This window comes from Quercus lobata, chromosome 5, assembly GCF_001633185.2.
Source record: "Quercus lobata isolate SW786 chromosome 5, ValleyOak3.0 Primary Assembly, whole genome shotgun sequence".
NCBI lineage: Eukaryota > Viridiplantae > Streptophyta > Magnoliopsida > Fagales > Fagaceae > Quercus > Quercus lobata.
Window position 1 is genome coordinate 63,904,939 of NC_044908.1, and position 72,089 is coordinate 63,977,027.

Below are 72,089 nucleotides of genomic sequence, written 5' to 3' on the forward strand. Positions count from 1 at the left end.
AAATAAGCTCAATCCAAACGGAGCTATAGGATAATCTCATTAAAATAAAAAATAAAAATTACATGAGATGATGGGATAAAAATAATAATTCAAAAAAAAAAAAAAAGAGGGATAAGGATAAGGGTTTTTTCCCATAAAAAAAGTAAGTTTTATTTTTTTTATTTTTTTAAACCAACTTAGCGTGAAGGTGCTTCTCAGAAAAACTTAACGTGAAGGAGAGGGGAAAAAAAGTAGATCTTACAAAAGAGATTTATTCTTTTTTAAAAGGAAAATTATAATTTACGCATCTGTGATTTGGCCGAAATTTAAGTTGCCTTCTTATGGTTTGAAATTTGACACTTTACCCATCTGAGGATAGCTCAATTAGATTTCTATTACCCACCTATGTTAAAAACAGCGCTAAATATGTTTTTTATTCCACTTTTATGTCTCTCTTCTCCAAAAATGTAAAAAACATAAAAATACAAGATCAAAAACTATCCATCGAAACACTTGCATTATGAAATTTCAAACCACAGATAGACAATTTAAATTTTGGTCAAATCTTAGGTGGGTAAAGTGTCAAATTTTAAACCACAGGTAAGCAACTTAAATTTCAACCAAATCACAGATAGGTAAGTTGTAATTTGCCCTAAAAAAAAAAACCTAGCCTTTAAACACACGTGTGAGCGCGTGCTCAGAGGCTCTTCAATTTTTTTGGTAAAGGTTAATAATTTGCATCTATTATAAATTGAGATTACTACATTTTTCAGTTACAAAAATACCTAGGGGTGTGATGAGTGTTATGCGTGGAGAAATGTTAATAATTTTAATATTTGATACAAACCTATAATACTCATCACATCCCTAGGTATTTTGGTGATTGAAAAATGTAGTAATATCAATTTATAATGTATGTAAATTATTAATGTGGGGACCGGCCCAGAATAATAGGTTGGCTGGGCCCTGGGCTTGTCCGAGGACCAGTTCGTCCGAGGAGACATCGTGGCCCAGAATCCTTATTTAGGCCCACTGGGGCAAAGAGAACATGTCCGAGGAGTAATTCCTCCTCAGACATTGCAAAATTCGGATCAAAGGTGCATCCCAGCTACTGTAATCCACCCTCCAAATATGTAAAAAGAAAGGAAACCCAAAATATCTCAGCAAAGGCTGCCACCACCATATTAAATGTATCACAACTACTCTCTTAGCCGCATTAATGAAGAGAAGACCCTTGAACAGTGCTACCTTGACCACTGCAACTTACAAAGAACTGACAAGGGTGTCTGATGGGACATGTGCTCAAGTAGGGGTTTGAATGATCAACAAGTGTAAAGCTCAGATGATAGTAGAGGGCCTATATAATATGTAAAAGTCCCCCAAGAGGGGGGGACAGAAAAAGAAAAAAGGAAGAAAGGGAAGAGGAACAAGAGAGAAATCTTACTACATGAATTTATGCCCATGAATCAAATTTCGAGCCGGATCGTTTAAGAAAAATCTTTCTTCACGTCTATCTTTTTCATTCTTGTTTCTGTATTCTCTTAGCCCATGCAATAAACAGTTTAAGCTAACTGAAGCCAAGTTCTTTAGCCCATACTCTACAAAAATTCATTGTGTGGGATTTCTTGGGCCAAGACTTGACCGACAAGGATTGGGCCATTGAAATTGTGCTCCTACAATTAACTTTTACCAAAAAAATTGAAGAGCTTCTGAGCATGCGCGTGAGCATGTGCTTAGAGGCTAGTATTACATTACTTATTTGATGTCCAGATTAATTATTTGGTTTTTAATATCCTATAAAACCATATTTAAATAAAATAACAATGCTACTAAATTTAAATATAATAAAAGAAATAATCTAACCTTTATAACCATTCTTTTAGTCTCAAGTTATTCAGTCAAATTATAATATAACCTTACATACTACTATTTACTTTATTTTTCATTTTCTATACTAAATTTTGTAAATGTTTTGTAGACTTTGAATTGAATAAAACACATGCATAATATGTACTGCAATTATTCTATCTATGTATATTACAAACTATGCCATGCTTATGAATCAAAACCAAAATACTTTATCTGCAATCTTGGGTAATTTTGATTTAGAGTATTTGTCCCTTTTGTGTTTATATTAAGTATTAACTAGAGTTAGCCCCCCACCCCCCACCAAAAAAAAAAACAAAAAAAAAACAAAGAAGAAGAAGTTTTTAACTAGAGAATTTACTATGACTTTTTCAGAGGAAAGGGAGCTTTAAAAAATTAATAAATAAAATGTCATATAAGAAATGACAAGATGCGTGTAATAAGCCGTAGTGTTTCTTAGGAAGGGTCCTTTGCTTCCCGTTCCAAATACTATGACTGATAAGCTTATTTGTAGAAATGGTATTTGGTATAACGGAATTATATATATATAACACCTAGTATCTTATATGAGAATAAATCCCACACATTTGTGAGGACCACTTCATGAAAGAAAAATTGATATATATACCCGTTATACAAAGTTAATATCATAATATACATATCACATGCCCCTGTATGACCCCTATTATATAGAATGACCCTATATAATATCAACTATCATTATTTTTCACTTTCAAACCGATTTCTGCAAAAATCAAAAGCTGTCATTGTAACGTGCAATTTTAATATAATTCTCAACCACTGGACTACGGAACTATCATACAGATTTTGAATTGTTAAGGGCAAAAGTAGAATGATTGGTACAACTGTTTTTAAAATATTAATAAGACTTAAAAGGACCTTGTACCTCAAAAAAAAAAAAAAAAAAAAAAAAAAAAAAAAAAAAAAAAGGACCTTGGACGTTCACTTTTTTAACATTTTGGTTTTTATTGGATGATATCATGGGAATCTTATTAAACGGGGCAACCGGGCAAGATTTTTTTAAATGAGTTATCCAGAAATGACAGCTGACAGCATATGGAGTTCAACTAGTTCAGATGAGTTTTTTGTCTACAAGCAAAGGATATTGGGTTGAATATTGTGTATGTCCAAAAATCAATTAGTATTTTGGCTTAATCAATTAGTATTTTGGACTTTTTTGTTTAGATTTTTTTTTAGTTTAAAAATGTTATTACATTTCTATACTTAAGTAGAGATAAAATTAAAAAACAATATGATAAAAATGTAACTCTAGTTTCTATTAAAATATTCTCTAAAAAATAAGACCACTCTCTTATTAATTTTTAAATTATTTTATCTATTTATGAATTAAATTTTTAAAATAAAAATTATATATATAAAATAAAAACACAAAATTTATTTTTTTATTAAAAGAAAATCTCATTATATTATATGCAAGCGTGTGTGAGGTTAGTAACAGAAAACCATTATTATGAACCAACGTTACAAGTCAAATTCTATGGTATTTAAAAAAATGAATAAAAAAGTAGAATGATTCCGCAAATTTGCAAAGTCAAAAAAGGAAATTATTCTATTTTTTTAGCAATACATTTAAATATTTTTTTTTTCTTTGTTCTGCCTCTATTTCTTTCTCTCTTCCTCTCCGTGTGAACAACCAATTAACTCATACCCACCGCTAGCCACATCCACCACCAGCAAATCCAAAATTACCCACCGCATCCCTGTGAACAACCAACACATCCAAACCCACCGTCATATCTCTCTCTCTCTCTTCCTCTCCTAGTGAGTAGTGAACAACCAACAAACCCAAACCCAAATCTCCAATCCCTAACAAAATCAAACAAATAAATAGGAAAGAGAGAGATTTTTAGCCATAGATAAAACAAAAGAAATCAAAAAAAATAATAATAAAGAGATAGAGAAGGAAAACATGAGCTTCGACCCTCTCATAGCTCTTGGTGGTGGTAGTGGCGCCGCCGCCGCCGCCGCCGCTACCGCATGTCGCTAAGTGGCCCTTTCATGAGCTTCAACCATGGGTCTTGGTTAAGTCTGGTTGAGAGAGAGAGAGAATGAAAAAGAGAAGTCTAGTTGAGAGGGAGTAGGAGAAGATGGCAGAGGGAGAAGTAGGAATGAAAGAGAAGAAGGCATAAAGTTAGCAAAGAAGAATAAAAAAATCGTTTTCAACTTTACCATGCAGCTATAGTGAATTGGTATTGATACCATTTGACTTTCGCTTAATTGCTAAAAAATTTTACTTTTTTACCGTTAATATATTAGCATGTTGTTGGGTGCGTTGGTTGCTAAAATTTAGTAGAGTTTGAGTAACGTGGTTTGTAATTTTTTAAAATATGTAGGGGTGAAAATGTATGTATTGTTGTTTAAAAATTAAAAATATGTTGTTTAATTACTCTACCAAATAAGGCTTTGGTTTTTTAACACCATCAATAATAATGCTCTTAAATTTTGCTTATAAACAAAAAGATTTGGTAGAATAGTTTGAATAATGTTATTTATATTTTTTTAAAATATGTGTGGGTGAAAAAGTATATTGAAATGTGCGTAATGTTGTTTAACTGCTCTACCAAATAGTGCTGATCACTTAAAATCTTGCTTTCAAAACACAATTTCAAATACCTGAATTTTAAGTGAAACAATGTTCAAAAACTCAATTTCAATCACTTAAAAAAATAAAGCTAAATTCACAAATACTTTTAATAAATTGTCAATTTGAATAATTATTATTAAAATAATATCATTCTACAAATTTGCCTGGGTTTGTGTAGTTAATTCACAATTCCCTAGACATTTGGGCTATTTCAAATGTCATCCAATTTTTATTTGCAGATAATTCGATATTTAAAGGAGAGATGGCTGCCCATCATCTAGCAAAGTGGTCCTTGTCATGTAATTTGGTTGGATCTTTTGATTTTGGTTGCTGCCCCCTAATTTTGCTTCTGTTGTTTGGGGTGATTCCGGCAGCTAGTGTGTTTTTGTTGTCTCCTTTTCTTTGTTAATATAGATTTTTCCTTCATAAAAAAAATACATACATATATATATATATATGAGCTACAAAACTTTATGTCTACAACCACCCATTATAAAATGGGGCGCACATGTAGCTGTAGGTAAGATGATATACTTCGTAGTTCACGTGGGTCACACATCTCAATGCTAAGATAGATACCGTCCGTCCAATAATTCAACCACAATAATTGCTCTATAAGAAACTGACCACTCAACGTCATCACCTTTGACATATACTGTATTATTATATACATATATCATATATGTGTTTACTTTATGCAAAAATAAAAAAACTTTTACTCATTTTCTTTTCTTCACACAAACACAATGTGGAGCAACCTTCCTTCTGATCTCTTAGCCAACATCTTCTCCCTCCTCTCCCCAGACTCCTTGGCACGTGCCAGCTCTTCTTGCCGGCACTGGCACACGTGTGCCAAGGCTTACCCTTTGAGCACAACCTCTAATAATTCGGCATGGTTCTTGGCCATGCCAATTCAGCGCAATCATACACTCTTGTTATCTTCACAACCCAATTCTCAACAATTGGCATGCTCTCTCTCTTGACTTTCTTCCAGACCCAGTTCGGCTTGTTGGTCCAATTGGTAGCCTTGTTCTTATTAGACCAACGAGTTCTACATTTCTCCAATTGGCTATTTGTAACCCATTTACTAGACAATTTAGGCACCTTCCTATGTTGAACATTACAAGGACTAACCCAGCGGTGGGTGTTATTATGGTACTAGATTCGACCCAATCTGCTCCATTTCCTTGCTTTAAGGTTTTTGTGGCAGGTGGGATGTCCGAGGCCGTTGCGCCACGTCGCGGTGCCTTGTATGAACCCACATTGGAGATGTACGACTCACGACAAGACACGTGGCAAATTGTGGGGCCCATGCCAGTTGAATTTGCTGTGAGGCTAACGGTTTGGACACCCAATGAGAGTGTGTACTCTAAGGGGGTCTTGTATTGGATTACCTCAGCTCGGGCTTACAGTGTAATGGGGTTTGAGATTGGTACTAACACATGGATGGAATTGAATGTGCCAATGGCAGACAAGCTTGAATTTGCCACACTAGTGAGAAGGAATGGGGTGCTAACACTTGTTGGTGGCGTATGTGGTGGAGAGGCTTGTGTATGGGAGCTTGTTGAAGGGTACAATTGGAGACTAGTTGAGAAGATGCCAATTGAATTTGGGATAAGATTTTTAGGTAGCAAGACAAGTTGGGGTAGTACAAAATGTGTAGGTAGTGATGAGGCTATTTACTTGTATAGAGACCTTAGGTCAGGAATGGTAGTTTGGAGGAAAGTTGTTGATAAGGGTAAATGGGAATGGTTCTGGGTTGAAGGGTGTTGTTCCGTTGGGGGAAAACAAGTGCAAACTTTCCCAATTAAAGGAGTACTTCTTCAGCCTAGTCTTGCTCTCTCATGCATATCCTAAATTAATGAGGCCCATTTGTGCATGTGAGTTCTCTTTTTTAACTCAATGTCATTTTGTTGAGATTGATTTTCTTTACAAGTGTAATGAATAATGATGTTTCTTTCGTTATATAATAATCCTTTTTCCTTTGTAAATAAACTACTTTCACAATAGTCAAAAGATAAGTAATTTTTTATGCTGATTGCCATATTTTGCATTTGGTAATGTTCTCCTCTAAAATGTTTTTCGTATCAATTCTGATTTTATTATTTCTATATAGAATAAGATTTGTACATTGCACCACAAACTCCAGCAAGAAAAATAACTGTATATACCATGTTGTGGGTACAAAAGGGGGTGGTATGTTATGGATACATGACATGTTCAAAAGCAAAACTGGCAAAGGTGCAATTCTCTTCTTTCTTCGTTGAGGTTGTGTTTTTGTATGTAAATGTAATGGAGACAGGTGTAAAATGTACATTGCCGAAGTGCAATATATGCTTTGGAATTGGGAAACTGATGAAGAATCTTGATGTTTTAAGGCACACCAACCAACCCATACCAAAATTTGGGTTAGTTTTCTCAAGTGGACCACTGTGGCTATTTTATTGGGCTTCCAGCCATCTATGTAACGTCCGTTGGGAAGCTTGGGATGACTTTTGGTTTGGGCTGGCTTATCAGAAACATATTCTTTTTTTTTTCTTTTTTCTTTTTTTACTCTAACAAAATGAAGGGAGAAAGAGAGAGACAAAGAAGAGAAAATGAAAGGGAAGGAAAATTTTTGAAAAACAAATTCATGACATCTTTGAACTAACATTACTAGGCTCTCACCAAGAGTTTTGCAGTTCAATTGACACCTTATGATGTTTTCAATAGAAACGTTCAGAGTTCGAATATCTTATCCTCATTGTAGGTTATAACTGTCGAATTATTTTATATATATATATATATATATACACACACTAACCTCATTACACACACTCTACACGTACAATAAGTCTCTTTTCTTATTTTGAGTTTAATATAATTTTTCAATTTGAATTTATCTATTATTAGTGAGGTTAGGTTACACAAGAAATGATTTTTATAAAACTAAAATTTAGGATTTGAAATGGATTAAACTGCTGTGTTTAGTGTTTGTTTGTTTTTAGGAAAAAAAAATGTATCAAACTATGTGAGATATGTTTAGGTAGAAAGTGTGCTAATTTTTAGGAAAAAAGTTTCTCTAAATTTTTTTTTTTAATTTTGTTGAATTACAATTTTAACCCTATTTTTATTTTTTTAGAATAGGGGTTATCTAGTTAGATTAAGGGTATTTTTGACATTTTTTGAAACCATAACTAACTTTTTGAATCCTCTTAATATATATATACTAGCCTCTGAACACACGCATGAGGCTTCTATTTTTTTGGATAAGGGTTAATTTAGAGCATTTATTATAATTTGGGATTACTACATTCTTTAATTACAAAAAAAACCTAGGAGTGTGATGAAAAAATTATTTCATCACACATAATACTCATCACACCCCTAGGTTTTTTTTTTTTGTGATTAGAGAATGTAGTAATCTCAAATTATAATAAATGCTCTATGTAAGGACACGATTCGTATCGAACCACAACAGTGTTGGGTTCGCACGTAAAAAGGCCCAAACAATATCATTTGTAGAGCATGGGTTTGAAAGGCTAGGCCTTAGTCACCAGGCGGTGAGTCTTTCATGGTGTTCATACCTGGTTAAGTCATTTTCGCCCTAGGAGTCTTTCTCCAGGAGGCGGGCTGGGAGGCTCTGGTTTTTGACCATTTTTCCCAGCCCCTGGCATGAATTACTTTTTTTTTCTTTTATACTAGCCTGTGTTTTTTTATCCTTCGTCCACGTGTAGGATTGACATTCCAAGACTGATACTTGTCCCATCAGCCCATACCCAGAGTGGTTGGGGGTGGTTGCAAAAGCTGGAGAGTATGGCTCTGTCAGGTGCAGAGTATTGAATGGCAGTAAGGGCAGCTTTCCCCGGTCGTTACACTTTCCAGCATACCCTTTTCTATTGGCACAAATATTTTAGATTTTTTCCCCAAGTCGTTTCTATACCATTTTTGCCCTTTCTTCCGAGGAGACTTTGGACTGGCTGAGGACTAAATTATCCTCGGCTGTATCCCAATGCTATTTTGTACTTTCATTACTGTGCCTGGGTCATAACCTTCCTCGGCTTGGGCCTTTGGGCCCCAACGAATAAATGGTGCTGGCCCAAAAATTGTTGGGCCCCACACTCTAAATTAACCCTTACCCAAAAAAATAGAAGAGCCTCTGAGCACGCGGGTGAGCGCGTGCTCAGAGGCTAGTTTTACTTAATAGCTCAATTGTTTGAAATTTCCCTCCTCCAACCCTCCAACTATTTAAGGGTATTTATTTTTTTTTTTTTTTTTTGTATAGAAAAGGCTTCATGTTATTGATTTATTTTTCTTAATAATTTTTTAATGGGATTTATATATGAAGTTATTATAATCTTAAAAGATAGTCACTTAGTAAAAAAATCCAAAAAATAACTAAAAAATGGGTAAGATAGGTATTTGAATTTAGCTTAACACCAAAAATTTACACTGTTGTTTTGGTTTTGGATTTTGAAAATTGATCCAAAGCATTTCAAATAGTCATCCCTCAATCTTCTCAATCATTGCAAAAAAAAAAAAAATCAAATATGAGAAAATTGATAAGGCAACCAATCAAATGAAAGAAAAATGATATTGTGCTAAAGAAATAGACTAATAGATCATTAATTTCCCAATGAAATACGCCAAGTGATTCACACTTCTATCTTGCTTGCACCACTATGCAATGTGAAAAAACGGCATGAGGATTTTAAATGTGATTGCCAACTAATTGCTTCTAGATATTGTGCAACATTGGAATCTCTAGGTGGGCCTCTTTTCTTTTTTCTTTTTTATTTATTTATTTATGTAAGTAAATACCATTTGAAGAGTCCACCTATTCTCTAAGTCTAATATCAAGCAATGTAATTTTTTATTTGGGTGCATGTATCATTTTTTTGAACCCAAGCCCAAAAGTTTGATAAATAAAAAATACCTGGTAAAAATCTATAAAACGTGGGTTTTTAGTTTTTCCTCTTTTCTTTAAATATAAAATTATAAAATCATGGAAAAAATTACTTCTAAATAATATCTAAATAGTAGGAAAAATTTTAGGAATAAAAATACTTAAAACATGTTTTTTTTTTTTTTTTTAAAAATTAAATGTAAAACAGTGTTGGCATATTATTAAAATACGTAAAACATCGGGATTTTTTTTTTTTTTGCTTGAAGTTGTAAAAAAATATGAAACCAACATTGAAGGACTCACCACCCTCAAAAAAAAACAAAAACAACGTTGAAGGACTCAATTGCATATTATTAATATACCTAAAACATTGGGATTTTTTTTTTTTTTTTTTTTTTTTTGCCTGAAGTTGTAAAAAAAATATGAAGCCAACGTTGAAGGACTCACCACCCTCAAAAAAAAAAAAAAAAAAAAAAAATGTTGAAGGACTCAATTTATTAACTAAGAACACGTAACGCTTAGTGCAAATTCAAAAGGCATGGTTTGTTTGGAGTCTTTTTGTCTTTTGGTAAGTTATTTTTCATCAGATTAAATTTTACCAATTTTAAATTTTAAAATGACGTAACATTTTAAACAATTAAATATAAGATATATTTAAGGGTGTAGGTTTTTACCCTGAAAGTTAGTCTATTATTTAGAAGCAATTTTCATCACAATTTTAAAATTTTATCTTTTAAGATAACTTCTCCAGTATCATTCTTGTTTTAGCAAATTTGCATATATGGCAATTGCTTACAGAATCATCAAATGTGCAATGAAAGGCACAAAAAAAGACAATATTAAATTTCATAAGGTAGGATATTTACAAAAAATGATTTTTAACAACTACTTGATAGATTGACTACCGCTTCACTCACCCGAATTCATCCAATGTGTCTGCCATGCAATCTAACCAAATTGTTGATATGTCACCCTAAAAAAAATACAAAAAAATAGAGAGTAGGGCTTAAATGTAAGAAAAACAACAACAAAAAATAATAAGAGGAAGATAGGCACTACTTAGAACACATACACTAAAATAATGAGTCAAACCCAATAACTACAAAAAATAAAAATAAAATAAAATAAAAGAAGAAGACAAATCAATATATATCATTCCTATTCTTTAAAAAATAGTCACTAATTAAAGAAAATACTTAAACACCCATCAAACTGACCAAATAAAAGAAAAGAAAAGATAAAAAAAAGATAAGATATGATAAGATAAGATAATGATATGAAAAGGATAATGATAACCACATATTTAAGAGATCTATGCAGCATCAATCTCATATCCGAAATTCAAATTCACAATATTTACCAAAAAAAAACACGCACACACACAATGAATCAATTGATGCTAATTCAATGACTAACAAACCGGAAAACCAACATAAAAAATTACAAAGACATTTTTGATCACCATTATAAAAAATGGATTTCAAGTAATATTTTTCATCACCATTACAATAATCACGTTAATGTCAGTATGATAATTCTTCTTTAGCAAAACCAACATAAAAAATTACAAATACCCATTAGTATTTTAATATTTTTGATCACCATTATAAAAAATGGATTTCAAGTAATATTTTTCATCACCATTACAATGGTCACGTTAATGTCAGTATGATAATTCTTCTCTAGCAAAACCAACATAAAAAATTACAAATACCCATCAGTATTTTAATATTTTTGATCACCATTATAAAAAATGGATTCAAGTAAAATTTTTCATCACCATTACAATGATGACGTTAATGTCAGTATGATAATTCTTCTTTAGCAAAACCAATATAAAAAACGTTAATGTCAATAGATAATGTAAAACAATAGAGCAGAAAATAATGTAGAGAAGAATGAAGCCAAATAGTACTGACCTCAAAGCCTACACATCAATGAAGAGTCATAAAAAATGAAACATCTTTTAATAGCATCTTGCGAAGGCCTGTAAAACAATAGACCAGAAAATATTCAATAAGTCTCGAAATAACAATAAGCAAAACATAACTAAATAGAGAGAGAAATCGAAGTGAGAAATGTAGAAATAAAAAGGTGAGAGAGAGAGAGAGAGAGGGGGCTAAGATTTGATTAGAAAAAGAGCTTACCTCAAATCTATCTGCTGTTGTGGTCGTTGTTTGTAGTGAAATCTGAAGCCTAGATGTGGGTGAGAGGAGTTTCTTAACGATGATGATAATGGTGAAAAGAAGATTAACATAGAATGAGAGAATTGGAGAATTGAAGAATAAGCAATTTGAGTTTGAAAACCAATATGAGTGTAGTGGGAGTGTGATCCTATTTTGTAGATAGTATTTTACGTGGAAGTTAAAGAAGCATTTTTACCATGTTTTTTGCCCCTACTTAAACATAGGCTATAGGAGTATTTTGGAACAAAAAAAAAAAAATCCGATCAAAACAGGGGCAGCCCCTTAAATAGTAGTATATATATATATATATATATATATATGCTTAAATAACAACAAAATAATTATAACAAAAAAAAAAAAAACAAGACTAGACCAAATAAGTAAATAACATGTAAACAAATTAGTTAACAAAAAGCCTATTCAAAAACAAAAAAAATAAAAATCCTTAATCATTTAAATTTGTAATTTGTTCAACCCATTACTTAAAAAAAAATAAGGGATAATTACAGATTACCCACCTGTGATTTAGCCCGAATTTAACTTACCCACCCGTGGTTTTATTTTTAACACTTTACCTACCCGTGATTCATTCTGTCTATGCTCCGTAACCCACCTCTAATTTTTCTGTTACTCTTAACACATTTCATCAACAAATCAAACAAGAAATCAGATCAAACACTCCTCTCCCAAACACTCTCTACGCTTGCTTAATCACTAATTGGATTGGATTGCGCCGTCCAATCATCATCATCATCATCAATAATTCAACATAGGGAGCACCAATCTACCAGAAAGCTTGGTGGAGGACATCCTGTCAAGGCTTCCCGTGAAATCTCTAAAGCGATTCACGTGTGTAAACAAGTCATGGTCTACACTTTTCCAAAACCCAGGTTTCATTGCCTAACACCACCATTATTTTTCTCAAAAAAACCCAACTCTTCTTGTCAGTCATCGAGATTGTATCACCAAAAACAGTGTCTTGTCTTCGCACCCTGTTTCTAATGATAATGGTAGTCTTGATCTCAATCTGGAAATCCCTTTTTTCAATGATGACATGCAGGAACTGAACATATTGGGTGCCTGCATCAACGGGGTAATTTGCCTCTACGATCGTCCCTTTTGGATTTCTAATCAACATCCCAATGATGATCTCTACCGCATAGCCTTATGGAATCCAGCAATCAGAGAATTCAAGGTCCTTCCCACACGTCATTTTCATTATCCATCTCACGTGGACTACACATATGAAGGTTTTGGATTTGGTTATGATCACAAATCTAACTGACTACAAGGTGGTTAGAATTGTCACATTTAGGTGATCAAGAAATCCAAGTGGGTGAGCAGGCGTAGAGAGTGTTTGGGAGAGGAGTGTTTGATTTGATTTCTTATTTGATTTTTTGATGAAACGTGTTAGAGTAACGGAAAAATTAGAGGTGGGGGTTATGGAGCATAGATGGAATGAACTACGGGTGGGTAAAGTGTCAAAAATAAAATCACAGGTGGATAAGTTAAATTCGGACTAAATCACAGGTGGTTAATTTGTAATTATCCCTAAAAATAATATCTAATTTCATTTTTCCTTAAAAAACAGTACCAAGAGAAACACTGTGGTTGTGAGTTCTCCTTAGCGGTGCTAATAGTTATTCTTTTTTTGGCTTTACAATCACAACAATTTTGCTCTCCTTAGAAACTTAGCTCACAATTTAGCCGTTTTTCTCTTCTTTATTATCATTTTAGACTCTCTCTCTCACTTTATTACTCTTATACTAGCATTCTTAGTTCCCGCTTTATCTCATATCAGTTTTTTTTTTTTCTTTATTAGTAAAATTTTTTTTAATATTTCATGTATTTGCTTGTTTTTTTTTTTTTTTTTTGGTGACATTGATATGTTCAAGTTATTTCTCTTTTAGATTTTGTAGAATTTAATTTTCTTAGTAACCACCTACAAATAGTTCCTACTGTCGCCACTAGTAGCATCAGAGAGAGAGAGAGAGAGGGAAATGAATAAAAAATGAATAGTTTTTAGCTGTGATGTGAAAAGTATAACCCTTGATATTGGATGCATTGTAAAGCAAGGAATTGTTAAAATAGATAAAGTAACTTTTAGTGTTCAAGAAAAATAAATAAAGAGAGATATTTACTTTCCATTACCTCCTTCATTGTCAGTTGTCACCAACAACAAAAATTGAAGGATATCTAAGTGTCTATTTGGTTGAGCATGAATTTAACAAGCTCTACTTAGAAAAAAGTAAGTTAGTTTTGCCAAAAGTCTTGCAATTTAACTTTATTCGCTCAATTATACACATAAAAGAAGTGAGACTAGCCAGTGAATAGTTAGATATTTCAAAAGGTTTGAATACAAAAAAAAAAAAAAAAAAAAAAAAAAAAAAAAGAGAGGTTATAAATAAGTTGGTTTATAAATCAAGTGACCTTTTGAAACAATCGAAGCAAAAATGACCCTACAGAGAAAGCAAATATAAAAAGCTCTCAGAACTCAAAAACACAAAAACAGATTCACAATTTGTTACCAATGAGAAAATCACTCTTTGGCAAATCTTTCTATGCAGGCTCTCATAATTCCTCTCTTTCTCGTTCTCCTCCTTCCTCTTCATGTCTCTGCCTCAGATTCTATCTATGAAAGATCTGTCCAATGCCTATCAAACCAAACCAACCAACTAGACTAAGTGTCCAATATAGTATACTCTCAGACCAACCCTTCCTACACAACCGTACTTCGAGCCTACATTAGAAACTCCCGGTTCAACACTTCAACCACTTCAAAACCCAAAATCATTGTGACCCCAACACAAGAATCCCATGTTCAAGCCACAGTGATTTGTACCAAAAACATTGGGATTCAACTCAAAATCCAAAGTGGCGGCCATGACAATTAGGGTATATCTTACATCTCAGATGTCCCATTTATAATCCTAGACATGTTCAATCTTCAATCCATCTGGAAGGAGCAAAGAGTGGGCTAAAGAGAGAAAAACCTACAATCAAGCAAGGCCTAGCCCTTGAAAGGAGCAAGCCAATGAAGAATGGAAAATCAGAAAATAGTTCACGCCAAAAGAGGTCAAGGATGAGCCGCAGAATGCATAGATAAAACTCTATACCACGGCAAACACATGAGCAGCGGACAAGCTTTTGACGTACACGGAAGTGGAGCATGCGCAAGGGCCAGGCACAACCAACCTGTACTCAGCCAATGCAGGAGTGGTGGGTCATGGGTTAGAGGTAAGGGAGGGTATGGTCTGGCGATGGGGAGAAGGGAAAGCCTATTCTGGGGTTCCTGCTCAAATTCTTTTAGGGGAGATGTCCTGCTAGGATGACATACCACCTAAAAGAAGGAAGGATGAGTTAGAACCACTAGGTGCATGCCATGTGGGATAACAAGAGAGAATACCCATGTGGTGGATAAGAATGTCACGATGAACAAGCAAATAAAACAGTTTTCTTTGTCCTGTATTGGGAAGCGACACAGCCAGCACTGGTAAGTGATGGTGGCTTGGCAGCTGACAAACTAGTGAGTGGTCGGGAAGAACACCCAAATCCAGAGAAAAGTAGTTAAAGGGTAAAATAGTAAAAACCAGTCATAGCAAGTAGTATATAAAGGGCCCTCGCTATGCACAGTAAGATCATCGCAACAGTAGCAACCATTAGGAGCGAATTAAAGCACCACCATAGCACTACACAAGTAAGCATTAAAAAAGAAAGAAAAGAGTGGGAAAGAATAAAAGTAACAAAACTGGAAAGAAAAAAGAATCAGTAAAAGAAATAGAGAGGATAGAATGGTAGGCATGCACCAATAGGCTAATTCCTTCTCTCCCTTCAAAAGCCTACCATTTGTTAAAGATAAAGGATTTGTTTGTGCATAAACCATTTAGGCACGTTCCCTCAAAGTGAATAATTTCTACAGCAAGATTCTCTTGCGAGGTTTTCCACATTAAGGAAGTGGTTCCCTCCTTGGTCTTAGTCTTGCAACACAACTGAACACAGTAGACTAATATTTTACTTTGATCTCATTATTATTTCTTTTCTTGTCTTTGCAATTTTACTTATGATATGAATCTTGTTGTTATGTTGTCCTTTTCCTTAAGGATCCCTTTTTTGTCTTGATCACATCTCTTTTATTGTTGTTTTATTATATTTATCTGCTGCAATTCTCCTGCAATCGTTTCATTTTGTCTAATAACAAGTGTGTTGACTTTATTATCGCCCCATTGTATCTGCCTGCCATAACTCTATTGTAACAGCTACGCCTACCATGGGCATGTGATCAAAGTATCAGCAAAAAAAGGTTTGTGCGCAAGCCGGACCATGGTGAGTTCCAATTGGACCGTTCCTGACTCTCCTACCCAGAACACTTAAGCCTCTGTGTAGCAGGAGATAGCCCAACCCAACATCTCAACATGGCCCACCACAACCCCTAAAACAAAACAATATATATATGCTTAAATAACAACAAAAAAGTTATAACCAAAAAAAAAAATCCAACAAAAACAAGACTAGACCAAATAAGTAAATAACAACATGTAAACAAATTATTTAACAAAAAGCCTATTCAAAAACAAAAAAAAAAATAAAAATCCTTAACCATTTAAATTTGTAATTTGTTCAACCCATTAGGTAAAAATAAGGGATAATTACAAATTACCCACCTGTGGTTTAGATCGAATTTAACTTATCCACTCGTGGTTTTATTTTATACACTTTACCTACCCGTGGTTCATTCCGTCTATGCTCCGTAACTCACCTCTAATTTTTCTGTTACTCTTAACACATTTCATCAAAAAATCAAACAAGAAATCAGATAAAACACTCCTCTCCCAAACACTCTCTACACTTGCTCAATCACTAATTGGATTGGATTGCGCCGTCCAATCATCATCATTGTCGATAATTCAACATGGCAATCGCCAATTTACCAGAAAGCTTGGTGGAGGACATCCTGTCAAGGCTTCCCGTGAAATCTCTAAAGCGATTCACGTGTGTAAACAAGTCATGGTCTACACTTTTCCAAAACCCAGGTTTCATTGCCAAACACCACCATTATTTTTCTCAGAAAAACCCAACTCTTCTTGTCAGTCATCGAGATCGTATCACCAAAAACAATGTCTTGTCTTCGCACCCTGTTTCTAATGATAATGGCAGTCTTGATCTCAATCTGGAAATCCCTTTTTTCAATGATGACATGCAGGAACTGAACATATTGGGTGCCTGCTCAACGGGGTAATTTGCCTCTACGATCGTCCCTTTTTGATTTCTAATCAACATCCCAATGATGATCTCTACCGCATAGCCTTATGGGATCCAGCAATCAGAGAATTCAAGGTCCTTCCAACACGTCATTTTCATTGTCCATCTCACGTGGACTACACATATGAAGGTTTTGGATTTGGTTATTATCACAAATCTAATTGTCTCATTTAGGTGATCAAGAAATCCAAGTGGGTGAGCAAGCGTAGAGAGTGTTTGGGAAAGGAGTGTTTGATCTGATTTCTTGTTTGATTTTTTAATGAAACGTGTTAGAGTAACAGAAAAATTAGAGGTGGGTTACGGAGCATAGACTGAATGAACCACGGGTGGGTAAAGTGCCAAAAATAAAACCACGGGTGGGTAAGTTAAATTCGGACTAAACCACAAGTGAGTAATCTGTAATTATCCCTAAAAATAATATCTAATTTCATTTTTCCTTAAAAAATAGTACCAAGAGAAATACTGTGGTTGTGAGTTCTCATTAGCGGTGCTAATAGTTATTCTTTTTTTGGCTTTACAGTCGAGAAACTTAGCTCACAATTTAGCCGTTTTTCTCTTGTTTATTATCATTTTAGACTCTCTCTCACTTTATTGCTCTTATACTAGCATTCCTAGTTCCCACTTTATCTCATATTAGTTTTTTTTGTTTTATTATTAGTAAAAAGAAATTTTAATATTACATGTATTTGCGTGTTTTTTTTTTTTTTTTTTTTGGTGACATTGATATGTTCATGTTATTTCTCTTTTAGATTTTGTAGAATTTAATTTTCTTAGTAACCACCCTAAAAATAGTTCCTACCGTAGCCACTAGTTGCATCAGAGAGAGAGAGAGAAATGAATAAAAAATAAATAGTTTTTAGCTGTGATGTGAAAAATAGAACCCTTGATATTGGATGTATTGTAAAGCGAGGAGTTGTTAAAATAGATAAGATACCTTTTAGTGTTCAAGAAAAATAAATAAATAAAGAGAGATATTTACTTTCCATTACCTCCTTCATTGTCAGCTGTCACCAACACCAAAAATTGAAGGATGTCTAAGTGTCTATCTGGTTTAGCATAAATTTAACGGGCTCTACCTAGAAAAAAGTTAGTTAGTTTTGCTAAAAGTCTTGTAATTTAATTTTATTCGCTCAATTATCTATACTACTATTTAAGGGGCTTCCCTATATGGGATCCTTATTTTTTTGTTCAAAAATACTCCTATATCCCTATGTTTAAGTAGAAACAAAACTAAAGGACAATCAGGTAAAAAGACAACTCTAACTTCTACTAAAACATTGTCTAAAAAATAGGATCAATCTCTTGTTAATTTTCAAATTGCTTTATTTACTTATAAATTCTAAATACATAATAGTAATGAGAAAACATTTAAACCTTAAATTTGAATGAATAAAAAATTATAACACTATAAAATAAATAAATAAAAAACCTCAACACATGCACAAAGCGCGTGTGATAAGACTAGTACACATAAAAGAAGTGAGGCTGGCCAGTGAATAGTCAGATATTTCAAAAAGTTTGAATACCCAAAAAAAAAAAAAAAAAAGTTGGTTTATAAATCAAGTGACCTTTTGAAACAAACGAAGCAAAAATGACCCTACAGAGAAAGCAAATATAAAAAGTTCTCAAAACTCAAAAACACAAAAACAGATTTCACAGTTTATTACCAATGAGAAAATCACTCTTTGGCAAATCTTTCTATGCAGGCTCTCATGATTCCTCTCTTTCTCGTTCTCCTCCTTCCTCTTCATGTCTCTGCCTCAGATTCTGTCTATGAAACATTCGTCCAATGCCTATCAAACCAAACCAACCAACCAGAACAAGTTTCCAATATAGTATACTCTCAGACCAACCCTTCCTACACAACCGTACTTCGAGCCTACATTAGAAACTCCCGGTTCAACACTTCAACCACTCCAAAACCCACAATCATTGTGACCCCAACACAAGAATCCCATGTTCAAGCCACAGTGATTTGTACCAAAAACATTGGGATTCAACTCAAAATCCGAAGTGGCGGCCATGACTATGAGGGTATCTCTTACATCTCAGATGTCCCATTTATAATCCTAGACATGTTCAATCTTCGATCCATCACTATCAATCTTCAGGAACAAACCGCTTGGATTGAATCTGGTGCCACACTTGGAGAACTTTACTACAGAATTTGGGAGAAGAGCAAAGTTCTCGGCTTCCCTGCTAGTGTTTGTCCCACTGTTGGTATCGGTGGCCACATAAGTGGTGGAGGGTACGGCAATATGTTGCGTAAACATGGGTTGTCGGTGGATCATGTTCTTGATGCAAAGCTAGTTGATGTGAATGGAAAGATTCTTGATAAGGAGTCAATGGGGGAAGATTTGTTTTGGGCTATTAGAGGAGGAGGAGGAGCAAGTTTTGGAGTCATACTTTCTTACAAAATTAAGTTGATTCTGGTACCGGAAACTGTTTCGGTTTTTCGTATTGAGAGGACTTTAGATGAAGAGGAGAATGTTACTGACATTGTCTATAAGTGGCAACAGGTTGCTCCTACGACAGATGACAACCTTTGGATGAGGATGTTGATACAGCCTGTGAGTTCTATAGTGAACAAGGGGGAGAAGACTATTATAGTCTCAATTTTGACAATGTTTCTTGGAAATGCTGAGGAACTTGTGGCATTGTTGCATAAGGATTTTCCTGAATTGGGTTTGAAGAAGGAAGGTGTGATGGAAATGAGTTGGATTGAATCAGTTGTTTGGTGGGCTAATTACGACAATGGGACATCCCCATCTGTGTTGCTTGATAGAAATCCTGACACGGCGAATTTCTTGAAGAGGAAATCGGATTATGTGCAGACCCCAATTTCGAAAGATGGGTTGGAATGGTTATGGAAGAGGATGATTGAGCTTGGGAAAACCGGGTTGGTTTTCAATCCGTATGGCGGAAAAATGAATGAGATCCCTGCTTCTGCTACTGCTTTTCCACACCGTGCTGGAAATTTGTTTAAAATCCAGTACTTTGTGAATTGGGATGAAGAGGGAATTGAGTTAGAAAAGAATTACACAGCTCAGATAAGGAGGCTTTATAGTTACATGACTCCATTTGTGTCCAAGAACCCAAGAAGTGCATTTTTCAACTATAGGGACCTTGACATTGGTATCAACAACAATGACAAGAACAGCTATGAAGAAGGAGAAGTTTATGGGGTCAAGTACTTCAACGACAACTTCCATAGGTTGGTGAAGGTGAAGACTGCAGTTGATCCACATAATTTCTTCAGGAATGAACAGAGCATTCCTACTAATCCAAGTAAGGCATAGGGTTGGGAGACTTTATTGTCACACCGATTGCTGTATTATTGTACTTTTCAGCATAATTCAGATGAATTGTATTACGTTGTTCCCTCTATGCGTTACGATAGTTTAGTGAAAATCTGAAATGTGTATTTGTAATAAATTGTCAATCTGAAATTTGCTGTTTTCTTTGTTTTTTCTTTGTGGTTTTTACCCTCCTTATTATGAGGCATGATTTGTATCAATCCCTTTTACTTGAACGTGGTCATTTGGAAACCATACAACACTTGCGTGATAATAGACGATCGTCTGTCTGTCTTTAAGGCTGACTTTTATAAGCATTCAAATCAAGTTGCTGACTATCTCTTAGTCAGTAGGTAGGTTTCTTGTCACTATCAATATCATGGTTGATTTGGATGAAATAGTTCTTTTTACAACACAAAAGAACTAAAGATTCTTTCTCAATTTTGCTTAATATTGTTACAAATTGAATGGAAACTGGTGAGGACCCACTTATTTTCTCCCTCATCTAAAAAGTCCATGCTTTCTGTTTAATTTTTCAGTTGAAGTAATATCATGAGTCCTTCAATTCTGGCTCTCTCCCTACCTCTAGAGACTTATATGGCCGAAACTGGAATTAAGAATTTACATAGCCAATGTTACTAATCTTTTCGACTATTTTGTCTCAGCATGCTCATCTAGCTCAATATCCTTTTTATACATTCATACAATACCATAAAGCAGGGAACAAATGCCTGTCTTCAATTTTATGAGTAATTATTTCCATACAGCAACTGCATCTAATAAACTCCAACCAGCAATATTCCAGTTTATGCTCCAACATTTTTTTTTTTTTTTTTTTTTTTTTTATGGGGTGGGGAGTGCTAACATAGTTTATATATACATTTTAAGAATAGGAGAGAAGTTTTGAACATTGGACATTTCCTTTAGAAACACCAAGAAATAATATTTAACTCATAGGTCATAGGCCAAGTGCTAACATAGCTTACTGCTGTTGATCTTCCTACTTGGTATTCTATATCAAAGTTTTAGAAGCATATGCCTTCCTTAAGATACACAAGAGCTTCACTGAATTGGATTTCCATGCTATAGAGCCTTCCAAAAAAAAAAATTTAAATCCATTGAAAAATACAAGTGGAGGTGCAAGCGTGGACTTTCTTAACAATAAGAGATATAGTGCCATGACTCTGCTATCTGGTGATTATCATCCATACATCCTGCACTTGATCTCTCCTCCATTTGTTAGTAATGATATCTTCAACTAAGAGAAAGGTGTTCATTTTGTCGTTTTTATTTCCAATTGGGCACATTTAACCCATCCAAAGTCATGTGGGGTTTGAGCAGAAATCCACACCATGTAGTAATAGTGCCCAGTTGTCTCCCATTATCACTAACTTCTCCTTTCCACACTCTAGCCAGAGCTTCTTTATTTGACTTTCTTAGCTTGTTTACCTCCCCTTTTTGGGTAAATGGGTAGTGCACATGCTTAAAGGAAAAGTGTTAAAAGTTATTGGGGTTGTGATCTCTCATTAGTCTGTTAGAGAATGACTCTCATTTTCCTAGAAATAGATGCCATAGACAAGTCAACTCATGCTTGGAATCCTATATAAGCTATACTTTCTTTAATATTGTTTCATGTATTTTTTTTGTCATGGTTAATCTTTCAGTTCTCTTGCCGACTGCTGGAGTCCACTCAGGCGTGACCAGATTGTTGTTGTTGACATCTATCCTATATTCCTGTCACTGGAGAAACTAATGGGAGGCCTGATGTACCTGCTCCTTGTGTGGGATCTTCAACTTCGGAGGATGAACTTTTGGTCGTAAATACTACAAGCCCTCCTTAGATAGTTAGATGTACTGAATTATATGTAATGTTTACTTCGTATAACAAGCTGTTCTTTTATTTGTTTATTTGTTTGTTTTTATTTTTAAAGCCAAAAAAAAAAAAATTGTTTGTTATTTTTTTAAAGCGAAAAATAAATTTATATAAGTTTCTTTATATAGGTAAGGAATGGGAACTGAGGGAGTACACACGCAAGTGACACCTAAAATCTTTATTTGAAAATTACAAAAATCCCAAAGATCAAGTAAAGAAGAAAAAGAGAAGTTGCCAAAGGCCTTGTAGCTGAATTGGCACCTTCCCATGTACAAAGTGCTTGGGGGTCTAGGGGGAAAAGGGTTCGAGTTGTAGGATTAGCAGTATGTTGTAATTATTTCTCAAAAAAAGAAAAAGAAAAAAAGAAGCATTCATAAATGTGATGAGGGCCATGAGGCTGTTGAATGCCATCAAAAGTTCTTGTATTGATTTCCATCCATAAACACCAATTGAAGTGTAAAAGAAGGAATGATTAATTATCTCTTCATTTCAAGCAAACTAGATAGAATCCATTTCATTTTTAAGATTTTAAATGTTATATCTCATAGTGAACATTGTGTGACAAGAGCATTCACATTCACAACAATGACAAAGTTTAGTTACAAAATTGGTTGTAGTCTAAATCTACAACCTTACTCAATAAAATAAACATTACTACATATTTTAAAAATCCAACCATTAAATTACATGTTCTTTACGCTCTCAATACAAATGTCAAATTTTGTGTCAATCAAATATTATTTACTATATAATCTATAAACTTATATTTTATGCATAATTTTAAACTACAAAAATTTGCAATCCAAACAATTTATTAATAGCATAGCTATTGATTTTTAATTTTTTAGAAATTTTGCAAGTATGGAGAATATAAGAAGAAGATGTAATCCAATAGTGGATTTGTCAAAATTTATCTTCAATAAAAAGATATTGAATAAAACTGTAAAATAACTTAAATGCTAGGGTGATCTACTACTAAGAGCATCTCTAACAGAAGAGCTAAACATAAAATCCTCTCTACTATAGAGAGTAAACCCACAAAATAGGTCTCTAATGGACTCTTTATACCCGGAATTTTTTTTGGCTCATGAACAGTAGCTCATCAAGTCTAATAGGCTACTGTTCATTCTTCAAATGTTTTTTTTCCTATTATAATAATCAGATATTGAATAAAAAAATGTTGAAAGATGTGTAGTTGTTAAAAAAAGAATAAATAATGAATGAAGAAATAATATTTAAATGAAATAGAGAATGGGATGGAGAATCTGTTGGAAAGTATATTTCAAAAAGTGAATAGCTAAAAGATAAAAGTCACTGTTCATTCTCCAAACAGTACAAAAATTTACCTAATCTGCTGGAGATGCTCTAATTGTTATAAATTTTTTATTAGGTTTTATTTTTTCATTCCCCTCTCGCCCACAAGCACAACCCCTCCCATTCTCTCCTCTCTCACTTCTCCTCTACCATTTCTCTCCTCTCACACAATGGCTCTAGGTTGTGCTTGTCTCAGTCTCTCTATTCTCGTCATTGTTGTGGTCCCCATTTGTTGGTGGTCATCCTTCATTAGTGGCTGGGCCACTAGTATGGGTTTATGAGTGGGTTCCAGCAGGTGTGGCTAGGTTTCAAGCTTTGGCTGGATTTCGGTAGAGTTGTGGTTAGGTTTGATAGATGATGCGTGTGTGGGTTTGTGATTTGTGGGGGTTGTGGGTTGGATCGGTGGTGGAAGAGGAAGATGGCTTGGTTTTTGGTTGTGGCGATTGGGATGGTGTGTTATGGGTTGTTGGGTTTTAGTTGTGACAGCTGGGATGGTGGGTTGTAGGTTGTTGGGTTTTGGTTGTGGCAGCTGTGATGGTGGCTTGTGGGGGCTGGGATGGTGGCTTGTGGGTTGCTGGGTTTTGGTTGTGGCAGTTGGGATGGTCAGTTGTGGTTGTTTGTAGTGGCCTTTTGGGTTTTATGAAGGCTTGTAGTGGTGGTGGTGATTGAGTGGTGGTTGGTTGTGGGTTTGTGAAAATGGTGAATGGTGGGTTGTGAGGGTAGCTGAATCTAGTGGCGACTCCACATTGATGTCCGGGTGGTCTTGCCAAAAAAAAAAAAAAAGAATGTATATACTTGAAGAAAATATTATATATTAAACTAGCCTGCTGTGACTACCCTAAAAAAAATGTTAAACATTGAGAATAACAATAATTTTGATTCAAAAAAAATAATAGTAATGTTACCTTTACAATAATTTTACAACAAATCCTATGTGATAAGTTGTGACTATTTCTAATTTGGGTCTAATAGTAACATAATTTTTGTACTCACCAATAATAGCTTATGTATAAGATTTGTTATAAAAATGTTGTGAATAGCTTTTCTTCAAAAATAATTCTAACCTCCCAAACATAGTTCTTGACCCCTAAAAAAAAAAAAAAAAACTTAAATAACGACAAAAAAGTAAATAAGTAAATAACAAGTAAACAAATTATTTAACAAAAAGCCTATTCAAAAACAAAAAAAATAAAAATCCTTAATCATTTAAATTTGTAATTTGTTCAACCCATTACTTAAAATAATATCTAATTTCATTTTTCCTTAAAAAAGGGTACCAAGAGAAATACTGTGGTTGTGAGTTCAATCCTTAGCGGTGCTGATAGTTATTCTTTCTTTGGTTTTGCAGTCGTAACAATTTTGCTCTCCTTAGCAACTTAGCTCACAATTTAGCTATTTTTCTATTCTTTATTATCATTTTAGACTCTCTCTCTCTCTCTCTCACTTTATTACTCTCATATTAGCATTCTTAGTTCCCACTTTATTTCATATCAGTTTTTTTTTCTTTGATAGTAAAAAGAAATTTTTATATTTCATGTATTTGCGTGGTTTTTTTTTTTTTTTTGTGACTTTGATATGTTCAAGTTATTTGTCTTTTAGATTTTGTAGAATTTAATTTTCTTAGTGACCACCCTAAAAATAGTTCCTACTGTTGCCACTAGTTGCATCAGACGAAGAGAGAGAGAGAGAGAGAGATGAATAGTTTTTAGCTGTAATGTGAAAAATAGAACCCTTGATATTGGATGTATTGTAAAATGAGTTGTTAAAATAAATAAAGTAATTTTTAGTATTCAAGAAAAATAAATAAATAAAGAGAGATAGTTACTTTCCATTACCTCCTTTGTTGTCAATTGTCACCAACAACAAAAATTGAAGGATGTCTAAGTGTCTATTTGGTATAGCTTAAATTTAACGAGCTCTACCTAGAAAAAAGTAAGTTAGTTTCGCCAAAAGTCTTGTAATTTAACTTTATTCGCTCAATTATACACATAAAAGAAGTGAGACTAGCTAGTGAATAGTCAAATATTTCAAAAGGTTTGAATACCCTCATTTGTTATTAAAAAAAAAAAAGAAAAAAAAAAGAAGTTATAAATAAGTTGGTTTATAAATCAAGTGACCTTTTTAAATTTAACAATCGAAGAAAAAATTACCCTAATAGTTATCTAGCCAAAACATTGTGTAAATATTATGAAAATTAAAGAAAGAGGTTATTGTGATCTAACTTTGACTACTATCGCTTTATTTGTTCAGATTTATGTTTTCTAGAATATTAGTCATTTTTTAAATAAAAAAAAATATTTTCTATAAAACTATCTCAGTTTCCTATGTTTGATAACAATTTTAAATGAGTTGGAAAATGATCTCTTAACTTTCCTTATTTAGTGTGGGGTTAAGAGCCCAAATCACATACTGGGCCTTGGGCCCTATCCGAGGAGGTAAGTAATCCAAAGACAAGCAAGCAGTACAAATTGGTTTGAGTCAGACTTTACGAACAGAACACGGACGGGAAGGTTGTCTGGGGAGGAGTGTCTCCTCGGACCGGCTAAGATTAGGTCAAACACAGGACCTAATGATCAAGGCGATCTCCCAGGATGCATCAATGACAAGGACGTACCCCAGAAACGTGTAAGAGAGAAGGAAACCCCAAAAAATATCTAAAGGAAAGCTACTATCACTGCATTGAATGCACTACAGCTACTTTTCTGACGGCATTTATATGGAGAAGACCCTTGAACAATACTGCCTTGGCAACCGCAACTCACAGAAAGCCAAAGTGGACATGGACAGGTACTCAAGTAAGGGCTCAGATGATCAACAAGTGTAGGATCAAGATGACTCAAAAGGGGCTATATAATGGGAGAAACCCTCTTTCTAAGGGGGGCAGAAGAAAAAAAGAGAGAAGAAAAAGGAAAGAAATACTGTAGCAATCTAAAACCAGACTTGTGGCAAAGCTTTGAGAATAATATTTAAGAATCAGTCTCCTCGGACTTGGCCAGGGACTTTTTTCATTAGTGAACATCTATTATCTTTCTTTTTATGTCATTTGAATCTATAGGCCAATTACTTAATTCACGAAAGCCCAATTTTCCAACTCATTCTCTACAAATTTATTACTTTGAGCTTTTTGGGCTTAAGTCCATACATCTGTTGGGCTAAAAGTTCAGACCAGGTCCTTACATTTAGTATACTATGAGATAAAATTGTTTTCCAAATATTTAGTGAAAAATAATCTCTAAAAAATAGGTCATACCAAAGAATTTTCCTTTGAATCATTTTTTATGATGTTACCAAATACTATAAAACACGAAAAAAAATAAAATAAAAATAAAATAAAAATTCACACAAGGTTTTCCATCAGAACAAATAGTTGTCAATAGTCAAATAGCTCAGTTGGTTGGCACCTGTGTTTCTAATAGAAACATCTAAGGTTCAAATTTTTCTTTTCCCATTGTAACATCGAATTATCGAAAATAGTCAAGTAACTACTCCCTTTGTCATAAATTGTTGGTCTTGTTTAAAAAATTTAATTTTTTAAATGAATATATTTTAATGCATTGTCTTTTAAATAAAAATGTTCAAATTTCCACAACTACTCTTGTTAAGTTCAACTCTAATAAAAAAGGACTATTAACTCATAAAAGATGAGTTCATTTTGGGACATCTCAAAATAAAATAGAGGACTAACAATTAAGTACGAAAAGAGTGTATCATTTATTTACTTGATATGAGATACATGAAATTTCATAATAGGTTGAATTATCAAATTTTTTTCATGTATATTTGAATATGAATTTCAGATGAATATAATTGATTATTCTTTTTTTTTTTTTTTTTTTTGAGAGAAGAGATTATTCTGATAAATTAATCTTATGATTTAGTATATCTTTTTTTTTTTCCAGATAATTTGATTTAGTCTTTCATGGTTTAAAAAGCAAACATAGTTGTCAAAGCATCAACTATACCTGTTTACCATGCCAGAATATATTCTCTTCTATATTCAGCAAAAAACCAAACGTACACTCTCCCATTGTTTTCCAAAGCCTTCATTTAAAAATAAAATAGAAGTCAAAGGGCGTTATTTTTCATTTCTTGTTTTTAGTAATACATTAGCCACAATGAGAAATACATGGAGGTTTAAAAGGAAAGACTCAGAAATCCTAACAGTACAGCCCATCTATTCCATACCGATTACCATTTCCCTTTTTTTTTTTTCCCAAATATTTTTCAATCTACTATTTATGGAGGGATACTGCGTTTTTTACTCTATCCATTGTCTAATCTCACCTATTTTTAGCATTTGATTGCATACCATACCTTTTACATGTCTCTTGGGATCTAATTCTAATCCCTATATATATAGCATAAACCTTTCAAACACAACACAAAACAAAAAAACAAAAAAAATACAACTTCTCATCCAAAAAACAAAAAGCAAAAAAAAGAAGAAAAAAAAAGCAAAAACCAAAACAAAAAGGGGGGGTGCAACTACTTAGAAATGAGAAAATCAATGCTTCCTCTCCTTTTTGTTTTTCTTCATGTTTCAGCCTCATGGGCAGCCTCTGGTCCTCTATTTAACACCATTTCTCAATGCGTATCAGCCCAAGCAAAGCTACAATCAAGCGAAGTGTCAAAAATTCTCGTTGCCAAAGACAGCCCTTCATACACATCCGTGCTACAAAACTACATTCGAAATGCAAGGTTCAATACCACAGCCACACCGAAACCAGTCATCATCGTGACCCCAACAGCCGAATCCCATGTCTCGGCTGCTGTTGTTTGCGCAAAGAAAAGCGGAATTCAGATTAGAATCCGCAGCGGAGGCCACGACTATGAGGGTGTATCATACGTCTCTGATGTCGCATTTATCATCATTGATATGTTCAATCTTCGGTCCATTGACATTGACTTGAAAACACAAACTGCTTGGGTTCAAACTGGTGCTACACTAGGAGAACTTTATTATAGTATATCTCAGAAAAGCAAAACACTCGGATTCCCAGCTGGGGTTTGTCCTACTGTTGGTGTTGGTGGGCACTTTAGTGGTGGAGGATATGGTTTCTTGATAAGGAAATTTGGACTCACAACAGATAATGTTGTTGATGCTAAAATAGTGGATGTACAGGGCAGAATTCTTGATAGGAAAGCAATGGGAGAAGATCTATTTTGGGCTATTAGAGGAGGAGGAGGAGCTAGTTTTGGAGTAATACTGTCATTCAACATAAGATTGGTCACGCTTCCACCAACTATTTCAGTTTTCCGGCTCGAGAGGTACTTGGAAGAGAATGCAACTGATATTGTTGTTAAGTATCAGCAAGTTGCACCAACCACTGATGAAAACCTTTTCATGAGAATGCTTGTCCAGCCTGTGGATTCCAAAGTGAAGAAGGGAGAGAAGACTATTAGAATCACAATTATAGCTGAGTATCAAGGAGATGCAAATACTCTCGTCGCATTGTTAGGCAAAGAGTTCCCTGAGTTAGGCCTAAAGAAAGGAGATATTGCAGAAATGAGTTGGATTCAATCTGTTCTATGGTGGAATCAGATACCCAATGGCACCGCACCTTCAGTCTTGCTCGACCGAGATGTAAATGACGCAGACTTTGTGAGGAGGAAATCAGATTACATAAAGACCCCAATTCCCAGAGCTGGCTTGGAATCGCTATGGACCAAGATTGTTGCCATTGGCAAACCCGGACTGGTTTTCAATCCATATGGTGGGAAAATGAACCAAATCCCTCCAACAGCAACGCCTTTTGCACATCGAGCTGGGTTTTTGTTTAAAGTCCAGCACTCAATAACATGGTCAGAACCGGGACCTGAGGCAGAACAATTGCACACGGGTGAGATAAGGAAGCTTCACGATGCACTTACACCATATGTGACACAGAATCCTAGAAGTGCTTATTTGAACTATAGGGACTTTGATATTGGTATCAATCAAAAGGGCACCTATGAAGAAGGAAAGGTTTATGGGGAAAAGTACTTCAACCAAAATTTTGATAGGTTGGTTCAAGTAAAGACTCAAGTTGATCCTGAGAATTTCTTCAGGAATCAACAGAGCATTCCAACTCATTCAAAGGCTTAAAAACAAACACGTAGTTGGACTGTCAGGCGTGATTATTTTAAATTTTAAATCCCATAGTTGAATAAGAGTTTCTCATTTATTAATAAGAGTTTCTCATTTATTGATATTCCTTTTTGTTTAGCCTCTTTGCATTAATCTTTTCTTTTAACTGCCTTTGCGTTAATCTTTATTACCATTCTTTGATCTGATTTTTGTTCCTAATTATCAAAAAATGTGGCTAAGACACTTGTATTAATTGCTTGGCACCCTCGAGTATTTCCAACAGAAATATCTAAAATTCAAATCTCTCTCTCACTTACCCTCCCTCAACTATGGAATATTATAGAACAAAAAAATAAAAAATATCAAATAATAGTATTTGAGCCATAATATGATAATTAATAGCAATAACCAAAACCATGCAGCTCCATTAGCATTTTTTGGTATTTCCAACAAAAACATCTAAAAATCAAATCCACTCTTCTCCATTTGAACTATTTTATTTATCAAATAAATAAATAAATAAATCAATAGCAATTTTGTGATGAACCCAATATTGTCTATTCCATTCCAATGATTGTTTTGGTTTGCCAATTGGATAAAATATTTTGGTAACGGTATATTCCGACGTGCCATTTAAAAGTAACCATTAATTTTTTTTTTTATTATGGATAAAATATTTATTATCTTTCTTTGATATGATTTTTGTTCCTAATTATCAAAAAATATGGCTAAGAGACTTGTATTAATTGCTTGGCACCCTCGAGTATTTCAAACAAAAATATCTAAAATTCAAATCTCTTTCTCACTTACCCTCCCTCAACTATGGAATTATAGAACAAAAAAATAAAAAAATATCAAATCGTAGGACTTGAGCCATAATATGTGTGGGGACATAAGGCCTAGTGACATACGTCCACCTTCTATACTAGGCCTGAGGCCCAGGCCGAAGCCCAAAATCGTATATGAGGAAAACAATGATAAATCATTTCGACCCAAAAAATCGTGCCAAGGAAGCAAAGGCCGAGGTAGAAGAAAATTGATTTACTGACAAAGACAATCTCCCAAAGCATCCTAAGGAAAAGATAGGTACAGAAAGTAAGCACACTGTAGCATGACGATAGAGCTATTCCAGGAAAAGCTGCTGCCTCCACATTAAATGCTCCACAACTAACACTCTGGCCACATTAATGTGGAAATGATACCTGAGCAATGGCTTTTCAGACTCACAGCTACCACTTAAGAGCTTTGGAAGGAGATTGATGTGAACGGGCCAACAACATCAGATCCGACCTGCACGTGTACGGTGAAGATGAAGAGGGAAAGTAGTATATAAAGAAGAAGAAGCTCTGAGGAAAAGGATGGGAAAATCGAACTAAAAGATATATTGTAGCGATCTGAGCCAACTTTGTAACCCTTACCACTGTCACAGAAGAAATATATAAGTAAAAGCTCCTCGAACCAGTGCCAAGGACTGAATTGTTCTCTCAAGTCCACATCTGTTTTACTTGTTCATTCTTCAAATCATTCCTAACTGTTGTTGCATTCATTAAAGCCCAATTCCTCTATCCATTCTTTATTGTATTGGGCTTGTTGGGCTTGAATTCACTTATTCCTTAGGAATAGTACTCAAACTCAGTCCCTATAATTAGAGCCGTCTGTGGGGAGAACTTGTGTGCTAGTGAGTGCAATGGTTAAACATGGTAGGATCAAGTCCACACCAAGAAAACCCACGCCAAACAGATCCCTAATGGACAGAACCCATAGGGTCCCAGCGACAAAGTAATCTTCCTGACCCTGAGCAAAATCGGGGCAATGAAAGGAATCGAGGAGGGAGTGTCCATACCACCTAGACGAGCCAAAGCCTCTCCCAAGTGGGCAGTCGCGTGTCCCAGAGACAAAACAACAACCAAGCCATGCAGCAGGAGATAGATGACTTGAAAAAGAAACTACGCTATGCACAGCGTAGGCGATCTCCCTTCGGTTCTGACATATCCTCTAATGATGAAGAGGATGGCAATTACAGGCAGAGATCAAGAACTCCTCCAAGTGAGAGCTTCTCTTACGAAGACGAGCACCATCATAGACGAAAGCAAAAGGACCCATCTAGTAGGGGTCTGGGTAACGATGCAATGAGTAAGGCTTTGGATCAGAATTTTAAGTCACCCTTCACGTGCAGTATAGAAGGGGCTAGGCTACCGCGGCGCTTCCATCAGCCTACGTTCACCGTTTATAATGGTCGAACGGACCCCGTAGAGCATGTGAGCCAGTTTAATCAAAGAATGGCCGTCCACTCCAAGAACGAAGTCTTGATGTGCAAGGTCTTCCTGTCCAGCCTTGGACCTGTAGCAATGAGGTGGTTCAACGGCTTGAAGACGAACTTCATAGATTCCTATAAGCAGCTCACCCAAGCCTTCGACTCTCGCTTCATTACGAACAGCAGGGCTCCTCGGCCTCTAAGCTCGTTGTTGTCATTATCCATGTGTGAGGGAGAAACTCTGAAAGCATACTCGAACAAATATTGAGAAATGTACAATGAAATGGATGGCAACTATGATGATGTCGCCATCAGCACTTTTAAAAGTGGCCTCCCAATCGAGCATGGCCTGAGGAAATCCTTGACTAGCAAGCCTGTCACCAGTGTACGTCAACTTATGGACCAAATTGACAAATACAAAAGGGTGGAAGAGGACCAGTTGCAAGGAAAAGGAAAGGAGAAGATTATCCCACAGAGAAGGACTGATTTTAGGTCGGACCGATACAACAATAACCGTCCGAGAAGAGATTTCGCCGGGCAATCTGAGCCGACCAATACACAGATAGTTAACGCTGTATTCAGAAAACCAGTACAGCAAGTTTTGGAAAAAAGTCAAGAATGAGCCATTCTTCAAGTGTCTGAACAAGATGGCTGGAGACTCCATGAAGCAAAATAGAAGTCTGTATTGTCAATACTACCAAGACCATAGACATACTACGGAAGATTACAGGAACCTTTGGAACCACCTTGATCAGCTAGTCTGAGAAAGGAAACTAAGGCACCTCCTGCATCCTTCCAGTAGTTATCAAGGCCAGGTAAGCCAGAAGCCCCGGAGAGACACTTCCTTGAGACCACCCATAGGAACGATAAACGTAATCTTTGCCGCTCCAGGGAAGACGGGCTCATGTCCTACTAGGGTAATGTCTGTAGATCGGCTACCCGCTTGTGACTTTACCCTAGAGCCCAAAAGGCCCAAAGTGTATTGTCATCCAATCTTGGGTTTTTCCGAGGAAGACAAATTTAGAACCATCCAACCCCACGACAACGCGTTGGTAATCACTCTTCGGATTGGGGGCTACAACGTAAAAAAGGTAATGGTAGATAGTGGCAGTGAGGCCAAGATCATGTACCCCGATCTCTATAAGAGGCAAAAGGTGAGACCAGAAGACTTGACGTCCTATAGTTCCCCCTTGTTGACTTTTGACGAAAAGATGGTCATGCCAAAGGGACAAATTAGACTAACTTTGCAAATCGGCCTGGAGATAGTGGAGGCTAACTTCATTGTAGTGGATACCTACTCCCCTTACACTACCATTGTAGCCAAACCTTGGCTTCATATCCCAAGAGCCGTTGCCTCCACCTTGCATCAGAAGGTGAAGTTCCCTTCCGAGGTCTGGGTCTTAGAGATTCAAGGTTGCCAGGCTATGGCGAGAGAATGCCTAGTGGCTGCCATCTCGCATCAGCCAAAAACAGAGTCCTCGGCCCGCATTGAAGAAAGCTCATAGCAATCAAAGACCTCGGCGTCGCCTATTTATGCACCAGCCGAGATGCAAAATGTAAGGATCTAGAAAAGGTGATCATTGGCGATGACCTGGAGAGGTTCTTCCTAATGGGATCTCAACTGCCCCCTCAAGAAAAGGAGGGATTGATAGGGTTCCTCAGAGAAAACATCGACGTATTCGCATGGGACGCCTATGATGCCCCAGGAATTGAATCGAACTTCATTTACCACCACTTAAATGTAAATCCATTAGCCACTCCCAAAAAACAACCTCCTCGGCACCCATCCAAAGAGCACCCTAACGCTGTCAGAGATAAGGTGAGAAAGCTCAAACAAGCAGAGGCTATCAAGGAGGTGTTCTACCCTGAATGGTTGGCTAACTCTGTGGTTGTAAAAAAGAAGAGTGGGAAGTGGCGAGTTTGTGTGGACTTCACAAACTTAAACAAGGCATGTCTGAAAGACCCATTCCCCATGCCTCGAATAGACCAGTTAATGGATGCAACTGCAGGCCATCCTTGGATGACCTTTTTAGATACCTTCCAAGGCTACCATCAGATACCACTAGCCCTAGATGATCAAGTAAAAACAGCATTCGTGACTCCCATTGGAAATTACCACTACAAAGTGATATCTTTTGGTTTGAAGAATGCGGGGTCTACCTACCAAAGGATGATGACTAGAATGTTTGAGCCACAGCTGGGCAAAAGTATTGAAGTTTACATAGACGACATGGTGGTAAAGAGCAAAGTAGTTTCTGAGCGCGTGGGAGACCTCGGAATCATTTTTGACATCTTTAGGAAACACAAACTACGTCTCAATGCCTCTAAATGCTCATTTGGTGTCGGGTCTGGCAAATTTTTGGGTTATATGGTAACCCATAGCGGAATTGAGGTAAACCCAAATCAAATCAAAGCAATTCACAATCTACAACCTCCTCGAAATCCCAAAGAAGTCCAGATACTCACTGGAATGATCGCAGCCTTGAATCGGTTTATTTCTAGATCTACAGATAGGTGCCGACCATTTTACCTCCTGATGAATAAATTGAAAGGATTTGAATGGTCCGAGGATTGTGCTCTAGCCTTCCAGCAACTTAAGGAATACCTATCCCAACCACCCATCATGTCTAGCCCTGAGGCCGATGAGGTTCTGTTCGCCTACATCGTGGTGGCCCCTCATGCTGTAAGCTTGGTGTTGATACGAACTGATGGTGGCATACAACGGCCAGTCTATTATGTGATTAAATCATTACATGAGGCCGAGGTGTGTTATTTACCATTGGAAAAGGCAATTTTGGCTGTAGTACATGCCACGCGAAAACTCCCTCATTATTTCCAAGCACATACAGTTGTTGTTCTAACTCAGCTTCCGCGTAAGTCTGTACTTTGAAGTGCTAATTACACAGGAAGAATTGCTATGTGGAGCACAGTTCTAAAAGCTTTCAATATCATATGCATGCCTCGCACCTCCGTCAAGGGCCAAGTCCTCGCTGATTTAATAGCCGAATTTGCTGAACCCCAGATAGAGATAAGAATAGGAGAGCAAAACATGGATAAAAAATCGGTTGGCACAATCTTCGTGCAAGGACCCTCACGTTGGAAATTGTACGTTGATGGCGCAGCTAACCAAAGGGGATCCCGGGTGGGGTTAGTTCTAATATCCCCTAAGCAGATTACCATAGAGAAATCATTAAGACTAGGGTTTTCAGCCACAAACAATGAAGCCAAATATGAGGTTTTACTGCAAGGATTGGCCATGGTACAGAAAATGGGGGGAAAGGTAGTGGAAGCATTTTCGGACTCGAGATTGGTTGTGGGCCAAGTGAAGGGTGAGCTAGAGGCTAGAGATGCAAGAATGCAAGAGTATTTGAGTCAGGTCAGGCGCTTGCAATCAAATTTTGAATTCTTTGACTTGTCACGTGTCTCTATGAGTGGAAACACGCACACAGACTCACTGGCCACTCTTGCCACCTCCTCGGCTCGGGGTTTACCACAGGTCATCCTTGTTGAGGACTTGTGCAGAGCAGATGGAGTCAAGCAGGACGTGGTTCGGATCCATCAAGTTAGAATGGGTCTAAGCTGGATGGATCCTATAGTGAGCTTTCTTAAAGATGACACACTACCAGAAGAGAAATCAGAAGCTGAGAAGGTACGAAGAAAAGCTCCTCAATTATGGCTATTCAAGAATCATAAATTGTACAAGCGCTCCTATTCTAGGCCGTATTTGCTATGTATACATCCCTAGGCGTCAGAATTACTACTCGAGCAGTTGCATAAAGGAATCTGTGAAAGTCACACATAAAGAAGATCTTTGTCCCATAGAGCCATCACTCAAGGATATTCGTAGCCGGGTATGCAGAAGGAAACCCATGAAAAATGTGAAAGTCACACATTTCCTTTTTTTTTTTTCCCAAGAATTTTTAAAAACTTGATATTTCGGGATGTCGCCGTCTTGTCAACCTGCCAGATAGCCTTTGGAAAATAAAGTGTTTGAAGGAACTTGATTTGCAAGGTACCGGAATTATAGAAGTTCCCTCAGCCAATCCTGTCTGGCAAGATCTATTGAAATATCAACTGTCATTGAATATGAGCTTCATGAATTTAGTGGCGTTTCAGTCAAGCCCACCCCTGCTGGCTGGGTATGATGAGAGTAGCCGTAGAGTGGCATTTACAATATTGAACCGTTACCTACAGGTACTTTGCTCTCTCTTTCTCTCTCTCTCACATGCACATTGTTAAATGGAGTATCATGTTTTTTTTTTTTTTTACTCTACTTTGATACAGGGACTCCTTTGCCAAAAAACTGAATTCTAGACAATTATTGAAATGAATAACCTTTCGCGATGCTTAACACATCAAAGTTTGGGAAATTCAATAAGCATAGAGCTGCCTCCAAATTGGTGAAATGGTAGGTGGATGGGATTCGTTCTTTGTGCTTATGTCAATGTAATTGGCGAAACATTTGGTCTTGGAGCTTGTGTAATAGCCCTTGGTGATATGCCTCAAAGTCACTATGCCTCTAAAACTTTCTTCAGGACGACAGCTTTGGGGAGCCACATTTGGCTATTGTATTTTTCCCGTGATGAATGGTTCGCTACTGTTCGGAATGGTGAATGCAGTCAGATTGAGGTTGTATTTGAGAACTATGGCTCAGTCCAGGCAGTGAGGAAATGTGGGGTCAATTTGGTGTACGAACAAGATGTGGAAGAGTTCAACCAAACAATTGCACAAAGTGGCAATGGCCACAATGACTTCGACCATTCAGAAAGTATTCCTTGCAAAAAAAAAAAAAAAAAAAGGATGATTCAGCAAGTAGTCGAATAAATGATCTAGATAGGAAATACAGTACAGCTCATCTATTCCTAACAGTTGAATAAATGATGTAGAAACTTTTTTTTCCTAACAGTACAGCTCATCTATTCCATAGCGATTACCATTTCCTTTTTTTTTTAACAAATATTTTTCAATCTACTATTTATGGAGGGATAATGCGTTTTTTACTCTATCTGTTGTCTAATCTCACATATTTTTAGCATTTGATTGCATACCATACCTTTTACATGTCTCTTGGGATCTAATTCTAATCCCTATATATATAGCATAAACCTTTCAAACACAACCAAAAAAAAAAATACAACTTCTCATCCAAAAAACAAAAAGCAAAAAAAAGAAGAAAAAAAAGCAAAAACCAAAACAAAAAGGGGGGGTGCAACTACTTAGAAATGAGAAAATCAATGCTTCTTCTCCTTTTCGTTTTTCTTCTTCTTGTTTCAGCCTCATGGGCAACCTCTGATCCTCTATTTAACACCATTTCTCAATGCGTATCAGCCCAAGCAAAGCTACAATCAAGCGAAGTGTCCAAAATTCTCGTTGCCAAAGACAGCCCTTCATACACATCCGTGCTACAAAACTACATTCGAAATGCAAGGTTCAATACCACAGCCACACCGAAACCAGTCATCATCGTGACTGAAAGCAGTAGCAGCAGTTGTGTACTTGAAGAACTTGAAGATGATTCAAGTCCTGTTCCAATGGTCAAGAAGAAACAGAGCAAGCCACCAGATGATGTCGTTTCACTATAGCCTTAAGCAACAACACGATGTCGTTTAGCCTTATTTATTTTAAGTGCAGACACGTGTGCACGTGTGTGAAGTAGTTAGAATAGATCAGTCCTGTATTTGGGTATATATTAGAGATTGCTCCTCTGTAATTTCAGTGTGAACGATTCTTGATAAACTACATTTTCTGTTAGAAGATTTTCTCTCTTCCTCTTGTGTTTGTTACAGTCTGGTGTGTGAGTTTTAGAGCTTCTCTGTGTTCTTTCATGGTATCAGAGCATTGATCCTTATCAATGGCTTCCATGACTTCATCTTCTACCTCTGGTTCAGCTCCTGCTGTGACTAATACAGCTCTACCTGCAAATACCTCATTACTTCTCTTATCCAATATGTCTTCAATGATGACTGTCAAGCTTGACCATGGCAATTACACTGTTTGGAGGCATCAGATTGAGGTAATTCTTGAAACTTACTCAATGATTGATATTCTAGATGATTCAATTGCTGCTCCAGATCGTTTTTTGAAGGATTCTTCTGGTAATCTCACTGCTAAGATTAACCCTAATTTCATTTCTTGGAAGAATTGTGAACAAGCAATGTTCACTTTTATCAATTCTACTTTGTCTCCCTCTATTCTTGCTCTTACTGTTGGGCAAAGATCTGCTAAGGGAGTGTGGAAGGTGTTAGAAAAGAGGTTTGCCTCAGTTTCAAGGTCTCATGTGATAAGTCTTCGAAATGAACTGAGTGCAGTGAAGAAAGGTACTGATTCAATTGATGGTTATTTCCAAAAGATTAAGCAAATTCGTGGCAAATTGATTGTTGTTTCTATTGTTTTGGATGATGAAGAACTTCTTCACATTGCTCTTGATGGTTTACCCTCAGAGTATGATTCCTTTAGTTCTGCAATTAGGACTCAAAGTGATGTTTTGTCAGTTGAAGAGTTGAATACTTTGCTTAATGCAGAGGAGAGAGTGATCAAGAAAAGGATTAATAATGGCTCTTCTCCTTCAATGGCTATGAATATGAATTTTCAATCTCAAAATCATGGTTTTCTAATCAAAGAGGTAAAGGAGGTAGGTATTCTAATCAAAGAGGAAGAGGTGGAAGAGGAAATTACAACAATCATAATAATTTTACCAACAACAATGGAGGCTTTACTAATTCTGGTAATCCGGGACAGTACTTTAAGCCACAAGGTTCTCAAGGACCTCCAAGTCAGCCTTCATCTAATACGGTGTATTGTCAAATCTGTGGTAAAAGAGGTCACTCAACTCTTGATTGTTATCATAGAATGGACTTTGCATACCAAGGTAGACATCCACCAGCTAAGTTGGCTTCAATGGTAGCTAATTCTTCTCAAGTGCAAGGCTGCAATGGTTGGCTTACTGACACAGGTTGTTCAGACCATGTTACTCCTAATCTGTCTCAGCTGTCTCTTCATCAACAACCTGTTTTGGGCAATGAAACTGTTACAGTAGGCAATGGACAGGAACTTCCAGTCACACATGTTGGTCATGGTGAGCTTAAAACTTCTACTCATAACTTTAGGCTTAATAATATACTTAGAGTTCCTGATCTTGCTTCTAATCTCTTGTCTGTCCATAAGTTGTGTCTCCAAAATAATGCTTTTTGTTATTTTGATGCTCACAAGTTCTTAATTCAGGATTTACCTTCGGGGAAGATCCTCTACAAAGGGTTGAGTAAGGATGGTGTTTATCCTATTCCATCATCTTCCTCACTCTCATCTTCCACTGCTTTTAACTCTACCTCAACTGTGTCTGCTTCTCAATCCATCAAGTCTGATGTTCTTCTGCTTTGGCATTACAGGCTTGGTCATCCTAGTTCTAGGCTTTTATATTCTGCTCTTAAACCTTTCTTTCAATCTGTTTCATTGTCTCAAATTGAAGCTTGCTGCGCTTCTTGTGAATATTGTATAAGTGCTAAGATGCACAAGTACCCTTTGAATAAATCTCCTATTGTGTCTACTTCTGTGCTTGATTTGGTTCATAGTGATGTATGGGGACCAGCTCCTTTATCTTCTGTTCTTGGTTTTGCCTATTATGTAATCTTTGTGGATGATTACTCTAGATTTACTTGGTTATTTCTGCTCAAGCATAAACATGAAGTCTTATCTGTGTTCAAACACTTTAAGGCACCTGTTGAGAATCAATTTTCCATTAAAATTAAAGTGCTTAGGACAGATAATGGCTCTGAATATACCAACACTGCTTTTCATGCCTTCTGCTCCTCTAATGGCATTTTACATCAAACCTCTTGCCCACATTCTCCTTCACAAAATGGTGTTTTCGAAAGGAAGCATAGGCATATTGTTGAAACAGGTCTTACCCTTCTCTACAGGTCTCATTTACCCTATAACTACTGGTCTTATGCTTTTGCCACTGCTGTTTTTCTTATTAACAGATTACCTTCTTCTGTCCTGAACTTTAAATCACCCTGGGAACTTCTATACTCTAAACCACCCCCTCTTCAAGCCCTTAAGGCTTTTGGTTATGCTTGCTATCCCTATCTTAGGTCCTATAATAAAAATAAGCTTCAACCCAAGTCTCAACAATGTATTTTCCTAGGTTACCCTCCTTTGTCAAAGGGCTACATCTGTCTTGATCCTACTTGCAATAAAATTTACATTGCCTATTATGCTGTATTCAATGAATCCTTGTTCCCTTTTGCTCAGTCCTCTTTTTCTACTAATCCTAATACTCCTTTTACTACTACTATCTCTCTTTGGTTTCCCAATTCCATATCAGGTTCTTCTTCTAATAATGTTAGTTCTCCCTCTACATCTATTCCTCTTTCCACTTCTGATTTTGGTCCTTCTTCCACTTCTTTGGATTTCACTTCATCTTTGTTACCTTCTTTACTTCATACTTCTACTCCTATTCCTATGGTTCCACCTCCACCTCCTTCTAGTCTTCCTTCTTCCCTTTCCACTATTTCTGCTCCTGCTGCTACTTCTCTTCCTATCTCATCTTCTGTTGTTCCTTCTGCTTCTGAATCTGCTCCTAATTCTTCTTCCAATCCTATTTCTCATAATTCTCATCCTATGGTAACAAGATCTAAACATGGGATATATAAGCCTAAAGTTTTATCAGTTCAACATGATTATACACAGACTGAACCTCCTTCCTATGCTATTGCTGCTAAACACTCTCAATGGGTGGCTGCCATGGACTCTGAGTTTCAATCTCTTCAGAAACAGAAAACTTTGTCCTTGGTTCCCTTGCCTGCTAACAAGAATGTGGTCACTTGTAAATGGGTTTATAAATTGAAAAGGCATGCTGATGGGTCTATTGCTAGGTACAAAGCCCGGTTAGTGGCTAGGGGTTACCTTTAGCAATTTGGGCTTGATTATGATGAGACATTCAGCCCTGTGGTTAAGCCTGCTACTGTGAGGCTTCTTTTGGCTTTGGCTGTAAACAATGGTTGGGAGTTACGGCAACTAGATGTGAGTAATGCCTTTCTTCATGGCATCTTAAAGGAAGAAGTTTATATGAGACAGCCTCAAGGCTATGTTGATCCTCAATTTCCTCATCATGTTTGTCTCCTTCACAAGGCTCTCTATGGTCTTAAGCAGGCACCTAGGGCCTGGTTTGAGAGGTTTACCTCACATTTGTTTCATGTTGGGTTCTTTGCCTCTGGTGCTGATGGGAATTTATTCATCTATAGGCATGGTTGTCATTTGGTTTTCCTCTTGCTCTATGTGGATGATATTATACTTACTGGGAATGATAAGGTCTTCACTGCTTCAATTATTCAGCTCTTAAGTTCTGCCTTTGATCTTAAGGATCTTGGTCTACTCCATTATTTTCTTGGGCTGCAAATTGAATATACTGATTCCGGTCTTTTTGTACATCAGACAAAGTATGCCACTGATTTGCTGTCCAGGTTTGCTATGTCTGATTGTAAGCCTTGCAAGACCCCTTGCCCTTCTAATCAACATCTTCTGCCTCATGATAGTCCCTCTTTATCTAATGCTACTTCTTATAGAAGTCTTGTAGGTGCCCTTCAATACCTTACATTTACAAGGCCTAACTTGTCCTTTGCTGTCCAGCAAACTTGTCAATTTATGAGTGAGCCTACAGAGAATCATTTGCAAGCTTCTAAACGTATCCTCAGATATCTTAGGGGTACCTTACACTATGGCTTAGCTTTTACTCCGAGTTTTCCTTCCTTGTCTGCCTTTTGCGATGCTGACTGGGCTGGTGATCCAGTTGATCGTAGGTCTATTTCTAGTATTGTGGTTTTCTTTGGCAATTGTCCTATTACTTGGTCAGCCAAGAAACAGTCAACGGTTTCCCAATCTTCCACTGAAGCTGAGTATAGAGCATTGGCTTCTATAGCTGCTGAGTTGTTTTGGATTAGGATGCTCCTTCGTGATTTGGGCTTATTTCTTTCCACTCCTCCTTTGTTATGGTGTGATAATGTGAGTTCTTTGGCTATTGCATCTAATCCTGTCTTCCATGCTCGTACCAAGCATATTGCAGTGGATTACCACTTTGTGCGTGAGAAAGTTCTTAGAAAGGATCTTCTGGTGAAATTCATTTCCTCCAATGATCAACTTGCTGATATTTTTACAAAAGGGTTGCCTTCCTCTTGGTTTCATTGGTTAACTTCCAAACTCATGTGGAAATTCCCCTTTCGTTTGAGGGGGGATGAAAGCAGTAGCAGCAGTTGTGTACTTGAAGAACTTGAAGATGATTCAAGTCCTGTTCCAATGGTCAAGAAGAAACAGAGCAAGCCACCAGATGATGTCGTTTCACTATAGCCTTCAGCAACAACACGATGTCGTTTAGCCTTATTTATTTTAAGTGCAGACACGTGTGCACGTGTGTGAAGTAGTTAGAATAGATCAGTCCTGTATTTGGGTATATATTAGAGATTGCTCCTCTGTAATTTCAGTGTGAACGATTCTTGATAAACTACATTTTCTGTTAGAAGATTTTCTCTCTTCCTCTTGTGTTTGTTACAGTCTGGTGTGTGAGTTTTAGAGCTTCTCTGTGTTCTTTCAGTGACCCCAATAGCCGAATCCCATGTCTCGGCTGCTGTTGTTTGCGCAAAGAAAAGCGGAATTCAGATTAGAATCCGCAGCGGAGGCCACGACTATGAGGGTGTATCATACGTCTCTGATGTCGCATTTATCATCATTGATATGTTCAATCTTCGGTCCATTGACATTGACTTGAAAACACAAACTGCTTGGGTTCAAACTGGTGCTACACTAGGAGAACTTTATTATAGTATATCTTAGAAAAGCAACACACTCGGATTCCCAGCTGGGGTTTGTCCTACTATTGGTGTTGGCGGGCACTTTAGTGGTGGAGGATATGGTTTCTTGATAAGGAAATTTGGACTCACAACAGATAATGTTGTTGATGCTAAAATAGTGGATGTACAGGGCAGAATTCTTGATAGGAAAGCAATGGGAGAAGATCTTTTTTGGGCTATTAGAGGAGGAGGAGGAGCTAGTTTTGGAGTAATATTGTCATTCAAAATAAGATTGGTCACACTTCCACCAACTATTTCAGTTTTCCGGCTCGAGAGGTACTTGGAAGAGAATGCAACTGATATTGTTGTTAAGTATCAGCAAGTTGCACCAACCACTGATGAAAACCTTTTCATGTGAATGCTTGTCCAGCCTGTGGATTCCAAAGTGAAGAAGGGAGAGAAGACTATTAGAATCACAATTATAGCTGAGTATCAAGGAGACGCAAATACTCTTGTCGCATTGTTAGGCAAAGAGTTCCCTGAGTTAGGCCTAAAGAAAGGAGATATTGCAGAAATGAGTTGGATTCAATCTGTTCTATGGTGGAATCAGATACCCAATGGCACCGCACCTTCAGTCTTGCTCGACCGAGATGTAAATGATGCAGACTTTGTGAGGAGGAAATCAGATTACATAAAGACCCCAATTCCTAGAGCTGGCTTGGAATCGCTATGGACCAAGATTGTTGCCATTGGCAAACCCGGACTGGTTTTCAATCCATATGGTGGGAAAATGAACCAAATCCCTCCAACAGCAATGCCTTTTGCACATCGAGCTGGGTTTTTGTTTAAAATCCAGCACTCAATAACATGGTCAGAACCGGGACCTGAGGCAGAACAATTGCACACGGGTGAGATAAGGAAGTTTCACGATGCACTTACACCATATGTGACACAGAATCCTAGAAGTGCTTATTTGAAATATAGGGACTTTGATATTGGTATCAATCAAAAGGGCACCTATGAAGAAGGAAAGGTTTATGGGGAAAAGTACTTCAACCAAAATTTTGATAGGTTGGTTCAGGTAAAGACTCAAGTTGATCCTGAGAATTTCTTTAGGAATCAACAGAGCATTCCAACTCATTCAAAGGCTTAAAAACAAACACGTAGTTGGACTGTCAGGCGTGATTATTTTAAATTTTAAATCCCACAGTTGAATAAGAGTTTCTCATTTATTAATAAGAGTTTCTCATTTATTGATATTCCTTTTTGTTTAGCCTCTTTGCATTAATCTTTTCTTTTAACTGCCTTTGCGTTAATCTTTATTACCATTCTTTGATCTGATTTTTGTTCCTGATTATCAAAAAATGTGGCTAAGACACTTGTATTAATTGCTTGGCACCCTCGAGTATTTCCAACAGAAATATCTAAAATTCAAATCTCTCTCTCACTTACCCTCCCTCAACTATGGAATATTATAGAACAAAAAAATAAAAAAATATCAAATAATAGGACTTGAGCCATAATATGATAATTAATAGCAATAACCAAAACCATGCAGCTCAATTAGCATATTTTGGTATTTCCAACAAAGACATCTAAAAATCAAATCCACTCTTCTCCATTTGAACTATTTTATTTATCAAATAAATAAATAAATAAATCAATAGCAATTTTGTGATGAACCCAATATTGTCTATTCCGTTGCAATGATTGTTTTGGTTTGCCAATTGGATAAAATATTTTGGTAACGGTATATTCCGACGTGCCATTTAAAAGTAACCATTAATTTTTTTTTTTATTATCGATAAAATATTTATTATCTTTCTTTGATCTGATTTTTGTTCCTAATTATAAAAAAATATGGCTAAGAGACTTGTATTAATTGCATGGCACCCTCGAGTATTTCAAACAAAAATATCTAAAATTCAAATCTCTCTCTCACTTACCCTCCCTCAACTGTGGAATTATAGAACAAAAAAATAAAAAATATCAAGTACTAGGACTTGAGCCATTATATGTGTGGGGACATAAGGCCTAGTGACATACGTCCACCTTTCGTACTAGGCCTGAGGCCCAGGCCGAAGCCCAAAATCATATATGAGGAAGACAGTGATAAATCATTTCGACCCAGAAAACTGTGCCGAGGACAATGCTGTCCTCGGCTAGCAAAGGCCGAGGTAGAATAAAATTGATTTACCGACAAAGACAATCTCCCAAAGCATCCCAAGGAAAAGATAGGTACAGAAAGTAAGCACACTATAGCATGACGGTTGAGCAATTCCAGGAAAAGCTGCTGCCTCCACCTTAAATGCTCCACAACTAACACTCTGTCCGCATTAATGTGGAAATGATACCTGAGCAATGGTTTTTCAGACTCATAGCTACCACCTAAGAGCTTTGGGAGGAGATTGATGTGAAAGGTCCAACAACATCAGATCCGACCTGCACGTGTAGGGTGAAGATGAAGAGGGAAAGTAGTATATAAAAAAGAAGAAGCTCTGAGGAAAAGGATCGGAAAATCGAACCAAAAGATATACTGTAGCGATCTGAGCCAACTTTGTAACCCTTACCACTGTCACAAAAGAAATATATAAGTAAAAGCTCCTCAGACCAGTGCTAAGGACTGAATTGTTCGCTCAAGTCCACATCTGTTTTACTTGTTCATTCTTCAAATCATTCCTAACAGTTGTTGCATTCATTAAAGCCCAATTCCTCTATCCACTCTCTACAAATTTATTGTATTGGGTTTGTTGGGCTTGAATTCACTTATTCCTTAGGAATAGTACTCAAACTCGGTCCCTACAATTGGCGCCGTCTATGGGGAGAACTTGTGTGTTAGTGAGTGCAACGGTTGAACATGGTAGGATCAGGTCCACACCAAGAAAACCCACGCCAAACAGATCCCCAACGGACAAAACCCATAGGGTCCCAACGACAGAGTAAACTTCCTGACCTTGAGCAAAATCGGGGCATTGAAAGGAATCGAGAAGGGAGTGTGCATACCACCCAGACGAGCCAAAGCCACTCCCAAGTGGGCAGTCGCGTGTCCCATAGACAAAACAACAACTAAGCCATGCAGCAGGAGATAGATGACTTGAAAAAGAAACTGCGCTATGCACAGCGGGGGCGATCTCCCTCCGGTTCTGACATATCCTCTAACGATGAAGAGGACGGCATTTACAGGTAGAGATCAAGAACTCCTCCAAACGAGACCTTCTCTTACAAAGACGAGCACCATCATAGACGAAAGCGAAAGGACCCATCTAGTAGGGGTCTGGGTAACGATGCCATGAGTAAGGCTCTGGATCAGATTTCTAAGTCACCCTTCACGTGCAGTATAGAAGGGGCTAGGCTACCTCGGCGGTTCTATCAGCCTACGTTCACCGTTTATAATGGTCGAACGGACCCTGTAGAGCATGTGAACTAGTTTAATCAAAGAATGGTCATCCACTCCAAGAACGAAGCCTTGATGTGCAACGTCTTCCTTTCCAGCCTTGGACCTGTAGCGATGAGATGGTTCAATGGCTTAAAGACGAACTTCATAGATTCCTATAAGCAGCTCACCCAAGCCTTCGGCTCTCGCTTCATTACGAACAGTAGGGCTCCTCGACCTCGAAGCTTGTTGTTGTCATTATCCATGCATGAGGGAGAAACTCTGAAAGCATACTCGGACAGATATTGGGAAATGTACAATGAAATGGATGGCAACTATGATGATGTCGCCATCAGCACTTTTAAAAGTGGCCTCCCAACCGAGCATGGCTGAGGAAATCCTTGACTGGCAAGCCTGTCACCAATGTACGTCAACTTATGGACTGGATTGACAAATACAAAAGGGTGGAAGAGGACCAGCTGCAAGGAAAAGAAATGGAGAAGATTATCCCACAGAGAAGAAGTGATTTTAGGTCGGATCAATACAACAATAACCGTCTAAGGAGAGATTTCGCAGGGCAATCTGAGCCGACCAATACACAGATGGTTAACGCTGTATTCAGAGAACCAGTACAGCAAGTTTTGGAAAAAATCAAGAATGAGTCATTCTTCAAGTGGCTGAACAAGATGACTGGAGACTCCACGAAGCACAATAGGAGTCTGTATTGTCAATACCACCAAGACCATAGACATAATACAGAAGATTGCAGGAACCTTTGGAACCACCTTGATCACCTAATCCGAGAAGGGAAATTAAGGCACCTCCTGCATCCTTCCAGTGGTTATCAAGGCCAGGTAAGCCAGGAGCCCTAGAGAGACACTTCCTTGAGACCACCCATAGGAACGATAAACGTAATCTTTGCCGCTCCGGGGAAGACGGGCTCATGTCCTACTAGGGTGATATCTGTAGATCAGCTACCCGCCTATGACTTTACCCCAGAGCCCAAAAGGCCCAAAGTGTATCGTCATCCAATCTTGGGTTTTTCCGAGGAAGACAAATTTGGAACCATCCAACCTCACGACAACGCGTTGGTAATCACTCTTCGGATTGGGGGCTACAACGTAAAAAGGGTAATTGTAGATGGTGGCAATAGGGCCGAGATCATGTACCCCAATCTCTATAAGAGACTGAAGCTGAGACCAAAAGACTTAACGTCCTACGGTTCCCCCTTGTTGACTTTTGATGGAAAGATGGTCATGCCAAATGGCCAAATTAGACTACCTGTGCAAATCGGCCCAAAGATAGTGGAGGCTAACTTCATTGTAATGGATACCTACTCCCCTTACACTGCCATTGTAGCCAGACCTTGGCTTCATACCCTAGGAGCCGTTGCCTCCACCTTGCATCAGAAGGTGAAGTTCCCTTCCGAAGGCCGGGTCTTGGAGATTCAAGGTTGCCAGGCTATGGCGAGAGAATGCCTGGTGGCTGCCATCTCACATCGGCCCGAAGCAGAGTCCTCGGCCCGCGTTGAAGAAAGCTCATAGCAATCAAAGACCCCAGCGTCGCCTATTTATGCACCAGTCGAGATGCAAAATGTGAGGATCTAGAAAAGGTGATCATTGGCGATGACCCGGAGAGGTTCTTCCTGGTGGGATCTCAACTGCCCCCTCGGGAAAATAAGGGATTGATAGGGTTCCTTAGAGAAAACACCGACGTATTCGCATGGGACGCCTATGATGCCCTAGGAATTGATCCGAACTTCATTTGCCACCACTTAAATATAAATCCATTAGCCACTCCCAAAAAACAACCTCACCAACGCCCATCCAAAGAGCACGCTAACGCTGTCAGAGATGAGGTGAGAAAGCTCAAACAAGCAGGGGCTATCAAGGAGGTATTCTACCCTGAGTGGTTGGCTAACACTGTGGTTGTAAAAAAGAGTGGGAAGTGGCGAGTTTGTGTGGACTTCACAGACTTAAACAAGGCGTGTCCGATAGACTCGTTCCCCATGCCTCGAATAGACCAGTTAGTGGATGCAACTGCAGGCCATCCTTGAATGACCTTTTTAGATGCCTTCAAAGGCTACCATCAAATACCACTAGCCCTAGACGATCAAGAAAAAACAGCATTCGTGACTCCCATTGGAAATTACCACTATAAAGTGATGCCTTTTGGTTTTAAGAATGTGGGGTCTACCTACCAAAGGATGATGACTAGAATGTTTGAGCCACAACTGGGCAAGAGTATTGAAGGTTACATAGACGACATGGTGGTGAAGAGCAAAGTAGTTTCTGAGCACGTGGGAGACCTCGAAATCATTTTTCACATCTTAAGGAAACACAAACTACGTCTCAATGCCTCTAAATGCTCATTTGGTGTCGGGTCTGGCAAATTTTTGGGTTATATGGTAACCCATAGGGGAATTGAGGTAAATCCAAATCAGATCAAAACAATTCACAATCTGCAACCTCCTCAAAATCCCAAAGAAGTCCAGATACTCACTAGAATGATCGCAGCCTTGAATCGGTTTATTTCTAGATCTACAGATAGGTGCCGACCATTTTACCTCCTGATGAATAAATGGAAAGGATTTGAATGGTCTGAGGATTGCGTTATAGCCTTCCAGCAACTTAAGGAATACCTATCCCAGCCACCCATCATGTCCAGCCCTGAGGCCGATGAGGTTCTGTTCGCCTACATCGCGGTGGCCCTTCATGCTGTAAGCTTGGTGTTGATAGGAACTGATGGTGGCATACAACGGCCAGTCTATTGTGTGAGTAAATCATTACATGAGGCCGAGGTGCATTATTTACCATTGGAAAAGGCAATTTTGGCAGTAGTACATGCCATGTGAAAACTCTCTCATTATAACCAAGCACATACAGTTGTTGTTCTAACTCAACTTCCATGTAAGTTTGTACTCTGAAGTGCCGATTACACGGGAAGAATTGCTATGTGGAGCACAGTTCTAGGAGCTTTCGATATCAAATACATGCCCCGCACCTCCGTCAAGGGCCAAGTCCTCACTGACTTAATAGCCGAATTTGCTGAACCCCGGATAGAGATAAGAGTAGGAGAGCAAAACATGGATAAAAATTCGATTGGCACAATCTCCATGCAAGGACCCTCACGCTGGAAAGTGTACCTTGATGGCGCAGCTAACCAAAGGGAGTCCGGGGTGGGGTTAGTTCTAATATCCCCTAAGCAGATTACCATAGAGAAATCATTGAGACTAGGGTTCTCAGCCACAAACAATGAAGCCAAATATGAGGCTTTACTGAAAGGATTGGCCATGGTACAGAAAATGGGTGGAAAGGCAGTGGAAGCATTCTCGGACTCGAGATTGGTTGTGGGCTAAGTGAAGGGCGAGCTAGAGGCTAGAGATGCGAGAATGCAAGAGTATTTGAGTCAGGTCCGGCGCTTGCAATCAAATTTCGAATTCTTCGACTTGTCACATGTCTCTAGGAGTGGAAACACGCACACAGACTCACTGGCCACTCTTGCCACCTCCTCGGCTCGGGGTTTACCACAGGTCATCCTTGTTGAGGACTTGTGCAGAGCAAATGGAGTCAAGCAGGACGTGGTTCGAATCCATCAAGTCAGAATGGGTCCGAGCTGGATGGATCCTATAGTGAGCTTTCTTAAAGATGACACACTACCTGGAGAGAAATCAGAAGCTGAAAAGGTACGAAGAAAAGCTCCTCAATTCTGGCTGTTCAAGGATCATACAAGCGCTCCTATTCTGGACCGTATTTGCTATGTATACATCCCGAGGCGTCAGAATCACTGCTCGAGGAGTTGCATAAAGGAATCTGTGAAAGTCACACATAAGGAAGATCTCTGTCCCACAGAGCCATCACTCAAGGAAATTGGTAGCCAGGTATGCAGAAAGAAGGCCATGAAAAATGTGAAAGTCACACATTTCCTTTTTTTTTTTCCCAAGAATTTTTAAAAACTTGATATTTCGGGATGTCGCCGTCTTGTCAACCTGCCAGACAGCCTTTGGAAAATAAAGTGTTTGAAGGAACTTGATTTGCAAGGTACCGGAATTATAGAAGTTCCCTCAGCCAATCTTGTCTAGCAAGATCTATTGCAATATCAACTGTCATTGAATATGAGCTTCATGAATTTGGTGGCGTTTCAGTCAGGCCCACCCCTGTTGGCTGGGTATGATGAGAGTAGCCGTAGAGTGGCATTTACAATATTGAACCGTTACCTACAGGTACTTTGCTCTCTCTATCTCTCTCTCACACATGCACATTGTTAAATGGAGTATCATGTTTTTTTTTTTTTTTTTTTTTAACTTTACTTTGATACAGGGACTCCTTTGCCAAAAAAATAAATTCCAAACAATTATTGAAATGAATAACCTTCCGCGATGGTCAACACATCAAAGTTTGGGAAATTCAATAAGCATAGAGCTGCCTCCAAATTGGTGTAATGGTAGGTGGATGGGATTCGTTCTTTGTGCTTATGTCAATGTAATTGGCGAAACATTTGGTCTTGGAGCTCGTGTGATAGCCCTTGGTGATATGCCTCAAAGTCACTATGCCTCCAAAACTTTCTTCAGGACGACAGCTTTGGGGAGCCACATTTGGCTATTGTATTTTTCTCGTGATGAATGGTTCGCTACTGTTCGGAATGGTGAATGCAGTCAGATTGAGGTTGTATTTGAGAACTATGGCTCAGTCTAGGGAGTGAGGAAATGTGGGGTCAATTTGGTGTACGAACAAGATGTGGAAGAGTTCAACCAAACAATTGCACAAAGTGGCAATGGCCACGATGACTTTGACCATTCAGAAAGTATTCCTTGCAAAAAAAAAAAGGATGATTCAACAAGTAGTTGAATAAATGATCTAGATAGGAAATACAATACAGCTCATCTATTCCTAACAGTTGAATAAATGATCTAGAAACTTTTTTTTCCTAACAGTACAGCTCATCTATTCCATACCGATTACCATTTCCTTTTTTTTCACCCAAATATTTTTCAATCTACTATTTATTGAGGGATAATGCGTTTTTTACTCTATCTGTTGTCTAATCTCACATATTTTTAGCATTTGATTGCATACCATACCTTTTACATGTCTCTTGGGATCTAATTCTAATCCCTATATATATAGCATAAACCTTTCAAACACAACACAAAACAAAACAAAAAAAATACAACTTCTCATCCAAAAAACAAAAAGCAAAAAAAAGAAGAAAAAAAAAGAGAAAAAAAAGGCAAAAACCAAAACAAAAAGGAGGGGTGCAACTACTTAGAAATGAGAAAATCAATGCTTCCTCTCCTTTTTGTTTTTCTTCTTCATGTTTCAGCCTCATGGGCAGCCTCTAATCCTCTATTTAACACCATTTCTCAATGCGTATTAGCCCAAGCAAAGCTACAATCAAGCGAAGTGTCAAAAATTCTCGTTGCCAAAGACAGCCCTTCATACACATCCGTGCTACAAAACTACATTCGAAATGCAAGGTTCAATACCACAGCCACACCAAAACCAGTCATCATCGTGACCCCAACAGCCGAATCCCACGTCTCGGCTGCTGTTGTTTGCGCAAAGAAAAGCGAAATTCAGATTAGAATCCGCAGCGGAGGCCACGACTATGAGGGTGTATCATACGTCTCTGATGTCGCATTTATCATCATTGATATGTTCAATCTTCGGTCCATTGACATTGACTTGAAAACACAAACTGCTTGGGTTCAAACTGGTGCTACAGTAGGAGAACTTTATTATAGTATATCTCAGAAAAGCAAAACACTCGGATTCCCAGCTGGGGTTTGTCCTACTGTTGGTGTTGGTGGGCACTTTAGTGGTGGAGGATATGGTTTCTTGATAAGGAAATTTGGACTCACAACAGATAATGTTGTTGATGCTAAAATAGTGGATGTACAGGGCAGAATTCTTGATAGGAAAGCAATGGGAGAAGATCTTTTTTGGGCTATTAGAGGAGGAGGAGGAGCTAGTTTTGGAGTAATATTGTCATTCAAAATAAGATTGGTCACGCTTCCACCAACTATTTCAGTTTTCCGACTCGAGAGGTACTTGGAAGAGAATGCAACTGATATTGTTGTTAAGTATCAGCAAGTTGCACCAACCACTGATGAAAACCTTTTCATGAGAATGCTTGTCCAGCCTGTGGATTCCAAAGTGAAGAAGGGAGAGAAGACTATTAGAATCACAATTATAGCTGAGTATCAAGGAGATGCAAATACTCTCGTCGCATTGTTAGGCAAGGAGTTCCCTGAGTTAGGCCTAAAGAAAGGAGATATTGCAGAAATGAGTTGGATTCAATCTGTTCTATGGTGGAATCAGATACCCAATGGCACCGCACCTTCAGTCTTGCTCGACCGAAATGTAAATGACGCAGACTTTGTGAGGAGGAAATCAGATTACATAAAGACCCCAATTCCCAAAGCTGGCTTGGAATCGCTATGGACCAAGATTGTTGCCATTGGCAAACCCGGACTGGTTTTCAATCCATATGGTGGGAAAATGAACCAAATCCCTCCAACAGCAACGCCTTTTGCACACCGAGCTGGGTTTTTGTTTAAAATCCAGCACTCAATAACATGGTCAGAACCGGGACCTGAGGCAGAACAATTGCACACAAGTGAGATAAGGCAGCTTCACAATGCACTTACACCATATGTGTCACAGAATCCTAGAAGTGCTTATTTGAACTATAGGGACTTTGACATTGGTATCAGTCAAAAGGGCACCTATGAAGAAGGAAAGGTCTATGGGGAAAAGTACTTCAACCAAAATTTTGATAGGTTGGTTCAGGTAAAGACTAAAGTTGATCCTGAGAATTTCTTCAGGAATCAACAGAGCATTCCAACTCATTCAAAGGCTTAAAAACAAACACGTAGTTGGACTGTCAGGCGTGATTATTTTAAATTTTAAATCCCACAGTTGAATAAGAGTTTCAAATTTATTGATATTCCTTTATGTTTAGCCTCTTTGCATTAATCTTTTCTTTTAACTGCCTTTGCGTTAATCTTTATTACCATTCTTTGATCTGATTTTTGTTCCTAATTATCAAAAAATATGGCTAAGGGACTTGTATTAATTGCTTGGCACCCTCAAGTATTTCCAACAAAAATATCTAAAATTCAAATCTCTGTCTCACTTACCCTCCCTCAACTATGGAATTATAGAACAAAAAAATAAAAAAATATCAAATAGTAGGACTTGAGCCATAATATGATAATTAATAGCAATCGTCAAAACCATGCAGCTCAATTGGCATCTTCTGGTATTTCCAACTAAGACATTTAGGGTTTCTTCCAAAAAAAAAAAAAAAAGACATTTAGGAATCAAATCCACCCTTCCCCATTTTAACTATTTTATTTATCAAATAAATAAATAAATAAAACAGTAGCAATTTTGTGATGAACCCAAAGTTGTCTATTCTGTTCCAATGATTGTTTTAATTTGCCAATCGGATAAAATATTTTGGTAACGGTATATTCGGACGTGCCATTTAAAAGTAAACATTAATTTTATTATTATACCCAAAATTAATAAATATAACCAAATTTTCATCATGTGGTTTTATACATAATCAATGTAGCAATTGAAAGCCAAATAATACCCATTTTTAACAATAACATCACCGTTATATAGTATAATAATTATAAGGTATATATAGACAGGGACGGACCAGCTGGGAGCTCAGGCCCTCCGGGCCCAAAAAAGAATTTTTTAGTAGTTTAATTTTCAATAAAAAAATAAAAAATTTAGACTTGGGCCCCTTACTTTGTAGCTTAGGCCCCTCCAAAATCATGAATCATCAACCCAGTCCATGTAAATCTTAAAAAAATAAAATAAAAAAACAATAGTGTTCTGTATATTAAGAAATAATTTTGTTTTGTATCTTTTGTTTTTGTTGGTAGATGATAGCATCTTAATATATTAAGAAGCAACGATTTTTATGTATTTGTCTTGGTTAAAAGTTTATTAATACTATATGGATGTGTATTTAAATTTTTTTGATTTTTTTTTTTCTCGCTCAACCCCCTATCTTGAAATCCTGAGTCCATCCCTGTATATAGATTATAATATTTCATCACGTAACAAGGAGCTCATTAATGTATGATGAAAGCAATAGCTTGGCCTAATATGATCAATTTTAGGCCTAATAAAAAGACCAAGAAAAAAAAGAAAGTTTATGCTTTGTGAAAGACTGGAATTTAGGCCAAGGTCGAATATAGGGGTATTTTGTATTGATTAAGATCATTAGCATCCGTGATGCAAAAAAAAATATATATATATATATATATATATTTTGCATCCGCAAATACTACTTTATCTATTTTACCTATTTATTTTACAACTCACCCTACATCTCAGTTTTTATTTTTACATACTACTCAATAAAATAATATAAACTACCTAATAAAATAATAAAAATTATTATTGTCTCTCTTTTGCCCCCACTCACTTTTTCTCTTCACACACAACCACATATTAAAATAAAGATAAAACTTAAGTATAATACCTTAAGTATTATTCCTTAAGTTCCTTTCTTAAAATTCAGTTATGTGGTTACTTAATTAAAAAATATACTTCCATCCTATAAAAAAAATCCACATGACATAATTTTAAGAGTGAAACCTAAAAAACAACACCTAAGTACTATATCTAAGTCTTGCCCTTAAATTTTTTTTTTTTTTTTTTTTTAAACCTATGAACAGTAAGGTTGCATATACTCAGAGATGGAACCAGGATTTGAATCTAGGGGGGGCCAAAGCATGAACCAAAAAATTTTCAAGTGACATGATTTATTAAAAATAAAATCATGGTAGACAATACAATTGCACTTTATTACCATAAATATTTAAGTCAAGAAGGAAATAATATGAACCAAAAAAGTTGAAAGTTATAATATGATATTCTAACCTTTTCGAAGAAGAAGAATAAAAAAAGAAGAGGACTTCGGATCTCCAAATTTTGGGTAATTGGAATTAATATGTTGATTTTATCACATTAACCAACTCATCAATATGATAAACCTATACTTTTGGATGCAACTGAAAATCACACTAATGAAGTTTTCAAAACTATGTTTGAGGATTTTAAAAAATTGGGATATTAATATTAAGAGTTGGCAATGCTATATCACCAATATTGACTTCTAAAAAAATTTTGCATTTTATCTTTTGAAAAAAAAAATTAATATTATAATTGACTTTCTCATAATTTATAAATCAATTAAAAAGTCATATAAATTATTGTCACCCCTATAAGAGAATTTTTTTTTTTTTTTTCATGAGATTTTTTTGGTTATAAATTATTGAATTATGATATTGGTAATTTGTGGATTTTTTGTGGTGCTGTATTTGGACTATGGAAGGGCCACGAGCCCATTAGTTTCTTTTGGGCTATTTAAACCAATCCACATTACGCTTCCGAGTCCGAGTGTTGTAATGTCCATGTCCATCTGGGTGCAAAGGTTTCAGGTATGTAATATTTTATGAATGCTAAGAACATGTTACTGTGAAACTTACAATGATGGGTTTGTTTGATGTATTGTTGCCTTATGTTTTATTTTAAGATATTGGGTTGTGGAACTTCGCTTAAGTACACTTTTTCCATATGTAGTTAAGGCTTGTGGTGGTCTGAATAGTGTAAGTTTGGGTAACTGAGTCCATGAAAAGATTTAGTTGATGGGTTTTGATCACATTATGTGCATGCAGGTAGTGGTTGAGCAATAATGCATGGTGTGTGCTTGATAAAATGCCTCAAAAAGACTGTGTTATGTGGAATGCTATGCTAAATGGTTTACTTATTTTAGTAATGCTATGGAACTGTTTTTGGAAATCAGAATAGTGGAATTAGGTTGAATTCAGTGACATTTGCCTTTAAATTTTTCTGTTTAAGCCTGCTTAGCAACGCTGGGTTTGGGTACCCAAAACTCAAAGTGAAATGAAACGATCAGCTTTGTTTATCTGATGTAATTACTGTTGAGATGAAATGTTATGCTGAATTTGACACAGGATGAAATCATATAAAAATATTAGTGTAAATTCATCTTCTATGACCCTTGTGCCAAAGAAGATGCATACTTGAAATATTTGGGACTTCTAGCTAATCATTTTGGTTGGAAGGGTTTATAAGCTTTTGATCAAGCTATTGGCTTAAAGACATGAAAGGATGTTGGGATTTGGTCTCTACTTGACGAAATGTTTTTTGGGGGCTGACAAATTCTTAATTCAGTTCTTGTTGCTAATGAATGTTTTGATAGTAGGATTATAAGTTGGAATCCAGGGGTAAGCTAGAAATTGAGAAGTCCTATATTTTTATTATATATGTTGGGTTGGAGTTAGTGGAACAAGAAAAAGTTGGATCTAATCTGTCATTTCTATTGTGAAGTTCCTAATTTGGGTTAATGACTCTCCCTCTAATTTTTTTGAAAGCTCAAGAGCATTGTGGCATGGTGATCTAATTTTTCCTTTATTATTCATTTTTGTCATTGAGACTCACAGTAAGATGCTGAATAGAGCAGTTAAAGGCGACTATCTCTTTGGTTGTAAGTGGGGGTGCCTCTAGGGGCATTATGGTGATCTCCTCCTCGTTATTTGCAAATGATACCATCCTTTTCTATGATACTGATGCTGAACAATTCTTAATATAATGTCTTTCCTACTATGTTCTGAAGCCGTTTTGGGCCTAAGCTTGAACCTATGAAGTAGCATGTTAATTTCAGAGTAGTGGTTGGTAGAGTATAGGACTTGGCAAGAATTTTGTGTCATGACATAGGATAAATATGTATGAGCCTTTCAGGTATACCATTGGGATTCCCCTCAAGGCAAATGTGGAACTTGATGATAAACAGGATGTAGAGGCATTTGAATGGTTGGAAAGAATTATACTTTCCAAAGGGAAGAAGACTCGCCATTATTAAGAGTACCTTGTCTAGTCTATCTTCTTTTTCTTTTTTCTTTTTTCTTTTTTCTTTTTTCATTTTTCGTTTTTTTTTTTTTTTTTTTTTTTTTTTCCTCTCAAGTACCAAAGAGGTTAGAAAATTGTAGCAGAACTTTTTATGGGAAAGGATGGAAGATGAGTTCAAATTCCATGTAGTATATTGGAAGCTGGTTTATTCTCCAATAAAATATAGGGGGTTTTGGCCGAAGAAATTGATGACCTTTAGCCAAGTTACACTGGGAAAATGGTTGTGGCATCTTGCATTAAAGAGGGATCATCTTTGAAGGCATATCATATGGTGAAAGTTGAGGATTTTTTGGGCCATTGGACCGCATACTAGTATATAACCAATTCAAAAAAAAAAAAAAAAAAGGAGAGACTGGTTTGTTCATGGTTTCCAATATTGGGAATTATAAATAATAGATTTTTTAGGCTCCAACCTATCAAAAAAATATTTTTTTAGGTTCCTATATTCCTATCTCTTGATAGTGTTTGGGAAGATAGGTTCTTCTGGAAGACTAATGAAATGGAAGTTCATTCTTTTTATGAGGAATTGGGAGGGCACAATAAAATTCACTCTCCTTGGAAGAGTAGTTGGTGTAACAAAATCCCTGGCAAGGTTGTCGTGGGACAAAGAGGAACGAAGCCAAATCAGATCTCGTACTTCTGGACAGGGATTTGGTGAGAAAAATGCTGGAAACTAGTAAGGAATCTAGGGTTTCTAATGGTGATAGACTGATAGGGAATATTACGATTTGAGGATAAATGTGAAAAACCAAGATCTTGGTTTATGTTTAGGGCTGTGATTAGTAACGTATGGCCAGTAATTGGGATGTTTAAGCTTTAAGGGTTATTTGGTGCTATTATATGGATGGGTGGTTTTTTTTAATAAAGGATGGATGTGTGGTTTAAGGTCAGAGGTTTTAGATTTTAGGGTTTTAAAAGTTACAATTGAATGTGTGGTTAATAGATTTCAAGTTCCTGGAGATTTAAGAACAAACAAGAAAAGGTTGATAAACTTTTAGGCATCATGGCTAGGATTTCCTTGGCATCACATCGTAGAGATGGTTATCACACAAATGTGAAAATTTAGAAAGAATATTCTTCTTCTTCCAATAGAAAGCATTACATCCATATAAATAGATCACTAGTACCTATTCCTAGTGGACTTGGACTTTTGGATTCCTTAGGCTTTTAATACTAAGCCCAAACAAAATTATTAAACTCAAATAAAACCAAAATAAGACCCAATGGACTATTAAAATTAAATAAAAGTAGACTAGAACTATTCAACTCCCAAAACACATGATAGTAAAAACTCATAATTTGCTATCAAGTCTTCTTGGGTATCAAAATTAGTTTTAGAACTCCTTTTATATGTCTTTTAAAGGTTGTTGAGATGGTCCTCCATCAAAGGTAGCTTTTTTTTTTTTTCCTTTTTCCTTTTCTTCTTCTCTTGGGACAGATGCTTTCAGGAAGATCCTATTTGTGGATAATCCGATTAGATAAAAAAAAATTCCTAATTAGCTTGTGTAGCATGTATAAATCTAATGGAAATTGGTTGACCATTGTTCACTCCACTGTTCAGTTGCTAGTGACTTGTACTCTTTTGTCAATTGGGGATGCCCATGAAGATGCTTGATTATTTTTCAGTTGGTATGTTTGGATGGTGTGGGTTTGTATGGAAAGTAATTTCATTTGACTTCATACAGACCAGCTGGTGAGAAAGAAACATTAGAATTTAAATAATGTTTGGCTTTCTACATTAGAACTTAAATCTTTAGTTATGAATTGATGCTTGATTTTGGCAGTATCAATCTTCCTTCATGCTTAGAAATTCTAGATATGTGTGCTTTTGAACACTAGAATTCATAAATTCTTCCCTTTGTTGCTGTATTCTAAATTACATGTCCAGTGGACGGCAGATAGGATGATTTGGGAGATTAAAACATAATGGAGTTTTCGATGTTTTCTCACTTTTGTAGGGTTTGAGAGAGTCTAATGGTATCTCTTTCCCTCGGAAAAGTATTTCAGGTGCAATGGAATGACGGAATGTTGCTTTTTTGCTTTTTCTTTTCTTTTCTTTTCTTTTTTTTTTTTTTTTTTTTGGACAGCTTGCTTGGGAGAGGTTTTGAAAGTGGATAATCTCATTACACACAGCATTATTATACTAAGTTGATGTAGAATGTCCAAATCTAGTGAAGAAAATTGATCATAGGTTAATACATTGTTCAGTGGCATGTCTAAATCTCATTAGGTAGGAACTTACTTGTTTTCGTTCGCTCTTTCTTTCATTCTTTTGGGTTCATTAGGTTATTCCCATGAGGGCTGTTAGTGCTTCAATGGGGAAGAGGAGTGTTTGATCACAACAACAAAACTTTGATATGGAAAGCTGTCCTGCTGTGTATTATTGGACTATTTGCGTAAAAGAAACAGCAGGACTTTCAATGGGAGGAGCTGTCATTGGTGAAGTGGAAAGCTTTCTTTTTACAATCTCTTTTATGAATGAAAACATTTTTGGGCAATCTACCATCTATATTTCCGGAATTTAATGAATGTTAAATTTCCTGTTGTAATGTTTTAGAGGCATCCTTGCATACTTCATATACCCCTGCAAGTGTTTTCATTTTTAATAATATTACTCTTACTTATCAAAAACATATGAAGACAAATGTGATTGACTATGCTGCTTAAAATGCATGGTTTCAAAAATGAAGGGTTAGAGAGATTGCTTACAACTTATGTACAAATGGCTTTGCCATTATGTGTGCTTTCATTTTTTTTTTTTTTTTAATATTGCTCTTACTAATAGAAAACATTTGAAGGAAATTTTGAATAACTATGCTGCTTAAAATGTATGGTATAAAATATGAAGGGTTAATAAAGAGATTGATTCCAAATTGTGAACAAATGGCTTTGCAAAATAAAAGAGATCTGATGAGGTAAATTTACTACCTTGTTACAGATAGAGATGCTCATGTATGTGGATTTGAGCACATTTTATTTATGATGCTAGTGATGGTTCAAATTAATGAGCCTGTATTTCTTGAAACCAAATTCCTTTGTATATTCGCCTTTTGGCACCTAGAATGTTTTGGACATTGTTAGATGAACTTTAATTTCCTTTTATGCAGGTTGCTGTAGCAAAAGAATCACCTCATGGAATTCTCGTTAAAGGGTAAATCCAATATTTCTTGATTTTTCAGCCCTTTCCTCAATGATATGTTTTTCAAAATCTTGTGCAGTATTTTCTTTTCCTTGCTTCTCTCTCAAGAACTAAGGGCAAAGTAAGGACAGAGCGACCCTTCAGTCCTAAGGCAAGTTTAGGATTCTTCAGAAACCAAGGATAGTCATGGTCATTCACAGAGATTAAAAAGCTTTGGGTTCAACATTTTAGGGTGGACATGTGGAATGGCATGCCTAAGAATTTTCTTAACTTCTATATAAGTTAATGGCAGCTCTCAAAAGGAAGTGAAGTCTTATCTGGATAATGTGGTAGGTGAAGAAAGAGAGGATACACAAAGCAAAGTTGTATGGAACATTATCTGGTCCTGGTCTGAGACCTGCACTCTGTAAATTCTGCATTTACTGAACTATTTCTATTATCCTTGAACTTTCTACAGATAATGTGACCAGTTTACACATAATTGTAGTGGCTCTGAAACTTCCCAAACAAAAAGAAAATTATAAAAAAAAAATAATAATAATAATAATAATAAAAAGGAAGTAATAAAAATACGGATTATAACAGTTACTCATCTGGATGAATTTCTGATCTTATGAGAAATGCCGTTTAGCAAAAGCACTTGACTTAGTTTTGTTATAAGTATTTTCCATGTCCAGCACCGTGTACTAAACATTTCTGAGCTTTACATATTTGATTTTCAAATTAGAAGAGTTGGGAATGATTTGGAGATTATGAACATTTGAAATCACAATGAAGCTGAATTGTAGCATTTAACTTTTGACGGTAAATGCAAAACTAAGAGATTAAGAATCAATATGTTTATCCATTTAAAATTTAATTAATACTAATATCTTGTTCAATTATAGTGATGAATGATGCTTTTTTTTTTGGATAGGTATAGTGATGAATGTCATTCCACGTTTGCACGCTCTCTACCCACTGTTTCATTGTTCTAGTTAATACTTGCTATCCTTTGGTTGTTTGTTTTGTAGTACTTGTCGAAGAATATAAATGGGGCCATTTGGACCCTCCATTTGATCCTAGCGAATAGCAATAATGTACTTCTTTTAGGAACAACTGAGCTAATTAGTACTTGTTTATTGTTTTTGTCTGCCCTCAAAAATTAGGAGCATTGCTTCCTCCAATCATATAATAGTAAGTCTCACTAATTAAATTTATTATAAGACTTACTATTCGCATGAGAGTAAGGAGCATTACTCTTGTAATATTGAATAAATGCCCCCCATCCCCCTCCTTCCCCCAAATCTCCTTCTGAAGTCAATGATTTTTACAATGTTTTTCTCGTGCAATTATTCAGTGTATCTGGTGTACTTCACCATACTATTTTCTCTCACATAAAGAGATGTTTTACATGTGAATCACACCAAACAAGATTCACATTTACATTTAAAGAAAGTGTAGTCCATTGGCTGTAAAAAACAATTTCCTTGTTTTCCTCTACATGTTTTAGTTCTTTTTGTTATTATAACTTTTATGAAGATTTGGTGGATAATTTTCTTGTTTTCCCATTCATGTTTTAGTTCCTTTTGTTATTATAACTTTTAAGAAGATTTGGTGGAATGCGTGAAGAACCTCAAGAGAGATAAAAGGCATAGTTGACTCATTATTTATGTAACAGGGGCTAGATCCTATTTTCAAAAGAAAAATGATATGTCTACAACATTTTTATAATAAATATTAAGTGACAGGTTGTTACTAGTTGTTATTGTTAGGGCAAAAAAGTAATCTTAATGTTAGTTTCAAATTTGAACCAATAACAACTAACCACTTGTGATTTGTTATAAAAATATTGTAAATGTAGTATCTCTCTTTTCAAAAACATGTAAAAGTCCAAACCTTGAATTCAGTTTTGACTTGTTTTGATAGTAAATTCTGACTTCTTAAGATGAGTTAATTTTCTCATCTCTCATGCCTTTACAACAGTTTTTATTCTTTTTTCTTTAATTAGTGGATCTTAAGCTTACAATCCTATTCTTTCCACCTTTTCTTACAAAGTGAAAATGTTATTTGAGCAAGATTCCACTTGTGGTACCATTGCAATGATTACTAATAAGTCTAATATCATTCCCAATCACAATATAATGTGGCTCTATCTTGTAATTCAAATTATCAATACATTCAGCCTTTTGAGATACATTTTATGTTATGTTTTTCTCTTCGTAGTTTAATGAGTCATATGACTTATATATATATATATATATATATATATATATATATATATATATATATATATTGGTCACTACTGTTTTAAGACTGGTGCTACTTTATTTGTCTGGCTTGCACAACAGCCAAAATATTTTATTGTCCTTCATAAATATGCTGCGGAAAATCCGGAACCAATTCATGATACTCCGGATACCATAAAGGGGGAAGGGGACGCACTGTTGAAGAGTGTGAGTGGAAGCACAGTAATATTGTAAATGGAAATAATGTAAAGAACTTGAAAATAAATAGCTTGAAAGTAAATAACTTGAATGTAAGAACAATAATAAGGCGGTAGAACTAGCCAAGCAGTATATATCAAAATAATTAAAAGTAAATAAGAACAATAGTTCAAAATAAATGAAAGCAATTTAGAACCATCCGGTATGGCGGTAATCCGTCCAAGGTGGTGGTAGCAACAAATAAAGTAATGAACATAGAACTGAAAATACTTGTTATTGAAAGTAGAATAAACACTTACAGTAGTAGTAGTGAATACAAGATCTCAACAGTACAAGTTAATAGTTACAAAGCTTGAACTAGTCCTAGTTACAAGGTTTGTGGGATTACAAAGTTTGTGGTGAATATGGATGAATCAAGGTAGTAGTAGTAGAAGTAGGGTGAGTTCTCTCTCTAAGAAGGCTAGTTCTAAGGGAAGAGAATTCAGAAGTAAAACTTGACTTGAAAAAACCTTTAAGGGACAACCCCCCTTAAATAGGCAATATTTTTGAATAAACAGTACTTGTGAACAGTGAAAGTTAACAGTGAAAAGTAAAAGTTAACAGTAATAAATTTGCTGAAAGCGATCTTGGTGTGACTGAAAGTCACGGGAAACAAGGAGAATCATTTTTTCAGAACATTATCATCAGTGGTAGAAATCAACAGTAGAATTTGACCAGATAGTAAACATTGCAATATTTTTGGCCATTATGCAGGCCAGACAAATAGGGGAATCAAGCTTTCAATCAATCTTTTGCTAAGTCTTCAGCGTCTTCGTCATCATGACCAAACCACGCCTGATTGTAAGGGTAGTAAGGGTCTTTTGAAACAGAGGCTTGAGAGGATCTCTCATCATCTGAATCAGCAGCTTCATCTTCTTTAACCATTTTAGTGAGCAAGGCATATAAAGCATCAGGGTCTTTGCGGATTGCATCTAGAGGAGAACTCTTCTTTTTAGTCTTTGCAGGCGGCTTACCACTTTTAGCGGATGAGGAAACAGGTGCACCAATTACAGCTTTGTGCATAGGAGTAGTGATTCGAAGTGGGGAAGCACTTGGGGAAGGGAAATCTCTGGCAACATTGGTAATGATGGATTGGGTGTGGGCAAACTTATCCCACCATTTAACATAACAACAGCGAGTGAGAACATCACCATCTTTAACATACTGCCATTTTAGAATCCAAGGAACCTTGTATTTTTTAGTGAAATGAAGCAGGGGAGTGAACTTAGCTCCATGATCATCAGTTCTGAACCTTAATGTAAAATTTTGGAAAGAATCCTTTAATGGCACAGGGAATATTTCAATAATTGAACCAAATTGGGTCCACCAACGGATGAACCAGAGAGGGAGTTCAGAATCAAATTCTTTATCAAAATTAATAAACCATGAATGGGACATATTTTCATTTTGGTGGAGCATGAATCTGAACCAGGCAGTGACATAATCATGATATGAATAGGGAATAGAGAAATTTGGTAATCTTCTTGTGGCGGCAGGGTTGGGGCCCCACATTTCTTCAGAAATAATATTTTTTATGTAAGCACTGTGATAAATAATCTTATTATTATTAGCCTTATCAGTTATGGCTTTGATAACAATAGAATTCTCATGTCGAAGCATTTCAGAATAATATTGGACAGTCTTTTGGCTGTGTTCCGGAATCCAGTGAAAATTTGGAGGAAAATAACTGGTAGCAAGCCGAAAAGGGTTAGTGATGGAGGCCCTATTTGGCTCTACGGAGAACAGGTTTTGGATATATTGTTTTCTAACATACTGGGAAGTATTGGAAGCATTAGGGTAAATAGTTTTAACAGGTTGGTGAACAGTGGCTAAAGCATAAGGATCATATTGTGAAGCTAAAACAGAAGAATAATTAGGTTTGGGAATGGTACCTAGGGGAGTAAAACGGTTAACAATATCCAAAGAGGAAACAGGTTCTTTTTTAACAATTGGATTAGTAGTGGCAGGTGTCTTGTCATTCGACCTTCTACTTGCCATTGGGACACTGCAGAAATTCACGGGTAAGGAAATCAGGGATAGCATTTTGAGATCCTTTAATATATTCAATATCAAAATCAAAAGCACTCAAAATAGCTTGCCATCGGGCAAAAATATGTTTTGACGCAATATTTTCAACATCTTTTTCAATAACATATTTAGCACTTTTGCAATCAATACGTAACAGAAATCTTTGGTTTAACAAATCACTTTGAAATTTTGAAATACATAGTACTATAGATAAAATTTCCTTTTTAATAGTACTATAATTTAACTGTGCATTATTCCAATACCAGAATAAAAACGAACAATTTGTTCAAGTGACTCAGGAGAAACTCTTTGTTTTAGAATACCACCATAACCAACGTCAGAGGCATCGGTTTCAACAATTTTGAAGGCACCAACAGTAGGAATACCAAGACAAGGCAATGTCTTAACATGAGATTTGATTTGTTTAACAAGAGAAGTATGAACATCAGACCAAGGAGGAGGATCACTTTTTAACCGATCAAACAAAGGTTTGCATTGTTTCCTCATATCCTTGTAAAAATCCGCAACATAGTTTAATGACCCAAGAAATCTTTGGAGCTGTGTTTTGTCAATGATAACATCAGGAAACTTATCAGCAAATTGGATAGCTCTATCTATAGGACGAATTTGTCCTTCAGAGATATCATAGCCAAGAAAACGAACTTTGGTTTGGAATAGTTTAACCTTCTTGGCTGAAACAACAAGACCATTTCTTTTAATAGTGTCTAGAAACGAATTCAAATGTTTCCAGTGTTCGTTAATGGAGCTAGAGTAAACAAGAACATCATCAATATAAACAATGGTGAAGTGACTGAAAGAGTTAAAAATGTCATTCATGATATTTTGAAATTCGCTTGGAGCATTTTTAAGACCAAATGGCATAACGTTCCACTCATAATGTCCAAAAGGAGTGGTAAAAGCAGTTTTATACCTATCATTCTCACTAATCTGAATTTGCCAGAACCCAGATTTCATGTCAAACTTGGAGAACACAACAGCTCCACTTAGCCTATGGACAAGGTCATTCTTATTGGGAATAGGATACCTAATCCATTCTAAAACCTTATTCAATGGTTTGTAGTTAATGACTAATCTTGGGGTTCCTCTTTCAATCTCAGCATTTTTTTGGACATAAAAAGCTGAACAAGACCAGGGGGACTTGCTATTCCTAATCAATTTTTTCTGCAACAAATCATTGATTTCTTTTTTGCAAAATTCAACAGTTTCAACATTCATTTGGATAGGACGAGCTTTAGTGGGAATATTTTTCTCATCAAAATCTTTAACATATGGCAAATTAACAATATGTTTCTTCCTATGCCAGAAAGCATTAGGAACATCGGAGCAAACATCATCAATCAACATTTTCTGAAAATCATCAATTTTAGATTGCAATAATTTATCAGAAATTTGTTCAGCAATTTTCTTGTATCTAACTTCTTGCTGAAGGAATTTAAGATGTTTAATTTTAGCATGAATCATGTTTGAAGCAATATTAGTATCAATATCAATCTTTGAAGCAAATTTGAACTTTACTTTTTGTCCAAAAGGATCAGTAGTAATTCCATCATGTTCAACAAGAAAAGGATATAAAGCATTTATAAAAGGCAAACCAAGAATCACTTTATCAGTCATATTTTTAACAAGGACAGAAGGAATCTTAAAACAAACATTAGCATGGCATACATGAGCATTATTCAATTCATACTTTATTTTCATTTGAGAACCATTAGCAGAAATCAATCTTTCAGTAGATTTTTCAAAGTATTTTGAAGGAATCAGTCCTTCTTGGATACAATTCATGTCCGCCCCTGAATCTATCATAGCAATAACAGTGAAATGATAATCAAGAGAAACAACAATTTTAACTTTTGTAAACCATTTTGGAGGAATTATTTTATTAACAAGAGCAAGTTGAGAAATAGTGACATCATCAGGAATTCCTTTACCAGAAAGAAGAGCTTGTTGATAGGATTCATCTCCATCTTTATGCTCAAGTCCTTGGTTAAGATTATTTTTATCACTTTTAATATCTTTAAAATTATGTTTTAATTTGCTTATCTCTTGTTTAACAATATTAATTTCATGTTGTAAATCATTAACAGTTAGTTCTTTAGATTTCTTTTTATTAAAGTTTTCCAAAGTTTTATCCTCTTTACTCTTGGTGAGAACATTGGTTTTAATAACATTGCAACAAGAACCTCTACTACCAATTTTAATATCAGAAGAATTATCAATAGTTAGTATGTTGAATTTGTCTTTTAAATTACTAGGTTTTCTTTTAGAATTTTTATTAAAGTATCCAGATTTTCCATAGTTAACACGTCTCTTCTTAGCATAGAAATGATTAGGTTTAACAAAGTTATATCTGTACCTTAATTGGTGTTTTAACAATTTTTTATCTTTACACCTATTGGTACTAAGTTTTTTAATAGTATTGAAAATATCTTCATAAGTCAAATTATTATAATCAATAGGATCATTTTTACCCACTAATTCTTGTTTTACCTTATGAGCAAAAATAGGAGGCAGACCGTCAATAAAATTTTCTTTCCAATAAAACTTAAGACAATCTTTTCGGAGCATCACGCTGGAAATAAAAACATCTTGATACCATCTGTAATCAGACATAGTTGGACAACTCAAATCATTTAAATAATCATGAGATGAAATATTAGATGGAGTACCAACAAAATGTTTGAGAATAGTATAGATCAAGGTATTGACACCATTGCAAACAATACTTTCATAAAAAATAAGCAAACATTGATCATTCTTTTTAACAGCATGTTTAATAGACTCTCTGGATTCTTCAGTGATATATGAATCCCACCATCCACGAAGAGCACCAGAAAAACCAGTAACAAGTAAGTTAATAATATCAGGTTGATCAAGATTATGGTTATTTTGATAAGCAATACTAACCATAGACATGTGAATCATTTTAGCAACGATTTCTAGTTCAGACAAACCATCAATATTCCATTCATAAAGTTCATCAGCAGGAACAGAAGAAACAGAAGACACAGAATCAGATTCCATATTTTCTTCAAAAACAATTTCTTTTTTGGAAATAGTCCGAGCAGCTGAAGTACTTGTAGAAGTACCCTCAGTTTTAACTTTTAAATCAGAAAGCATTTTTTCAACAATTTCAAGAGTCTTGGACTGAGAAGTTTCAAATATAACTTTTTCTCTTTGACTGGGTAAATCAATCAAGGTTTTCTCAGTCTTAACAGAAACAGATTTTTCAAAAACAGGTCTTTCATAAACAGTTTTTTCAACAATTTTTTCTTTAGTACGGTCAAGCTGTTGACCAATAATATGCAAAGATTGATTAGTAAAATTGTTTTGTTCAATAAGGCTAACAATAGGAGTTTGATCATCAGCAATTTTGAAAGGAGAGGCCTTCACTTCCTCTTTTGTCACTTCATCCTTCTTAGTAGTTATCAAAATTGAATCAAGAGGAGGATGACTAGACCTAACAATGGTTTTATCAATCTTAACAAAATTTGATTTCTTTATCACATATAAATGTTGTTTTGAAACCTCATTATTTGGAACATAATGGTTTTCAAGAAAATCAAAGAACAAAATATGTTTTTTTAATTGATTCATCATTTCCAACCATTTTCTTTTAACACGGTCTTTATCAGGCTGAGCAAAATTATCTTGGAAATATTTTCTCTTGGTTTTGTTTGAAGCAAGCATAAACTCATTGTACAAAGAATCCCAATCAATTTCAAAATCATCATTTAAAACAGTCAAAACTCTTAATTGATTTTGGTAAACAGGAGGAGTTTCAATAGGAGAATCAAAATCAGATGGAGTAACAGAAACAGTATCTTCCTCATCTTCATTAGCAGTTTTTCTAAATGGAGTGGAAGTTTCAGGTTTAGTTGAATAGTAAACAGAGCTAAATTGGGATTTATCACTTGAAATACCTTTTAGCTTTAAATCAGAGGATGTTTCCAAATTCTTTTTCAAAAATTCATTGATCTCGTGGTCTCTTTTTGAAATACTTTCAGATCCAGCAAAGGAATGTCTTCCTTCGTTGATCCTCAAAGGTGGATTGTTTTGAAAACTTATTTTAACAGTACCATCAAGATATTGTTGAATATGGGTGAGATCAAGCTCATCAAAAATGGGTTTAGCAGGAGGGGTTTCTTGTTCTAACAACCAATCCTTAGGAAGTTTAACATCTTGCCATTGAATCATTTTTGGAACTTGGATTTTAGCATCAGGAGTTGAGCATTGGATTAACATGGTTTTACCTGAAGGTTCTCTAGGCATTATAGCACAAGGATTCATTTGAGTACCCATTAATTTGTAATAAATGCGATAAATCAAAGCAAAAGGCTTACTACCCTCTTCCATGTGATAGCCAGATGAAGCAATATTCAAAGTTAAAGCTTTAACAATATTAGGATCATCCAAAGCAAGAGTAAGATCAGGATAACAGTTGAAATAAACAGGACCATCATACAAAGAAGCAGTGATCATACCAAGAATGCTATCTTTAAAAATCTTAAATCTAGCATCTCTTAAACACATGAGAACAGAAGCATTAATACCCTTTCGGGTAAGCGGTTTAATAGCAACTTGAACCATACCAATATGCAAATAATAGAATTTTTTAGCAGCAAGGAAGTCATTAATATTCTTTTTAGTGAATAAACAACATTTTTCATGAATTCTCGAAATAGAGAAAATTTGTTCAACAGTTCTAGCTTTATAAGCAGAATGAAAAGTACTTTCAACAAAACTAGTTTTATAAATAGTTTTAGTATCAACTTTAGGAATAGTCCATTTACGAAAATCAGGGATCAACTCATTATCATCAATAGTGTGATCTTCTTCATTTACAATATCAGGAGGACAACTAGTCCTGGAGCTGATAGAGGAGTTGGATCTCCACAACTTATCCATACTATCCTAGGTTTAACACTCAGTTATCATGTTTTTCTCACAACCGTTGCATTTCGTAACACATACCCTAACCAACCTCATACCTCTCATGCCCTACACGCCCTCTCTTGGCTCAAACGGGCCTTACAGCTAGGTCCTAGGAATTCACTTTACGACTAGGGTGGTGCCAACGACGGTAAGAAGGGAACACAACAACGGAATATCAAACGTTCGGGTAGACACGGACAAGAGACAAAGAACACAACCACACTACCACCGGCCAGAAAAGAGTGGCTCTGATACCATAAAGATGGTATCAGAGCCACTCTTTTCTGGCCGGTGGTAGTGTGGTTGTGTTCTTTGTGGTCTTGTCCGTGTCTACCCGAACGTTTGATATTCCGTTGTTGTGTTCCCTTCTTACCGTCGTTGGCGCCACCCTAGTCGTAAAGTGAATTCCTAGGACCTAGCTGTAAGGCCCGTTTGAGCCAAGAGAGGGCGTGTAGGGCATGAGAGGTATGAGGTTGGTTAGGGTATGTGTTACGAAATGCAACGGTTGTGAGAAAAACATGATAACTGAGTGTTAAACCTAGGATAGTATGGATAAGTTGTGGAGATCCAACTCCTCTATCAGCTCCAGGACTAGTTGTCCTCCTGATATTGTAAATGAAGAAGATCACACTATTGATGATAATGAGGTGATCCCTGATTTTCGTAAATGGACTATTCCTAAAGTTGATACTAAAACTATTTATAAAACTAGTTTTGTTGAAAGTACTTTTCATTCTGCTTATAAAGCTAGAATTGTTGAACAAATTTTCTCTATTTCGAGAATTCATGAAAAATGTTGTTTATTCACTAAAAAGAATATTAATGACTTCCTTGCTGCTAAAAAATTCTATTATTTGCATATTGGTATGGTTCAAGTTGCTATTAAACCGCTTACCCGAAAGGGTATTAATGCTTCTGTTCTCATGTGTTTAAGAGATGCTAGATTTAAGATTTTTAAAGATAGCATTCTTGGTATGATCACTGCTTCTTTGTATGATGGTCCTGTTTATTTCAACTGTTATCCTGATCTTACTCTTGCTTTGGATGATCCTAATATTGTTAAAGCTTTGACTTTGAATATTGCTTCATCTGGCTATCACATGGAAGAGGGTAGTAAGCCTTTTGCTTTGATCTATCGCATTTATTACAAATTAATGGGTACTCAAATGAATCCTTGTGCTATAATGCCTAGAGAACCTTCAGGTAAAACCATGTTAATTCAATGTTCAACTCCTGATGCTAAAATCCAAGTTCCAAAAATGATTCAATGGCAAGATGTTAAACTTCCTAATGATTGGTTGTTAGAACAAGAAACCCCTCTTGCTAAACCCATTTTTGATGAGCTTGATCTTACCCATATTCAACAATATCTTGATGGTACTGTTAAAATAAGTTTTCAGAACAATCTGCCTTTAAGAATCAACGAAGGAAGACATTCCTTTGCTGGATCTGAAAGTATTTCAAAAAGAGACCACGAGATCAATGAATTTTTGAAAAAGAATTTGGAAACATCCTCTGATTTAAAGCTAAAAGGTATTTCAAGTGATAAATCCCAATTTAGCTCTGTTTACTATTCAACTAAACCTGAAACTTCCACTCCATTTAGAAAAACTGCTAATGAAGATGAGGAAGATACTGTTTCTGTTACTCCATCTGATTTTGATTCTCCTATTGAAACTCCTCCTGTTTACCAAAATCAATTAAGAGTTTTGACTGTTTTAAATGATGATTTTGAAATTGATTGGGATTCTTTGTACAATGAGTTTATGCTTGCTTCAAACAAAACCAAGAGAAAATATTTCCAAGATAATTTTGCTCAGCCTGATAAAGACCGTGTTAAAAGAAAATGGTTGGAAATGATGAATCAATTAAAAAAACATATTTTGTTCTTTGATTTTCTTGAAAACCATTATGTTCCAAATAATGAGGTTTCAAAACAACATTTATATGTGATAAAGAAATCAAATTTTGTTAAGATTGATAAAACCATTGTTAGGTCTAGTCATCCTCCTCTTGATTCAATTTTGATAACTACTAAGAAGGATGAAGTGACAAAAGAGGAAGTGAAGGCCTCTCCTTTCAAAATTGCTGATGATCAAACTCCTATTGTTAGCCTTATTGAACAAAACAATTTTACTAATCAATCTTTGCATATTATTGGTCAACAGCTTGACCGTACTAAAGAAAAAATTGTTGAAAAAACTGTTTATGAAAGACCTGTTTTTGAAAAATCTGTTTCTGTTAAGACTGAGAAAACCTTGATTGATTTACCCAGTCAAAGAGAAAAAGTTATATTTGAAACTTCTCAGTCCAAGACTCTTGAAATTGTTGAAAAAATGCTTTCTGATTTAAAAGTTAAAACTGAGGGTACTTCTACAAGTACTTCAGCTGCTCGGACTATTTCCAAAAAAGAAATTGTTTTTGAAGAAAATATGGAATCTGATTCTGTGTCTTCTGTTTCTTCTGTTCCTGCTGATGAACTTTATGAATGGAATATTGATGGTTTGTCTGAACTAGAAATCGTTGCTAAAATGATTCACATGTCTATGGTTAGTATTGCTTATCAAAATAACCATAATCTTGATCAACCTGATATTATTAACTTACTTGTTACTGGTTTTTCTGGTGCTCTTCGTGGATGGTGGGATTCATATATCACTGAAGAATCCAGAGAGTCTATTAAACATGCTGTTAAAAAGAATGATCAATGTTTGCTTATTTTTTATGAAAGTATTGTTTGCAATGGTGTCAATACCTTGATCTATACTATTCTCAAACATTTTG

The 72,089-nt window shown here is 36.2% G+C and overlaps 4 protein-coding genes, 2 long non-coding RNA genes and 1 pseudogene across 7 annotated transcripts; 6 read left to right on the top strand and 1 right to left on the bottom strand.

Annotated features, from left to right (window-relative positions):
- The first annotated feature begins 5,175 nt into the window (after positions 1-5,175).
- LOC115992202 lies at positions 5,176-6,469 on the top strand (annotated as a pseudogene). The gene has a single exon (XR_004092440.1). The product of XR_004092440.1 is annotated as an F-box only protein 6-like (transcript).
- A 3,782-nt stretch (positions 6,470-10,251) lies between these two features.
- Positions 10,252-11,633, bottom strand: LOC115989731. Its single transcript, XR_004092061.1, has 3 exons — positions 11,504-11,633; positions 11,276-11,343; positions 10,252-10,329 (listed from the first exon to the last, which is right to left on the bottom strand). It is a non-coding gene; the product is annotated as an uncharacterized LOC115989731 (long non-coding RNA).
- A 6,760-nt stretch (positions 11,634-18,393) lies between these two features.
- On the top strand, positions 18,394-21,865 carry LOC115993112 (berberine bridge enzyme-like 21). The gene is made up of 2 exons (XM_031117391.1): positions 18,394-20,089; positions 21,780-21,865. Exons 1-2 carry the CDS (start codon positions 18,502-18,504, stop codon positions 21,848-21,850), a joined length of 1,659 nt encoding a protein of 552 aa, XP_030973251.1. The 5' UTR covers positions 18,394-18,501; the 3' UTR covers positions 21,851-21,865.
- Positions 21,866-27,687: 5,822 nt separating this feature from the next.
- On the top strand, positions 27,688-29,479 carry LOC115992470 (berberine bridge enzyme-like 21). Its single transcript, XM_031116676.1, has one exon. The coding sequence runs from the start codon at positions 27,780-27,782 to the stop codon at positions 29,367-29,369; it is 1,590 nt and encodes a 529-aa protein (XP_030972536.1). The 5' UTR covers positions 27,688-27,779; the 3' UTR covers positions 29,370-29,479.
- Positions 29,480-46,196: 16,717 nt separating this feature from the next.
- LOC115990940 lies at positions 46,197-47,303 on the top strand. The gene is made up of 2 exons (XM_031114707.1): positions 46,197-46,613; positions 46,734-47,303. Exons 1-2 carry the CDS (start codon positions 46,197-46,199, stop codon positions 47,301-47,303), a joined length of 987 nt encoding a protein of 328 aa, XP_030970567.1.
- A 3,698-nt stretch (positions 47,304-51,001) lies between these two features.
- Positions 51,002-52,707, top strand: LOC115989237 (berberine bridge enzyme-like 21). The gene has a single exon (XM_031112905.1). The coding sequence runs from the start codon at positions 51,030-51,032 to the stop codon at positions 52,620-52,622; it is 1,593 nt and encodes a 530-aa protein (XP_030968765.1). The 5' UTR covers positions 51,002-51,029; the 3' UTR covers positions 52,623-52,707.
- A 6,105-nt stretch (positions 52,708-58,812) lies between these two features.
- Positions 58,813-60,315, top strand: LOC115989382. The gene is made up of 2 exons (XR_004091903.1): positions 58,813-59,871; positions 59,939-60,315. It is a non-coding gene; the product is annotated as an uncharacterized LOC115989382 (long non-coding RNA).
- Positions 60,316-72,089: the final 11,774 nt, after the last annotated feature.

What these genes read in the sequence shown, in the direction of transcription:
- LOC115993112 (XM_031117391.1), top strand. Translation starts at nt 18,502, where the DNA reads ATGCAGGCTCTCATGATTCCTCTCTTTCTCGTTCTCCTCCTTCCTCTT. An exon ending in GAGCATTCCTACTAATCCAA is followed by an intron (nt 20,090 to 21,779) that starts GTAAGGCATAGG and finishes TGCCGACTGCTG; the next exon opens with GAGTCCACTCAGGCGTGACC.
- LOC115992470 (XM_031116676.1), top strand. Translation starts at nt 27,780, where the DNA reads ATGAGAAAATCAATGCTTCCTCTCCTTTTTGTTTTTCTTCATGTTTCA.
- LOC115990940 (XM_031114707.1), top strand. Translation starts at nt 46,197, where the DNA reads ATGGACTGGATTGACAAATACAAAAGGGTGGAAGAGGACCAGCTGCAA. An exon ending in CCAGTGGTTATCAAGGCCAG is followed by an intron (nt 46,614 to 46,733) that starts GTAAGCCAGGAG and finishes TCTGTAGATCAG; the next exon opens with CTACCCGCCTATGACTTTAC.
- LOC115989237 (XM_031112905.1), top strand. Translation starts at nt 51,030, where the DNA reads ATGAGAAAATCAATGCTTCCTCTCCTTTTTGTTTTTCTTCTTCATGTT.